This window comes from Passer domesticus, chromosome 1 (genome assembly GCF_036417665.1).
Source record: "Passer domesticus isolate bPasDom1 chromosome 1, bPasDom1.hap1, whole genome shotgun sequence".
Lineage (NCBI taxonomy): Eukaryota > Metazoa > Chordata > Aves > Passeriformes > Passeridae > Passer > Passer domesticus.
In genome coordinates this window covers 65,796,211-65,868,299 of record NC_087474.1, presented here as the reverse complement: position 1 = coordinate 65,868,299, position 72,089 = coordinate 65,796,211, and the positions used below count along the sequence as shown (strand labels likewise).

Genomic DNA, 72,089 nt, shown 5'->3' with positions numbered 1-72,089 from the left:
TGCAGCATGACAAGGCTTACAATTCCCGATTTTAAAATTAAATCTGACTCAAAAGTGAGTACTGAGTGTTTTCGTTTTCTAAATAACTTACTCTCTCAATTCTGGCAATACTCATTTAATGTCTGTGTTGTTGGTTTGTATTTTGCCCAGTAGCAAGAAATGAAATAATACTTATTACAGCAAAGTACACTATAAACCAAGCTGGCTGCTTGCATTTTTGATTTTAATTACCACTAACTTGACATAGTCCTTCTTGCAACAGTGCCATAAGAAAGATTTGAAAAATAAAAAACAGTAATTATTACAGTCCCTATTGTTCCATTCTAGACCGATATAAGCAAAGTAAAATAAACTACAGTTCATCAAAGATAAGTGTTTTAACTGGAAACGGCAGGGAGCTGTTCACTGCATTTAGGAAAGATACCATATGAATTCTTGTGATGTTGGAGAATCCCCGCTTTGCCAAGAACACTCTTTCTTGTACCATGAAAAGAAGAAGCAATTTTGAATTATATACTCATACACTATCTCACCAGTCAATTATCAGCATGTTACTGGTCAGAACTTCAAAATATTTCAGTTTACTAATACTTTGATTTTCCTGCACTGAAGCAAACCTCTACTACAATAATTTAAGAAGCTTGTAACACAGTCTGTGATAGATAAAACCAGCAGTTTGAAATACTTATGGCTCTTACTCACCCACCCTGCCCCTCTGAGAGGGATGCTGCCACTGAGGCATGGATATCTGATCCTTTTGTCAGTCATCTCCTGCACTTTTCAGCCAGGTGTATTATGGTTCATGATGGGATGAGACATACCTGGTTCAGGAATGGCAATGTCCAGAAGTGGCTAAGGCAAACAGCTGGGGAAAGTAATAGTTTCAGCATTCAAGATTGTCAGAGACCTAACAATACACACACATCCTGTGCCCTTATCATACTACCACAAAAGCAGTTCAAGCCAATAACACCATCTCTAAAGTAGCTATGCTAGGGTTTTATGCCATGTCCTCCCATGAGGCAGCAGCTTGTAAGGAAGGAGCATGGCTTGAGGTGGGGAGTGTGCTGAGTGGTGACAGGCACTACTTGACTGTCAGTACTTTGCCAATTCATTAAGTTCAGCAGTCATTTTCCTGAAAATGTCAATGGTTTTCTTACAATGTGCATGTAGCTGAAGATTTTTGGATTTTCCTTCCCCAGCTAAACATAGAAATAAGAAAAAAAAATAGGGAAGATTTCTATGATTTTCATAGTTGGAGCTCACATTAGAAGGTTAAAAAGTTCAAAGCCTGGATGTTTATCCGAAGAAAATGAATTTTTCCTTTTGGACTTTGAAAGAAGTCATGGGATTTATCCATTTAACTCATACGAGTGAATGAGAGTTAAACCAGTTTGCAGGACTCAAGGGATAAAGAGTCACATGAGGGATCATTATGACATTATCTTTGACTTCCCATCAAGCCAAAAATACCTCAGGAGCAGAGGTATCTTTTTAGGATATTTTGAGCGTTTTCCTTGAAGGCCCTCATTCCCAGCCACAAGCTGTAAGCAATCAATGGGAATTAGCACGTCCTGCAACATTAAAAACATTCCTTTCCATCTTCTCCCACAGCAAAGCTGACCACACTACTCCAGTTTAAATGCAATTTTAAAGCATTTCAGGATATTTTGTTCAAGATTGGTGAAAATATATGAGACAGCCTAAGTTTAATTTGAATTGCTTCTCAACTGTCAGCACAAAACTTTATTACATTTCACTTACAAACTTGAATGTTGAACCTCAGTTACTTAATACAAAAGGCAATTTAAAAGCATGGAAGATGAAAAGAATTATGATAAAACATTACTGAGATGTAGAAGAAGTAAAATAACTTTTGATTTGTACTTCATGCAATAAATAGCTCAGTTAATAATAAAAATATCTTACATTTTAGATGAAACAAGTAAATAAGTCTAATAAAATCTGTATTTTAAAACTATGCATTAAGCTACAGGCTACAAGACTTCAAGAACCCAAATCATAAAATGCACACTGAAGAAAACCAACCCTTTTCATCCTTGTATGAGTGGTAGTATTTCATACTGCAGTAAGGAAAAGGGTTGAGTTGGATAATCAGCAGTGATTTTTTTTTCAGCAGTGATTTTTTTCAGTCCTAAAATCACAAGCCAAATGAGAATAAAATGATAAAAAGCAGTTACCATTTATTGAAAGTCCTCCAGGTGTACTTATGGTGGAATGTACATGTGATATGATTTATATAAACCTACTTTTGTAGGTTTAGCAAATTAGCATAATTGACAAAAATTGTGTAGAAGTACAGTTAATGAAGTAATTCCCCTCTTGTTTCGGCCCCCTACTGAAGCCTTCCCCTTGCTTCTAACCTCACACTGAGTATGTCTAAATACATGGGAAAGTGACATGGCCTTGGTTCACTGAAGAAGCATAATTAGAATAAGATTCCAGGAATGTGTTTGTCTAACCTAACAGGGTAGTTAGCTAAGAAACTATATAACTGTGCAATAATAGTCTATAGAGTTACGAGTACATGAAAAATATATAAAAAGCAAGTATTTTGGCATCAGCAAAGCAATGGTTAGAGACAATGTTTAGGAATTCCTAAATTATTCAACTTCTATTCCTAGTATTAAATATAATTTGGATAAACGTCTTAGTTTCAGTGTGTCTTGGTTTGAAAAGACAGGAGTCTGTGAAGGAAGGCAAAAGCCTCCTGTGAAATGGAAAAGGTAAACCCCCTCCTTCCGAATTATCACAATTTCAGAATTAAAAGGGCTCTCAGGCAAAGATATGGGAATGGGAATAACAGTTTTTTACTAGGAAGAAAAAAAACTAAATAACAATGTAATTTAGCACAAGCAAAAAACCACTGGCAGAGTGAGAAAAACCTGACACCCTGAGAGGTCAGGGTGTTGACAGTAGTCCAGCCAGATGGTGGCTGCTCCTCCTGGAGCGGCGATCTGCAGAAGGGTGTAGATCCTTTCTGAAAATGCGGCGAAGGAGCAGCTGGGCCTTGGTTCCTGATTCCTCTGGGAAATCCAGCAAAGAAGGCTGTCTGTGGTCTCAGAAATGCTTGTTTTATGGTGGCAGGGATGCTTGGCTCCTCCCTCTGGGTGGAGCATCTCCCAATGGGATGATGTAACTAATCTTACCAGCCACAGTGAGTAATTCAATAGCCCATCAGCAGGAGATTATCTTCCTGGCAGTGTCATTGTTCTTGAAAGAGATAAGAAAAACTGCCTAACCCCCACAGATGGCAAAAATAGAATACATGCTTATTTTACAAGCCAGGACACAGTGGTTGTCCCATAGTATTGCAATAAACACACTCAGCTAACTAATGAGCTTTTCTGGCATCTGTTCCTCTCCTTTTTAAGCTATGTCTAAGTAACTAGAATCTGGAGAGTAAAGTATAAACTCCAGTCTGCAAAATATTGTTTGCTTAATTTAATCCACAAAGTTAACCACTAGTTCACCTGTGAAAGAAATGTCAAGCTCTTTCAAGCCTTATGCTTTGTTTAACCATCTCAGGGAACAGTGTGTTTCTGTTATAGATCCTTATTTTGTTCCTTTTAATGAGTCATTGTATTTTTCATTAAGGGAGTGTGTTGGTGCAGCATATGAAAATAGTTACTACATTTGGAGCAGATATGAACAGCATGTACTTAGTATCAGTTTTCCCTTTGTCCTCACTTGCTCTGAGCACGAGATATTGTAAATGGAGATCATCTGAAAAGAAATGCTTCCCCTCTCAGCAGGATGATAAACAAGAGAGCTTGCACAGGCAGTGTTTGTGGTTGTGATGCTCTCTTGTGACAGAGAACATGTGAAACTACATAGCCAATAAGCCAATGTATCTATTTGCTGCCATTTTTAAACTGCCATAGTCTTTATCCAAATTTCACTAGAGCACTAAGGTGCATACAATATTTCAAACTAAATCCACTGCATCATGTAATGTGACCAAATCCACTGCCCAGAAAAAGCATACAAATTTTTAGTCTAGGGCTGTCAGAGTACTTAAAGAGAGTACACGCATTAATTATTTCTCTTTGCTCACAACCAGATTTTCTTCCCCAAAATGTATGTTAGTTGGCTGAAAAGAAACACCATGAAGTTGCATCTGCCAACAGAAGTCCTGCTCACACAGTGTGTAAAGCCTGATGGAATTCAAACTTTAGCAAAGACAATTGGCACAGCTACACCTGTTTTGTCCTGTATATTAACCAAATTTTTCAGTTATGATAACTCAATTGAGCTTGCGTAATAGAAAAAAGAAAAAATAAGAAAAAGATAGAAAAAAAGAAAAAAAGGAAAAAAAAAAAGAAAAAGAACAAGAAAAAGAGAAAAAAACCCACTCAGCATATGCTTGTCAGGTTACATTAAGCTTTCATTGTCATCTTTTCTCTAACTTTACAGGGAGTGTTTTACTCAAGAGATTTGTAATTTCATCAATTTCATTTTTCTACATCAGACAAGAGAAAGTACTTATCACCTTCTTGCCCTTTATAGATGCAATTCACTCTCTCAGTTCAGTGAAATCATAGCTCTGAATTACTTATATTCATTGTTCCATTGAGGAATGAGTATACTGGAAGCTTTACTGTCTATGACAACGGATGGTAAAACTTCACACTCTAGTGAAGCTTGATTTTCCTTCATGAAGCACAATAAAAGTAGACCAAAAGTCATTGGAAATTCTACTTCATAGTTCTTGCATCCGCAAAAATAAAAAAAATACAGGCCTTCAATACTTAGCACTGAAAAAACTTGAAAGTCTAAAATCTGTTTGAAATTATTTTCTGAAAAAATGTTTCTTCAAGGATTTTCCTGAAAGTTTGTATGCACAGATATTAGTTGTGGTCTCTCTCTCATAGACTTCCTTCTGTAATCATGCAGAGGACGCATAACTCGCTATGCAGCAATTAAATTAATTTTGAACTAAATTGTTGTTTCATTGTGAACTAAATCACAAATGTGGTCCATATGACAGTGTCTTGGTAGACAAAAAAGTTTAGAGGAAGAAAGCAGAATAATGAGATAAACAAAACCTAGAAGGACTTAAAGAATATCATTAAAATGCATATAAGATTACTTGGAAAGAAATATTGGTAAACTCCTCTTCATCTGTCTTCTAATGCATTTAATTTGACAACTATTTCATGTATTATTTACAGCACAGACAATGTCCTAAGAAAAGGAAAGCCATGTCTAGCATTTTCCACAAATATAAAAATTGTTCTTTGCAATCTTCATGGAAATGCAGTATTGTTTAATATACACTTCTAAAATTATACACAGTGATTTTTTTATCCATGAATGTACAAAGAGATACAGAAAACTGCATAATACAAAATTATCTGAACAGATCTCTATAAAAACTATTATTTTAAAATCTTTTCAGCTTAGTAATCATCCTTGACTTAAGCTGAATGAAACATTTGAATAAAAAGAGGGCCTTTCAATTTCAACAGTTTCAGCTAACCAGAAATAATGATATGCCTAAAGAACACTTTAGATAAGTGAGAGAAATATAAGCATTAGTTGCAAGAGAAAGAACACTTTTTCAAATAACTGTTTTAAGTGTTCCAGCTCTGAGGACTAATAACCGATTGGTACTAATTTACATAGTCTCCAGTCTAGTTCCCATTGGACACATGTTCAAGCCAGAAAAAGAACATCTTGTCATAACTAGTATTATTGTTCAAAGTTTCAGGAAAGTGTCCAAGATTGAATAGGTCCAGGAAATTCTCAATTCAAACCTGACTCTCACAGAGTTTTGTACTGGGGCAATGTTGGGTGTATTACACTGTTGCTGATGGTGTGTACCTGTTGTGCCCCAAAAACTTTCTCTTTAGAAAAATCACTCTCAAATTTTAAATGGCTGGTACGTAATCCTGAAGAAGCAGTATTCCTCTGATTTTTTTCAGAGACAGTATAACAGCAACAGCAAAAAGACTTTCTGCTGACATTTTAGGTACAGCATCAGAATATCATACGTTTTTCTCCACCCTATCCCATGAAAAAGAAATAAGCTTCAGTTTGTCACACTCTGTGGATGGCAAGAGAAGAACTGCATATTGACATGAAGGACCTGTAACAGCTGGAAGGAGATAGAGAATTTAAGTAAAAAAATAGCATCCTAGTAAGAGTATGGTCATACATTTGTGAGACCTGTGCTTTTTGTCACTAGAAACTCTTGTCTGTGTACATCTCTGGAAGCAGAAGGTTTAATCTTTGTTGTCGCCTTCTAAAGTATGTGGTTACTTCTTGTTACAATATAGCTGTTCATATTAGCAAAATAAGAAGAGCATAATTAGTTTGTGTTTGGGGCTTTAATGCATTTTAGTTGCATACAGATCAATAAATAGATGCCTTAAACCTCTTGATTGAGAGGAGCTTTTAAAACTCTTTCTACTTACAGTAATTTCTGTGAGCCTCAGGTGACCTCTAAGCAGGCCTGACTTACAAACTGAGCTTAAATATCAATTTAGGTTAGGAAGGAAAGAAAAAAAAATAGCGAGGATACCATCAACTTTAAAGTATATTGGCAGCTGTATGTAAAATAAAACAAATCTTCCTGTACAGGATGTTTCCTTATGAATATATCAGGAACAGCTCCACTTCCCAGTCAACAATAAACCAGTCTGAAAAAAGCATACTTGAAAAGAAAGGAAGTATGCAGCACAGTACATGACGCAAGCCTTGGTCTAAATGAGAAACTATGAATCACTAGTACAATATGCCATTACTGCTGCTGTATGACAGACCAATGCATAATTGCAGTGAAATTCCCCTATTCGTTTTAAACTTGCAGTGCCTCATGTTTCATTATAAATTCAAAATGCAGAGGAAGGTTATGGCTAAACATCTCAGGTCTTCTATATGTATATTTCTGAAATAATATTTCAGAAAGACATGTTTATAAAACTCCCTATTTGCTAAGGCTGAAGACTTCCATCTATGTCTGAGTTTCCTATTCTGAACTTGGCCTGCTGTAACAGGACAAAAAATTTCAGTGATGCACAGTCTTCAGGTGGTCATTTCAATCCAGCAAACTTCTGACCCTTCTAGCACCTTTTACTACTCTCTTTAAAATTAAAATCAACACACATTTTAAAGGCAAAAATTACACATTCATTCACATTTTTAATGGGAAACACTTTCTGCTACATAGTACAAAATTGATATAGAGAGGCAACCCTATTATTCCTGATATGATTCTTTTCTGAAGATAAGTTCACAGTAGTGAAAATCAAGAGATTTATCACTGACTTGTATATTGCTTTTTTTTCTGCAATGATCAAATGCCCGGAAGGCAAGTAACTTGGGACACCAGAATGTTTGATAAATATAATTTTAATGCTAAAATTACACAAAATTAAAATTACACATACTTATTTATTTATTTTTTTATTAAGGGTGTGAATCCCAAAATATTTACAAACTAAAAACATTTCAATATTTTCCACAACAACCCCCTATATTAGAGTTTCTAGGTGCATATACAACCAGGTAACATGTTGAATACACTATATTTCACACAATGGATGATATTTTAAAATACATCCAGATACATCAGGGATTATCTTATTTTTGTCAAAAAAATAAGATATAAAAAAAATATAATTCTTAACAGTATTGTTAAGAATTTATTTATATTAAAATAAATTCCTCCTCTCTACTTTTGAATAATCTGAATCATCTATCTACTGAAAATTGGACACTGTGTTTCTCATACTAGTACTCTTATAGTCATTTATGTATTTTCCCTTAAGACAGAGAAATCATGTATAGCTTTACTATGCATTTTGAAGGTTTCTTATAGTCTGAGGTTCTCATTAAGAAAATGAAGGTTAGAAAACTTTACTTACCTTGGTCATCAATTCTTCTAGATAAATACTTGGTTAAAAAAAATGCTCACACACAGCTCCATAGATTTTAAATGCAATCCTAATATAATGTGACTAATCATATAGAATCAAGAAAATTATCTCAAAAATTCTGCTGAACTCCCAATCATAATAATTTTATATTCTGCTAATGCAGAATATAAATCCTTTATGCATTTTTTTTTTTGCTATGAGAATCATAGTTAACAACTTTTCTGTCTTCCCACTACATGTTCAGCAACAAATTACTGTGAAGTATAAGGTGCCTATATGGCAGTATCTATCTAATAAGCAAAACATCAAGCTGACCAAGTCTCCTGCCAGATCTTTGATTACAAGAGAATCATAATATTGTTGATACTTGACTGTGCCACATCATAGGCTTAAAAAGCTTGGAAACATCACATTTAATGCATAATGAATCATCATAAATCCAGATATGTCAGTAAAAAGCTGTGAAGGATTTTTAGTTTTGGTATTTTTGCTCACTACAAGGATTCCAGCTGTGTCATCAGAGGATTAAAAATGTGTAAATTCATGCTAATGGACAGAACTACCACTAGTTAATGTCTAGAAGCATATCACAGAGCCAAATAATTGAACAGGAAAGCATACTTGCAGAAGTTTTACTACTGAATAAAATGGCATAATAGATGATACAATATTTGGTTACAACCTAAACTCTAATTTTTCTAAAGCATAAAACTCACCAGATAAGTAATGAATACTTCCAGACATTTTTATTATAAAATTGAATAACCTTCAGATGCATTTTTACACACAAGCTTGGAAGATAGTTGTGGACCATTCATACCTACTGCCGTAGAAAGACTGAATGGAATTTTGAGTATCTATATATTTGATCATTTAAGAGCAGCAGGGTTACTATGTCTTCTGGTTTAAACTAAATCTAAATGTAGTTGAGGGAATTGTTGATCATTATGGATATATATACAACTTAATAAAGAAGTATGTAATTTTCATCCCTGCTTGCTTGTGTGTTGTGATTCTACTGTCTCATCTGAAAGGTTGCAACACTTGACTACAAGCAGAATGATTTCTAAATTAATGTCCAAGTTCCTATGCAACAAACTTAACATGAAAACCATGCTGAAAAGTTCAATCATAGCAATAAGAATACATACATGAGCAAGCAAAATTAGCCTGCTCCTGAATCAAAATGTTGTGTTATAAACCTCAACCAAAGTAAATAAAATAACAATAAACAGGATACAACTGATGTCAAACAAATATTTTTCACAAGCATCTGTGTGTTAATTACATCTACTGAAGTGATGCAAACAAACAAACAAAATGCAACCATTTTTGTTGGCCTGAAGAAATCAGTTAATTTATTAAACAATGTACTATAGTACTTTCATCTAAAGATTTCAGTGTAGCCTGGAAGAATTAAGCAAGTCTCATATGAGAAACTTGTGGTTGTTATTTCCTCACAGTATGAATTAAGCACTCAGTTTAAATAATAAGACTCAGTCAAGTCACTAATTGCTTTGCATCTTTGGAAATCTTTCTCAGAAAAATTAAATGACTAATTAATATGAGTTATTAATAAACCTGCATTATACAAGTTTCCATCAAAAACTGAAATCTGACAAATTCTGTCAGAAAGAATTCTTGTTTTCCTCTGGAAAGAAGTATACAGGTTAAAAAAAAAATACTTACAGACAGATTTTTATTAATCCAAGTCTCTTCTAGGAATACAAATGAAAGTCTTTACATGTGTTCAGTACTCTGCAGATCACAATAAAAAGTGAATCTATTGCAAATTCTTTGCTAATTGAGGGCTGAGAAAATTCAGCAAATTTAGGTGACTAAAGGGGAGAAGTTAGGTAGCAGATTCTTCAAAAACTTCATCTGAACTGTAAGTTTGAAAGCCTGTGCTATATGACTATTACACAAAGAGCAAGTTAGTACTGAGAAATATTGTAATATGTCCTCTATCCTCTAAATAAGTCAATTAATGCAGGCAATTGAATGCTAATGTGCAGTTTCAAATTTCTTTTTTTTTCGGTGTTGAGTTCATAGTCTCCCTCCCCAACTCCACCTGTTTTCACTTGACAAGTAAAGCAAGTAGCCGGGTTTTCCATGTCGTCAAGGACTGAAATGTTTTCTGCATCAATACAGACTTTCCCAGGTAAAGAGGCTATTGGCCAAATCTAGGAGTTACAGACATTGTCACCCAAAAACTCCTCCAAACTTTATTTGCCAGTTGTAGTGGGAAGAAAGGACAGCCAGTTCCTGCTGGCTTGCTAAGCTATGGCCTTTGCTAAGTGGCCCTTGCTAAGCTATTTTGTTCCACTTCTGGATGAATAACTTTTAGAAGAGGCAGCACAGAACCAGTTTCAATATTACGCATGATGTCTTTGAAGCCTATCTTCTGCTCTGTATCATATTAGTGAGCCAAACATTTATATGCCTTCTTGGCTTACACTTAATGATACTGAGTGCATGCATCTATGCATGTTTATGAATCTGTATTGGTCACTAGATTTGGACCTTGTCTTTGTTGTTGTATCGTAAAACTGTAGCTCATTACAACTACTTTTGCAGTAAACTCTATGTCAGTGTGAAGACTGGGGTGCTTCTTACTTTCCTATATCCACTAAATACTATTTCTTGGTATAAACATCAGATTTCCCTACCGTCTGGGTTATGCCAGAAAATTCTTTACAAACAGTAGTGATGTTTGTAAAGACTGGAGACTGCAATTCATATACAAATGAAACCTATAATGAAAAAGAATGAACAAATAAGAGAAGTAGGGAAGTCTAGCTTGTGTTTTAGCTCAGGCATCCTGCATTAATGTGGCAGTCTGCAAAGAAAATAAAAAGAAAGAAAGAACATGGACACAATCACATGGGGTCCATTTTACACATAACAGATATGCCAGATGTATATTGCATGCAACCATACAGATAAATAAAACAAGCATGATGATCTGTTTTCCTTTACCTGCTTAATATGATCATCTTACTAATTTCAGCTGCAAGTTACAGTTTGAGTAAGTGTCAAGGAGGAAACCCTAAAAGAACACAAACAGCATTCTATCAATGCTACTTATGGTACCACAGAATATGTTGCAAGGATTAAAACAGAAAAAAATATTCTCTTTCACATTCACTTTTTTTTTTTTTTGCAGATTCCTTTCCTTAGAATTGAAAAAGTTGTGTATCTATTTAGTTTTTAAAAAATCCAAACAAACAACAAAAAACAGGAAGGCCCAAAAAATAGTTCTGCTTATTTCCCCAGGTGCAATCACACAATTTAACAGAAGATATTAGCCCTTCTGAAAAATGTTGACTTTATCATATCCTAGACTATAGCAGCCAATTACATAAACATTATTCTAAAACATACGGTACAGAAGGGTAGAAACTGTGGAACTCATAACTCAACTGAAAAGACACAGTCCAGGCAGCTACTGGCTGGAAGGCAGTTTGTGACATGGAAAGAAATAAAAGTCTTCTCTTAACAAAGCAAGTCTTGATACCGCATTTCTCATTAACTCCAAATGCTGGTTGATATAAGTGAGAATGTTAATAGAACTTGAAATTTCTATTACATTACAGTTATCACTTCAGAAATTACTGCAGCTTTTTGATGAAACAAAAAGCATTTTATCAAGTAGTTAATAAAAATGTGATGTTAATCATGTGAATTTCACTGGGAGTCAAAATAGCAAATTCTGATCATACCAGCCTATGTCCACAACTTTTAGTGCCAATAGTTGGTTTACACTGGGGTAAAGTCAGCCATGACTCTGGCTTTTCCCAGCCGCAAGCAGGCACTCAGATGCCAAGGAATGGCTTTTGAGTCCTTCCATTCTCACCAGGAGACTACTTCTTTACCTCTCTAATTTACTCCCCAGCTCCTAATCACCCAGTACACAGTTCCCTAAAATAACAAAGTATTTTGGACAAGAAAAATGTTGTGACCTTGAACACAGAGAAATAAAATCAAGATGTAGAATGTGGCACTTAAGGACAAGTGGTAAACTTAGCAGTATTGGGTTAATGGATGGACTTGATGATCTTAAGAGGTCTTTCCCAGTCTGAATGATTCTATAATTCTATGATTCCAGGAAAAAAGAAAACAGCATGCATTTTTTTTGTCTCGTCACCAAAAATTCAGTAAAAAAAAAAAAAAAACAACAAACTCCTTAACATCAAGAAGAAGCCATTAAGAAACAGGCATTCTTTTTTCAGCTGGATGCACAGGGGGATAGCTCCTCCTAAAATATGTTGAGTACAGGGAAGTTTCTGTTCATGTATTGTATTCTACATGCAAATTCATTTATTGCCCCAGACCAAATACACGTATGATAATAATTTCCCCAAAATCACTAACCATCATTCCCCTCCCCTTTCTGCATGTATTCTTATGTTCTGGGGGTCTCTCTGGCAGTCCATGGTGGTTCGGGACCCCAGCGTTCCAACCAACCTTGCTGAGATGGCAGGGCACTGGGGCTGGTGAACTTCCAGTTCTCTTTTTTACACCATGGGCATTTTGCAGCTCCATAGGCCAGTGGTTTTGAAAGAACAAGCATTGTGTTAATTCACCAGGTGTGGACAAATCTGGTAACACCATCATATAAATTTCATTCACATAGAGCTTTATGAGTAGAAATTGCCTATATCAGCACCTCTTTAACAGCAGTGCCAGCATTAAAAAAAAAAGTTCTGAATTTTTTACATATACTTTAAAGATATTTTGCACAGGCACAATAGTTTATGGGGGGGTGGGTGTCTTAGAATAAATTGCAATCACCATAACTATTTTTAAACACATTCAGTTAATTTTTAAAGAAAACAGATGTACTCACGCAGCAATGGGAAAATTAAGTCTCAAATGGAACTGCATTGTTCTGAATGTTTTATGGAAAATCTCTGTTCAGGTAAAGGTTCTAATTTCTCTGTGATGATTTACCGAGTTGTAAAATTACTTGAGTGATTAACAAACACATTTAAATTTGGGTTGTACAATCACTAGCAAAATCTAGACTTTAAAAAGTTTAAGTAGGTTAGTGCATCTTATGTACAACCCAAAAATATATGCTTCTGTGGTCTTTTTAATTCAATCTTTTACTTTTACTGAAAGATAGTAATCAAACATTTATATAAAGTGAATTTTATAGGCCAAGATTCAATCTGGTAACTTTCATCATCCTTTTCTAAACCTTTAAACCTGGCTATTAACAATTCTCTATATTGACCCATGAGCCTGAAAATAATGATGCAGCCTGAGATGGTGGAGTATTTGTGCAAACTCTTCATATTTCAGTTATCTGAAATCTAGCCATGAGCTGTAAAATAAAATCCAACAGACTTCTGCATTGGGATTGTCTCAATGTGAAAAGATAGGGTCTCAATGCCTTCTCAGACAATGAAATTGGCAGCAGCTACCCAGTAGCTCAGACCAGTTTAAGACTGTTGCTTTTCATAACATGTGAGAGGTTTTGGGATGACCCTTAGATTTCACATTGTAAAAAGTTAAAAAAAAATTTCTCACACAACTGCTCATGCAACACATTTTTTTTCATCACAAATAAAATATATTTTTGTTACAGTTGGTTCCTGCATGCCGTTATGTGAAGCTAGATGATGAAACATCTCTTTACATGCCTCCCTGGCACCTGAATCACTTCCAAATTGTTAACTGATTAGAGCCCACAAAATGTTCCTCACAACTTTACCACACATTCATCCCTCATATACATTTGAATGAAACAACAAATTCATCATAATAGATTTGCTTTCTGAGGAGTTTCTACTTTATTTTGTAAAAATTATTGGCTCCTGTCACATTCCACTGTGGGGAACTGCAAGGAGTTCTTTTAAAAATTGATGGTCTGGAACAAAATTAAGTCAACCAAGACAATCTTGTATGTGAGAACCACTTGTTGATAACGAAAACGAAACAAAAGGAGTTGCCCTACTAAAAACAGCTAGAAAAAGACAGAAAAGGAAGAAGGAAATGGAAAAGGAATGGAGTGTGAGAGAGAGAGAGAGAGAGACAGGAGACAGAGACAAAAAGCAGGCATTACCACAAGTGGATCGGGGAGTGTTGTTGATGTTCACGTGATGCAGGGTGTGTGCACTCTGCCTGCTGGAAGGTTGCGCAGCTCTCAGAGGAGCATGGCTCCACAGGCGCAGCTACTGCAGGGATGGGTGACCAGAGATGCGGTGAGTGAGGGGACGCTTGGGCAGGAGGTCCAGAGCAGGGTCGTGGCAAGGATCGTGGTGGTGGGTGGATTGGAGGCAGGCAGGGTTGGACACAGGTGGCGCAGGCAGGGACACAGGGATGAAGCAGTAGGGCGGCTGTCGGGGGACAGGGAGGCAGGACAGACAGGAGGATGAGCAAGAGCCAGTGAGGGCAGAAGAGCCAAAAAGCAGGGTGAACCTCAGGCAAAAAGTGCAAAACCACAAGACCCAAAAGGCCCCCAGACTCATAAAGCCCAAAGTCAAAAAGCAAGTCTCAAAAAATAAAACAAATTCCAGAGTCACCAAGCCACAAAAAAAAAAAAAAATACCCAAAAGGTCCCACAGCTTGTGAAACAGTTAATGTTTATATCCTGTGGCTGCTCCCAAAGTCCGCCTGCTGACAGGAGACCATTGGCCCAGTTAAATATTCCACTGGAGTCCATTGGTGGAGACGTTTCACCGTCTGATTGGAGAAGCCTCTCTGGAGGGTACAGTGTCTTTGGTCTTCCCATACTGACTGCCTGTTCGATGTGAGATATGAAATGGTTGCCAGGCAAAGTTTCCCCAGAGACAATGCTTTCTCCCATCTTCTCCTTGATGACTCCTAGAAGTGGCACATGTGTAACCCTCCCCCACATGCCTCTGACAATCAGTGTTGAGACAAATCAAAACTAAACTGTCTCTTCACACCTCCTCTAAAATTATGCAGTACATAGTCTGTGAGAATGTCATTGCTATGGCCTCTGATAGTTGAGAGAGGTCTCTTTTCTAGTGACTCATTAGGGTTGTGCAGGGTAACATTAAATGACAGCTACAGGATGATTCTAGTGTGTCAACCCTGTCACTATAGGACACAAGATAACACGATGCAGACACGCTGCTGCTCTCAAGGCAGGAAAAAAGGGAAGTTTATTTTTTGACTCTAACATTTATAGATTTCTAAAGGTGACTGGATTAGAGGGTGAAAGTGCTACTTTTCTAATGGCACTGGACAAACCAACAGTCTACTAAATTTCTCTTCTTCCATAAAAGAATGAAAAGCAATAAGTTGTTCACTGAAAGTGTGTGAGAAAGTTTGCTACAGGAATGTAAGCATCAAAAAACTTAGAAAATCTTAAAAAAATCAAAACAACACCCCCCCTTCTTTACAAAGGTCTTTTATATGTTTAAACTCCAGTTCTTAGCTGATAAATTGATCCATCTTTTTCTTGTAAGTTATTTAATGGAACCACAACCCTGGTACTTTTATCTCTGCCTTATTTTAAGGATGATGACCTACAAGAAATGTAACAACCACAAAACATTGTATGGTTTTTACTGATGGATTGTAGAAACACATACATATACTTTTACTTTGCTATATCAATATAACTATATAAATGCCTTAGCTTTTTTTCTTTTTCCCTATATTTCTTTAGAGGATCACATACTACAGGGTTTTGAACTAGATGAAGTGAGTTTTGGCCTCAATTCTTATTCCACTCTGCAAGTGCAACAGCTTGGATGAGGAACTAGGCTGCCCCTTCTTCCAAGTGTGGTGAGGTTACTGCTCTATAGTGCGTGCCTCTAACAAGTACAATCCGATTCATCCCCAGCTGTTCCACAGGAGCTTTGGGCATTATCATTCTTTCCATACCCCTTTCCACACCCCTCTGCTTTACTGAGGGAATATTTTCCACACTATGGGACAGTATGTTTATGTTAATGCAGTCTCAGTTGGAAGTCAGAATTGGTTAATTGATTAAAGGGTAAGAGCTGACAACTAAAAGTACATTCATAATGCATAGGGGAGAGCCCTTCAAAGAAATAAGAACACACACAAATAGAAACAGCAAGCACCATATTTGATAAAATTTGTGTATTGCTCATTCATGAACAAAATTAAAAGTCATGAAAAATATAAATGCAGCAAGATAAAAAAGAAGAAACTGAGGTAAAGCCAGAGTAAATTAAATATAAACTACATGTTTAGAACTTAAAAGAAAATCCAAGAGCTAATATTTGCTAAAATGCGTAGGCTATAAAATGAAAACATAGGCTAAATAATCTATAACTACCCATCCGTATTACTAAAGTACATGCTTAACTACACTGGTAAATCGTCTGCATTTTAGAGGCTTGAGTCCTTAACATGTAATAATAAACACAAATACGCAACTATTTCAGTGTCCCGTCAGTCATCCATTCTGACAATTATGTCACCATCTTGATCTCCCATTTCTCCCTCAGCTTCTCTGTGTCTCTGTGGGTATACAGGTGCATTAGCTTACTTGAACTTCTGGCTTACAAAATCTCTCATTTTTTCATTCAAATATCTCCTAGTACTCCCTTCTTAAACTAATGTGCAAGATGACTCAAGGATAAACATCCCAACAATCTAAAATTAAGTCATGTCTCTAAATATCAATAGCAAGTCATTGCCTCAGCTTATTGTTGCAAGCCTTGTTATTTTCATGTTCAACCTCTCTGACCAGTTTATTATCCTCATTCATTGAGTCATATCTGAAATTAAATGGTAAGCTCTTTGAGATATGGGTAATATCATAGAATCATAATATTGCTGGGGTTGGAGGGACCTTAAGGATCATTAAGTTCCAACCCCATGAGCTAGGACACCTTTCACTAGGACAGGTTGCTCAGAGATCCTGTTCCATAAAGACACAACAAGTTTTAGGAAATGTTGATAATTTCATTATTACAAAAATGCCTTAAAACAGTGAAGGCTAAACAGCTCTAGAATTATCTTTCTAATTTTGAATTAAATTTGAAATTCAATAATTTTCTGACTGTTCAACATAAATTCTGCGAGCTTTTCAACATAAATTCTGTGAGCCTTTCAAATAAAAAAAAAAAAAATCGTACTTTCCATGTGTTAACTAAAGTTTTAAGCTTAGTCTGTTCATGTTATTGTCACCATCCCATCTGAAATAGCCTCTTCCAGTTGTTTGTCTTATATACATAGAAGATCCTTCTTCATTTGTTGTTTAAAAAAAAATTCTATCAGTATAGGAAGCTGTTAGGACTGAAAGATATTGAATATATGTGATTTTAACTGCAGGTATTACAGCCCAAGAATCTTCACTGTACCAAACAAAACACAGTACTGTCAGGCTTTTAGTCCAATGACATTTTGAAAAGTACAATCAAAGCAAACAAATACTAACTTTAAGATTTGTTTTTGAGCCTTAGTAAGATTTCAAATAGTCCAGCTTTCCTAATCACTGCTTTAAAATTAATACATATATTAATACATATATTAATACACACAGGAAAAAATCAAGGTATAGTTTATGGAGGTAACTTTAACATGGAATAATCTAAAATCAAGGCAATCACTTCACTGTGAAACATCCTGCTCTGTTAGGAACACATTTTCAAACTGCATTACCTATAGCATATTAATTACTCTAATCCAGTTAAGAGTACAATTTAATTCTATTAGTACATCAGAGATAATGCAATACAGTTGGGTGAACTGGAACTAATCAGCATAACTCATATTATAGGATATCACTAGAACAGGTTTATTTTGAATACTTTAATATTTTTGCAAATATTTCCTCTTGCAACATTGGTTTTGTGCTTAAGCCCAAAAATATCACATCAATCAGTTAAGGAATCTTTTTTGTTTCTGACAGATTTGAGTTCTGCTTGTTAAAAGAATATTTCTTTTCATTGCTACAATTGGAATTTACCTATCATCTAATTAAAATAATTGCCCTTAAGAGATGGCCTCCCAGTTTCTGAATAAGTGGATAAGAAGCTCAGTTTATATGATAACAGTGACTCAACCTTTAAATATAGAGGCGTGAACTGATACGTCTGTAATTACCAGTCAACCTCAATCTTTCCTAATTGAATTTTTCCTCCGCTGGCATGTATTTAAGGCTAACTCTTACCATTTATTCTACAATATATAATTACAACTAAACCAATATAAGTTAAATTATAGAGTTGTGTCTGAATACATCTGACAAGTTCACAGAACTTGGTAAATAACTAAACTGGCCTCTCCCTAAAACTTATGTAGTAACTTCACATTTCCTCATTTTCAGAACAATAACATGACATAAAAATACATTCAACTTTCATCAAATGATGAATTCATTGAAATAACAAGGAAAAAATGTAGCTCACTTAAACAAGAGTTTCCTGAGTCTTAGGTCAATTCCAAAGTATTTCTTCTTTCTGTATAAGATATTTCAGAAGTCTATTACCTAAAAGAAGTGCCTCAAAATCAGTTAATAACATAAACAACATGAAACAAACATCCCTACACCTCACATTTAAGGATGAATTCATTACTTCTGAGAATTTATTAAATAAAATTCTTCAGACAAGTATTGTCTAATATTTACCAGTAATTAAAGGTAGCAACATCTATTCTGATTGCTCCCAAATTTCTGTAATTAATCACAATTGAGTTATCTGTAACTATGCCAAATATTTATCATCTGAATTGAAATTTCCCTGCCTCAGGACAAACATTTCAACTAGATTGACTCAGTAATTTGAAATAACAAAGATTTACATAGTTTTACCTGTTCTTGGTTGTGCAAAAGCAGAAAGACTATTTGTATGAAATCTTGTAAATCTTGTACTTGTAAATCACATATGATTTGCCACTAAGAACACTTCACAGGGTACGAGGATTACCAGTACTTCTAAGGAGACATCATGTTTTAAGCCCATCTGGAAGTTAAACCCCACCCAGCTGCTCTCATCCCCATTCCCCCTCAGATGAAAGAGAGAGACAAAATGCAGAGATTACAGGTTGAGGTAACAATTTACTGGAAACAGCAATGAGACAAGAAAATGAACAGCAGCAGCAACAATACTAATAATAACAGTGTATAAAAGAGGGTGATTACATGCAAAATGCTCACCAAGTCTGACTAGACGTGACTGCAGCTGGCAGCACCCCACTGTTCCCTCCACCATGCTTTTTTCCCCAAGCCTGGCATGATCAGTACCACTCCACCATCCTGCCTGTTGTCTGCTGTCATGGAAAAGGACAAAATTGTTGCAGAACTTCTCCAAGGCACCTTTTTTCTTTCACCCAAAGCCCCTCTCCATTCTTCTCAGAAGTGAGAAGCTCTTAATTCTTTCCCCCAGCAATAACATGAGTGGTATAGAATAAAAATCTAGACAGGCTCCACCCCCTCTCAACTACTGCAAAAAGTTAACCCTGACCATGGCTGAAACTAGGACATTATCCACCCCTTATTCTGTACCATTATACCATGCCCAGCTCCTACAATTTCCAAGTATATACATATATCGATCCTAGATGTTTTCCAGGGCAGAAGGGCTGGTGTGCTGTTGGATGATTGCAAGCTGCATCAGGAACTCACACCTGGTGTATCTGGAGTTGTCCATCCTCACTGTCCGTGGCAGCTATGGATGGCATAACAGTGGCAGTGTCATTCAGCAATCAATACCATAGAATATGCAATTCAACATTACAGATTGTTCTCATCCAAATATCAAATCCCCTTGAGGTACACATTGTGCTTCCCCATCCTCTGCTTTAACCACCAAGTGCACACAGGTCCTCGAGCAAAAAAAATCCCACAGATGGGTTTGCCTTTGCTTGAGGCAGGACTAACCCAGACTGTCCTCCCTAGCACATTCCTCATATGCACCACAGGGACTTTATGTGCTTCTGTGGTGTGTGGAGATCTTGACTGGACAGGGCCAGCTTGATTGATAGAATCTCTAGCATTAGAACCTCTAACCTGGTGGCCTTTGCAAAATGTTGACCCCTCTGTTTGAAGGTCTCACCACCCATTGCTTTCAATCTGTTTTTTTGAAGTCCATTGTACTGTTCAATTGTCCCAGAGGCTGGTGCATGAGAGGGAGTATAAGGCACCTACTCAATACTGTGCTCTCAGGCCCAGCTGTCTATAGGGCTGTTTCTGAAATGAGTCCCATTGTTCGACCCACTTCTTTCTGGGGTGGCATGTCTCCACAGGACTTGCTTTTCAAAGCCCAAGATGGTGCTGCTGGCAGTGGTGTGAGGCACAGGTTACATCTCCAGCCATCCAGTGGTTGCTTCCACCATTGTAAGAAGGTAGCACTTGCCTTGGTGGGTTTGCACAATCAATCTGCCAGACCTTCCCATATTTATATTTCTACCATTGTCCTCCATACTGCAAAGGCTTTATCCACCTGGCCTGCTTGATTGAAGCACATTTCACTGTTATGGATAACCTGAGAGATAGAGCCCATGGTTAAATCCACCCCTCAACCACAAGCCCATCTGTATGTTGCATCTTCTTCCTCATAATCTGAGGTGTGATGGGCCCACCAAGTCAGAAATAATTCACCCTTATGTTCCCAGTCCAGATCCACCTGAGACACTTTAATCTTGGCAGCTTGATACACCTGTTATGCAACATTCTTCGGTAGCCTGACTCTTCAGCATCTACATGAGGTACTTTTGCAGCCAACTTCTCTATCCAGGTAGCAATGTCTTTATATAATTCAACAGCCCAGATAGGTTTACCTCTGTGCTACCAATTAATCTTTTTCCACCGGTACAGACACCCCCAGAGAATATTTGCCACCATCTACGAGTCAGTGTACAGGTAGAGTGCTGGCCATTTCTCTCATTCAGTGATACCTAAAGCCATCTGGATGCCCTTCACCTTTGTGACCTGATTTGATACAAATTGTCCCTCAATAGCTTCTGCAACTTGTCATACAGCTGATTTCCATTTTCAATGTATCCTTACGATATGGCAGGAACCATCAAAGAAGAGAGAATAAAGACTGTCATTTTCAGGTAGCTGATTATATGGTGGGGCCTCTTCAGCATGTGCCACCTGCTCCTCTTTCTCTTCTGGGCATAATCTGAAATTGTCACCTTTGGGCCAGGTCACGATGACTTCTAAGATCCCTGAGCAATTTCAGTTTCCTATTCAAGATCACTATGTGATAATTATGACCCACATATTCCGTGTAACATCAATGGTATGATGTGTGGAAGGGACTTTCCCTTTGAACATCCAAGCGCTGGCAGTTTGAGTACCAGAAGAAATTGTGCTTCAGTGCCAATCATACTGAAGCAGCTCTAACCCCTTTATAAACTGCCAGTACCTCTTTCAGTAGGGGTATAATAGGCTTCAGATCCTTTGTATCCCTGCCTCCAGAACCCCAGGGATTGTCTTTGAATGTTCCTGGGTACTTTTTGCCAGAGACTCCAGGAGGAACAATTCTTCCTGGCTGCAGTATAGAGCACATTTTTACATCTTGACCCATCCTGACTGGCTCATGGGCTACTGCATGAACCATCTCCTGTTTCATTTGTTCAAAAGCTTGTTGTTGTTCAGGAGCACACTTGAAATCGTTCTTCTTCAATGTCACATGATAGAGACAGTTTACAGTGTGACTGTAATCTGGGATATGCATACTCCAAAAATTCACAGCACCCAGGAAAGCCTGTGTTTCCTTCTTGCTTGTTGGTGGGGGTATAGCTGCTATTTTGTTGACCACATCTATTGGAATCTGATCACATCCATCTTGACATTTTTCTCCTTAAATCTGAATTTCCTGGGCTCTTGACCTCATTTTGTTTTATGGCAAAACTGACCTTCAGGATTATCTGGATTATCTTTTTCCCTTTCTCAAAAACATCCTCTGCTGAGTTGTCTCATATTATAATGTCACCAATGTACTGCAAGTGTTCTGGAGCCTCACCCTTGTCCAGATCAGTCTGGATCAGTCCATGGTGAACAGTGGGGCTGTGTTTCCATGCCTGGGGCAGTCAGTGCCAGGTGTACTTTTTCTCCAGATGAAAGCACGCTGTGGCCTTGGTTTGTTAATAAAGGAATGGAGAAAAATGCATTAGTCATGTTGAAGGTGACACCATTTTGCTGCCTTGGACTCCAGTTCATACTGAAGTCCAGCATGTCCAGCACAGAAGCACTCAGAGCTGGTGTGACTTTATTTAGGCCACAATCAGTCTCCAGTGGACTTATGCACTGGCCATACAGGACTAATAAAGGGTGAGCAAGTCTTGCTGATCACTCCCTGGCTCTCTGGAGGATGAATCATTTTACGCATGGGGAATCATAGTGTCATGGTTTGTTGCACTACTGTCAAGGGTACATTGTTGTGGTAGTGATTGGTATCTATTGTTTCTCAACCCACAGAAGTCTCACAGCAGAAGGGTCCTCTGAGAGACCAGGCAAGGTGTTCAGCTGTCTGATTTCCTCTGTCTCCACAGCAGCTATGCCAAAAACCCAGTGATGCCTTTTTGGGTCCTTGAAATACACTGTCCTGAAGAAATCTATGCCAAGGATGCACAGGGGCTCTGGACAAGTCATATTTGGGTGTTTCTGCCACTCATTCCCAGTCAGGCTCACTACACCTTCCATTACAGTCAGCTGTTGGGATCTCCCTGTCACCCCTGGATTCTATCCCTACATATCTTCATGGCATCAGGGTACATTGCCCACCAGTGTTAACTAAGGCGTCATACTTTTGAGGGTCTGATGTTCAAGAACATTGGTTCCAAACAGTCCAATAGATGCAATTACCTCTTCTCATACCTCCCTGGAGGCACAGCCCTTCTACTTCTGGTCAAGGTAGTAATTTCTCACTTCTTGTAAATATGAACTGGAGCTCCCTTCAAGAGCATTGGAAGTAACATCAGCCCTCCTATTCTCTCTGAGGACTTACCCAGTGAAAACTGGTGTGCCATTTATCCTTGAAGAATTTCCTGCAGTAGTTGTGCTTCCTCTCAACTCACACACCGGTGCTGCAAGGACAGAGGTGGGTTTTCTATCCCACCTCCATATGTCCTCTCTATGGTAATACAGGTAAAACCACAGATTTACCTCATGGTGTGTACTTTATCTCTCATGCAGGGAGGCTCTTGATCCCATTAACATAGACTGGTCCATATTGGTGGACTATGGGACATTTCCCCTCTAGTTTGCTCCAGTCCTTTAAAACAGTCTGCAGTCTTGGACAGCCTCTCCTAGTTGAGGTGCAGGTCAGTAGAGAGGAAAAAAGATGGTCTTCATATTGCTGGAGTTGAGTAGTCTAAAGCTACCTTCCTGTTCTCCTTTCACTGACATCAGTGCTAGTTAATTGGTGTACAACAATGGCATATAAACTTCATATAAATTTCCACCATATGGATTGTGTATGGTACAGTGGACCTCATTTGGATCTACAGGGGACTGCTCGTCATTTGAATCCCTATAGACTATTTGCAGCTCAGCTAATTCTCTCAGGTACCAGATAGCTTTCTCCATAGCATTCTGCCTGCTTGGGTACACTACTAGACCATGCTTGAGAAAATACCTTTCCTTCACACTTGATAGAAGTTGTCCTCAGAGGCTGAGAGTCCTCTTCCCAATCCCCTTGTTGATGTTCACATACTGAGACAGGGATCCCAGTTGCTTGGCTTCACCACCTTCTATTTTCATATCATGGGCTACAATATCCCAGCATCAGAGCAGCCAGGTCACTAGTCACTAGACTTCAGCTGCTCATTCAACTGGCAGCTGAAATCTTTTCACATACCTCACAGCTCACCCAGGAATAGGGATTGAGTAATTATCTCTGTCCCTGCCTCTTCCTATTCTAAGTGCCCTGCTTCTTCTTAATTCCTCACTAAGCACAGTGATTTATCTTGGGTTTTTTCTTCCATAAAGGGGCAGCTCCTACTAGCACAGTTTGTTCCTCTGGTTCAGCCTGCAGTTTGACTGGCCACAGTGCCTGTTGGTCTGTTTTCCTCCTATTTCCCCTGAGGGTGCTGTCCAATATTGAACTGTGTCCAGTAAGAGTAGCCAGGGCCCAGCACACTGCACTAAGTTGCTCCTCTCCGGAAATGCTGCAGCATTCTCCATTCACATACTCTCTTGCTTTATCAGGGTCTGTCAGTTGTTCAGGCATGAACTCTCAAACCATTGGTGCAGGGACTTCCCCTTCATACTGGTTCATTTTCTCCCACATTTCAGACCATTCATGACTATACAACCTTGGAACAGATCTCTGAATCACCTTCCTAGAAATCTTTTCTTGATTCTAAACATGGTCTAGATTGAGGAAACCTGGCAGACATAGAAATAAGAACATGCTTTTCTAAACATACAAAAGAACTGAAAATTCTCAAAAGCTGTTGTAACATGCCTGAAGAAGGAAAAGGGGGTGAAAAGCTGGGGAAAATCATCCTCCCCTGTTCCCCTGCACTGGCCAGGTATGATTATTAATGAATTTCCAGAGGCAGGACAGGAGAATGACACTGAATATACATCCAAATTATCTTCATTGCCCCTGATGTTATCATGCCATAAACAGGTATCAGACAGTATGTCAACAAAGCAACCCTTATCCCTCTCCCTGCTCTGAAAAAGAACACTAGGAGGAGCACATGTGAGAATATATACAGGGTTAGGTACCGCACCCACATAATAGACCAAGAAACATTGTGACAAGGAGGGGGGTGGTGAAGGGGGGGTACACACTCAATACACAAGTGCTTAGATCAAAATTGTTTCCAACTCCCCCTGAGCAGATCTGTTGTTACCTCAACCCTTGTGGCCCCATATTGGCTGTCAATTAAATATTATCGCAGTTTAAACCAAGTTAATCCCCACAGCAGTTCCCCTTACCCACCCTCTCCAAAGAGAAAGAGAGAGAGAGAGAGAGAGAAAAAGAAAGAGAGAGAGAGAGACAAAAGGCAGACATTACAGATTAAGATAACAAACAACAAAATTGTGATGGAACCTCCATGAACTGACTTCTTCTTCCAACCAAAGCCACATCCCCTTCTTTTTGTAGGGGAAAATTCCTCAATTCCCATCCTCACCCCTCCCCTTCCCCAGCAATGATGTGCACCAAGCCTGTCAGAATTCAGGGAGCATTTGGATAATGGTTTTACTCAAATGGTTTTGTTTTAAGTAGTCCTGCAAGAAGCAGGTGTCAGACTCAAAGACCATTCTAACCTGAAATATTCTATAAATGTATGATTCCATGATTTGCAATAGAACCTATTGTAGGCAAACTTTTATGGTGGAATGTCTGATTTGCACATTATTTCTTTCTTCTTTTTGTTTTCTTTTCTGGCACACAGTTGTTTGCATTGCTTTGCTTGATGGAATGACACAGATCTCTTCATGTCAGTTACACGCCCACCTTTCCCCATCCCCTTGATCCAGAAAATTGACGTCATTTAAAAAACAAGTATTCATATGTAAAATTGCATGCACTAGAAAACTCTTTTCGGTCAAAAAAGATCTCAGGCACATGGTATGATTCTTGGGGTGTCCTGCACAGGGCCAGGAGTCAAACTAGATGATCATTATGGGTTCCTTCCAACTGAAGATATTTTATGATTCTATGATTCTATGATCATGACTAAAACAAAATAGAAAGGCATGTTGCTGAGAGGAATTCCTTCTGAGATGAAAGTTGATGGCAGTTGCTTTTAGAAAATAAAAAGAGGTAATACAGTTCTAAAAATTTATATATCTAAACTTTGCTTCAACAAGTTACTTGAGCCTCAAGATGGGACTAAGAAAAAAACTGAAAAGAACAAAAGTGGGAAATCTAAATTTTTGATTTTGTAAAACTTCCGCTTATGAAAGTTAATATTCTTTTTCTACTTGATAAAATATGTCCAGTTATATACCATATTACAGCAATAGTGTCACCTGGTGGTTAAATTTGCTAGTAGTGGTCAATCAAATCCATGCAGAAAAAGGATATTAAACACTGTGAAATCTCTGATCTAAACAGCTGAGTTTATTGTTTAAATTCATGAGCAATTTGATGCTAATAACCAAACTATGATGTCATTAATTATAGTAAGTAGTGCTAGTATCATGGCAGTGGGTCAGGAAAACAGTAACTAAGTACTTTGTTAAGGAAAGTAAATAGTTGGCCTTGCATGATTATTCCAGTGGTTGATTCTACTGCTTTTGCTTTGAACTAATCTTTCTATTGAACTAAATAAGGTATTTCAGGGCAAGAAAATACAGATGTAGGAAAACACAGATAGATAGAGCATAGATACATAGAGCATTTTTTAGTGTAAATATGGCAGATTTTGGCTTCCAATAGCTAAACAAAACGAGGATAAAGAAGAAGCAGAAATTAAATATTATCAGGGTTTTAGTTGGTACTAAACTATACTATACATACATGTTGCTATTTTCGTTATAGAAAACAAACTCAAAGAAAGATATCTTCATTTTGGGACATATTTAGATGCAATAACCCTTAATCTTTAAACCTTTCATAACATAATGTTGATCCTTAAATTTCAGCATTCTCCACAGGTAAGTTTTATCAATGCAGCAGACATATAATGTGTTTACTATACTACTACTACTGCCCATTTCACCTGCTTCATTTTTATAAAATCCATTTCTTAGATGTCTAAAGTGGAATCATGAATTAGATTTTATAACCTCTGGGAGAAGTGATAGATTCACAGCCTTTTCCATGACAAAGAAAGGATTGGTTTCACTCCTTTAGCCATTAGTAGACTTTCTCTCTTGCTTCTTATCCTTCCTTAGAGGATAATATGAAGTACTTGATGATTATACTGTTTATTACTCCACTTTCTTCACTTTTATGAGGAAAAGTGCATCCAAAATGTTCTCAAGTAATGGAAAATCCTGAAGTACTGATGGCATAAAATATCTGCTACTTAGAAATAAGAACTAAGAAGACTGTGAATATTTAATTGAAATAATTTATTCCTTGTTACAGCATTTCTCCTAATGTTAGAAAACTACCACTTGATTCTGCCACATAGAAACTTCAGTCTTCTGAAGTCAGTCAGAAACATAAAATGGGCTGCAGTTTGAGCTGATGAACTATGAACATGGGCCTCTCGTAATGAAAACCACATTAGATCTTTAAAATCCATTTGTTTACTACACAACTGCAGTTTTCTCTTGATGGAAGCCATTTTCAGGCAGTCTGTCTGTGAACTCAGAGTGCACTCTGATGTGCAGTTCCAAGTTGCTGCAGATAGGTGAGAAAATGCATCAGTAGGAAAACTGATGTTTTGGGGTTCCTTGCTAAAAAAGTAGATCAGATGCTGTGGACACACAGATTCCTCTCACCTCTTGAATTTCTCAACCCGAGATAGATTCAGTAATTTTTATGTTTCAATTCTCTAAAATAAGGAAAATTTACACATGCTGCACAATGGCTATTTTGAGGTCTTTGTGTTCAAAGTTCTTTGAGGCTGTATTTTACCATTGCAGTGCTGTTCCTCTGTTCTGCAACACAGCTTCAGGAAAGACTAGGAGACATTTGTTATCTTCCTCCTTGGATCATCAGCTACATAAGAACTTAAGTACCTGGAGAGAAATATGAACTGTGAAGAAGAGAAACACTTACATGTTACTTAGACATAAGCTATAGCCAACAAGGAAATTTCAATTTTGTGTTATTCATTTGCTTGTGCTCTCTACAATGTATATAATCAAATGAGTACAAGTTCTCTTCATGGAAAGTACTCCTCTATGGGCTGTGACTTTTTAGAGGCAGAACAAAGAGCTGACCAAACAGCTTTATTCTCTTAGAGCTCCTTAGATTATCACAGTAGAGGTGGTAAAGCTTTGTTTAAAAAAAAAAATTCCTACAACCTATAATTTTGATTATTTTTCATCATCTGTGAGACTAGAGTGTGGGTTCTCCTCTGACTTCCCATTACTGTCCCCAGTCTTTTTCATACCTTCTTTTTGATTTGATATTACTCATGCTGGAATGCAGCAGAAGAGGATAAAAAGCCATTCAGCTTCTTAATTGTTTTCAGACACTGAAATCAGACCAGTCTTGGAGACACACCAGTCGGTAAACCAAAGTGTTGCTTTTTCAGAACAGAAATTTAAACACCATTTTGAAGTTAGATGATGAAATATATTTATACCACTTTTTTTTTAACTTTTCAAGAAGACAAGCCTAAAGAGAGAAAGGAAATAGAATTAAAAGATACTTTGAAAAGAAAAGGAAGCATAACACCTCTTTTACTTTATTTAGTTATTTAGTTACCCTGACTGGGAACATTTTGAGCTCAGAGGAAGTCATCTGTGCAACAGGAGAACAGACCAGAAAAAAAAACTCTGCTTCTTTTGGCTTAGCAGAAGTCAGGACTTCAATAGACACAATTTGTCTCATTGAGTTATTTTTTTCCTATTGTGTAGAAGCATCAGGGCTTCATCTAGTGTTCATAGAGAAAATTACAGTTAAGAAGAATAAAACCTGAGCCAAACCAGGATGCACAGCACTATTTTTAGTTCTGACAATTTCCTTTTAACTGTTGTCGGGAACAATGTCCCATACATTATACAAAGTTCAGGCTGCTGGTCACATAGATGACTCACAATATTACCCATCTCAAAATATATATTGAGAGAGTGCCTTACTGTATAGATCATATGCACCTAGTCCAAACTATGGAGACTTGATAGAGTTTTCTTGATGTTTTAATTGTTTTTAATCAGTCTATATTTAAACATAAGCATCAGTTAATGTGTAAACATGTTCAAGTACATAGGAAAATTTCATTTCATTTGGTTTTAACTCAACACAGCTATGGCTCACAGTTCAAGTGGATTGAGCTGTCAGCTAGTCAATGATTTCAGTAGGAAAGTTGTTCACCCTCTGATTGTTTCTAAAGAGCTGAGCCAGTTTAAGAATAGCATGCTAATCTGCTCCTGATTATGCTGACATCTAGCTCACAGCCAATGAAGAAACCAAGGAGAACCTTTTCATCAGCTGTGTTGGAACTACTCCTAAGATGGTACAAAATGTACTCAGTACTGTTTATAAAGGCAAAATCTGAACTGTGGCAAATGGTATAATTCTTATACCCTCCTATGAGTTGCTGACCATTGGAGGCCCTGAAGATTCTTAGTTCATTTTCAAAGCAGACCCAGAAGGTTATTTTCTAAATGGAGCAGGTCAAGATATAAAGGAAGAAAGATGATTTACTGATGCTATGACATGAATCAGAGGCCTCAGAATATCCAAAGTAAGTATAGTATGAAAATAAGAAGTAATGATTAATAGATTTTAAGAAGTTACTTTCTCAGGTATCCCCAGTTCTAGAAAAATTGCTTCCTTGAAAATATGAACTCATGCTAGAGTTCTCTGTATACCCAAAAACAACTTTTCAAGATGGTATTATTTACAATTGTATGCCTTTTTTTTTTTTCCTGCCCTTGTTTAATTTTCAGAACTAGCAAGTAGTCTATCCCTTCAGCAGCATCCACCAAAAGGAATATATTTTTAAATAAGTTGAGTGTAGTTTTCATTAGCCTGCCAGTTTTTTTCAGGAGCAAGCCTATTGCTGATATAGATGATTAGTTTATATTGTGACACTGTCTCTGGAAAATATGGAAGGGACATAATGCGGAGATGTCTTAGTCCCCAAAATGAGAATAAACTGTAACAAAGTCTGTATCTGCCACATTGTTTTCACTCAAAGTAACTGTGCTGCAGTAGGGGAACCACTTACCTGAACTCTTTACGTCCCTACTATCCAACTGCAAATATGATCATGGACACTGATTTTACACATTGGACATAGTCATACTCCATTGAGCAAGTGCACTGCAAGTTGGTATGTTCCAGTTTTTCAGTATGTTTCACTGAGGGCTGATATGCATCTGCACAAACAAAAACTAGAATTATCTTTAAATTCAAAGAGTGATGAATTTTGAAAACTGCTGTTTTCAAAAGGGATCTTTCATACAGTTCTAACCTCATTGTCATCTTTCGCTTGCTTTCCCTTTTCATAGCCTTCTGAAACCAAAACCCAGACAGTGACAAGACAGCTAGGAACTAAGTGCTCCTTTCCTTGATTCTAAGACAGCTTACATAAGACATCATGAACAACATTTTACTAGCATATTTCTTTAATCTACTAGCTGATACATAGCCCACCAACTCAGTGTGAAAAGGTAAGGCTTCATTATTCTCCCTCTGTCATGCTCAGTGTCTGCACAGAAAAGAAGCACTGAGATGGGTTAACATACAAAAGAGATTAGGCATGATGGACACGGAAAAAGATATTTTCTGGCTGCTACACGCCAATCTCTCCTAGAAATATTAATTCATAGTATATGAAATTCCAACATCAAAGTTAAATTAACATAAATTATTCCAGTAAAATTCCCTGAACACCAAGATTTCAGACATAAACCTGACCAGGAATCCAGGCTGATTGTCAGAATTATAGTTCAGTGAAGTTTAATTCAATAGATTGCTCATTAGCAAAGCAACAATAACCACTGACACTGCTTGTAAAGCCCTGAACTGCGTAACATTTTTTCTCTTCAGTGAGCAGTCAGTTCTATGAGTTATCCAACCAGCTATTTTGGAGCATCTATTCATTAGCAGCAGAAATTAGAACACCACTTGAATTACTAGAAGCTATGCCTGTAATTTTCAAAAAGCAGAACCTAGAGTTTGTTCTAAAGATCTTCTTTAGACTGTCTGGGTTTATTGGGAAAAAACCCCCAAGCACAGTCAAACTGCAAAACCACTTAGAATCCAGTATGAATTATTTGAACACTTTTGCTTGTTATTTACTCTGCCATGTTTCTGAAGCAGCAACACTGTTAATGAAAACATAAAAAACACATGAAAATGAAAAGGAATAGGTGAAATGTAATGAAACCTCTCATTGTAATTAAATTTACTCAGTATTTATATAGCATTTCACAGTTTGAGATCACAAAAATTATAATTTAATCAATTTGAGGTTAATGGTATTTCCCTTACACTTCAGAACAAAGGGGGAAAAACAAACAAAGTCCTCTGTAATATCACAAAAAGGCAATGAAGATTGTGGTTCCAGTTTAGACATTTGTCACCCTGATCAGTATTCACGCATATCAGTATCTCATGGCCTAAATTACAAACAAGAGTGGTATCTTTTGCTGTAAATCAGAAGTATAATTCAGCCTATATAGGCAGAGCCAGACAAGCCTTCCAGTAACACTAGAATCTGTCCAAGAGCCAAATTTTGCTTTGTAGCCAAGTAGAAACGCAGTGTCCTAACGTGTTAGTTCAGATAACTATTTTCAAACTTGTTCACATCTACCTGTTCACTTGACAGTCATTTACTTGCACTGCAGCATATATGCTCTATAAACACCCAAATCTGAAATCCTAATTTCTATACACTTCAGCATTATTTTGTGTTAACCTTCTAAGGAAGGAGTATCATGTTTGTTTATGTTATATTCTTCTCTGTGTTATCCTCAGACTTCTCCCCTCAAGTATGAACATGTTGCATCTACTGTCTACTTGCTTTCTACTACTCAACACATTATTTTTCTCAGCTCCAGAAATTCATCAGGATATCATAGGAAATTTCTCCTGAATTTTTAGCATTATTTTCCTTTCTTTCCATTAACACAGAAACTCCTCACTCACCCAGCCTTGAAAGTTCTCTCTCTTGATCCAACTGCACATGTGGGTCTAGTTTAGTGTGTTATCTAATCTCTCTGGGAATTATTTTTTTAAAACTTTATTTTTTGCATTTGAAGTGCTGAAGATTATATTTTGTCTTTCTAACTGTCTACTTGTTTGCATTTGATTTACATGACTTACTAATTTTTTTCCTTATGTTATGGAGGAATGTTTTTCATTACCATGATGAAAATAAAAGCCAAAAAAACCCAAATCCTGAATCATCAAATAAATTATTTGGATCAGGATTTTTAAAGCTGATTAGTAGCATGTATTTTCTTAACATCCTTCTGCTCAAATTAGAACATTTGTAACATAACTTTCATTAATAGAAGGTAAATTAACTCTTTCTGGACACATCACCCTACATAAGAAAGCTGAAGTTACATATCCAAAGTGGAAATATTCACAGTTCTTTCTTTAACTCTGCCATCTGGTGATAAAATAAAACAGGCAGATTCTTTTTTTAGAAATGTCATTGTAAGCCATTAACGGTATAAATTCTGCAAACAGTGGTGCTAATTTTATATGTTATAATGGGAAGTCCCCACTAACTGGAGGTAACCTAGTGTGATGCCCATCTACAAGGGTCAGAAGGATGATCCAGGGAACTGCATGTCTGCCAGCCTGACCTTGGTGCCAGGGAAGGATATAGATCAGCTCATCTAGAATGCCATGTACATGTACAGAATAACCAAGATATCAGTCCTGGACAGCAGGAGTTTGTGAAAGGCAAGTCCTACTTGGCCAACCTGATTTTCTTCTATGACAAAGTAACCCACTTATGGATGAGGGAAAATCTGTGGATGTTGCCTATGTAGACTTCAGTAAAGCCTTTCACCATGCTTTCCCACAGCATTCTCCTGGAGAAACTGGCTGTTCATGAGTTTCATAGGTAGACTGCTCACTGGGAAGAAACTGGATGGATGATAGGGTCCAGACGATGAATGTAGTTATATCCATCTGGCAGTCACAAGTGGTTTTCCCCAGGGCTCAGTATTGGAGTCAGGCCTGTTTAGTAGTCTTATTGATGATCTGGATGAGGGAATCAAGTACAACCCCACTTACTCTGCAAACAACACCAAGTTGGGCAAAATTGTTGGTATGTTTGAGGGTAGGAAGGCTCTACAGAGGGATCCAGACAGGCTGGATCCACGCACCAAGGCCAGTTTTATGAGGGTCAAGAAGACAGATGCCAGGCCTTGCATTTGGGTCACAACAACACTATGCATTGTATTATAGATGGGTAATATGATGGTTGGCTCTTGCATTTAGGGGCTGAATATTGTGCGTATGTTAAGAGAAGTTTTATTGATGCATGGTTATGTTACTATGATCTGTTGTTTTTATGTCCTCTGTCCCCATAGTACCTTTTCCCCCGTCTATATTGTTGCTACTGGTCAGCCTAGATCACCCAGAACGTGTGGGGGAAGGGTGTGTACATGTACCCCTTGCATGGAGCATTTGTGAATAGGGGAGGCTTGTTGCTAGGGAGGCACGGCATGACAACGCCTGACCTCTAATCAATTTGTAAGAAAGTAGTCTCCACCAATGGATGGCAAAGAAGAGTTGGTTGACAAACTTTAGGAGGTTAAGGTTGACTGATGCAACATCAGGGGTATAGAAGGCAGAGCACCCATTTTGTGGGTGAGCTCATGGCAGCCAGTCACAAACTCCCAGTGCCCTGTCCTTTTTCCTTATTCAGTCCTTTGTTGTATTTTGTTAAGGTTTAATAAACCTTAAATTTTTTAAAAGTGACAAGTCATTTCTCACACAGTACAACAGGTCAGGGGCAGAGTGGCTTGAAAGCTGCCCAGCAGAAAAGGATCTGAGTGTGTTGGTTGGCAGCTGGCTGAACATGAGCCAGCCATGCCCACATATCCAAGAAGACCAATGGCATCCTAGCCTGTATCAGAAATAGTGTGGCCAGCAGGACCAGGCAAGTGTTTGACCCCCTGTTCTCAGCACTGCTTGCACCAGACTGCACCACAAATCCTGTGCTCAGTTTTTGGCCCTTCCCTTCAAAAAACACACTGTGAGATGATGGAGTGTGTCAACAAAGCTGGTGAAGTGTCTGGAGCACAGGTGTTATGAGGAGCAGCTGAGGGAGCTGGGAGTGTTTATCCTGGAGAAAAGGAGCCTCAGGGGGACCTTATCAATCTATACAACTACTTGAAAGGAGGTTGTAGTGGGAAGGATGTCAGTCTCTTCTCCTAATAACATGCACAGAACAAGAGAAAATAGCCTCCAGTTGTATCAGGGAAAGCTTTAGACTGGATATTAGTAAAATGTCTTCATAAAACTGTTATCAAGCATAAGAAAAGGCTGCCCAGGGAAGTAGTTGAGTCACCATCCCTGGCAGTATTTAAAAGACATGTGGATATGGTGCTTAGGGGCATGGCTTAATGGTGGGATTGACAGTGTTAGATCAATGGGTAGGGCTGATGATACAAAAGGCCCCTAACAACTCACTCAATGAGACTTTTAAAAGAGCTTACAGTTGTTCACGTACCCTGAGTTAGACACATGGGAGAAATACTGACAAGAAATTCTTAAGAGATCAGAACAAACGGAATTTTACTGGTCACTTCAGAAAATCAGAAAACTTTGGGAAAGGTTTGGTGCAATATTCAATCAACGTAAAACACTTTTCTTAGGATTAACCTGGCCCGTTCAATTAAGGAAACTCAAGATTTGATTTTTGTTACTCAAAAATTCCAAGAAGTAATTAGAAGAAGGAGAAAGAGAGAGAAAAGATGTAGGAAAGCACACATATAGCTGCCAACTCCAGGATTCCAGCAGCGTTCAGATATAAATTTCAATGGAAATTTCCCTTGAAGGGTCAAGGGTCAAGACACATGCTTGTCTCATGTTCAGCTTTAAACACCCCTTGGCCTTCCTGTGGTGTTCCCCCAGGTGGGACATCCAGTCATATGGCCTCGTAGGAGCTAGGCTGGGGCTCCAGAGGTGGTGTGGGGCATTGCCTCTGGTGTGCCAAGGATTGACAGCCACTGCCACTCTGGAGTACAGGCTGTAGTGGTGGGGGTGTACAGGGCAGTGCACTACCTCATCAGAACAAGGCCAAACCTGCCCCCTCCTTCCCCACATATGTATCCCAAAATGTCATAAAGACACCAATCTATCCAGTTTTTCATATTATCTTAGAGGTCTTTTTCAATATATAGGATTCTATAATTCTACAATACTCTGATTGTTATGTAGTTCAGTAGTTTAACAGTTAGAATTTGTCCCAACTGACTTTCTATAAAAACTACAAAAAAGTAATTAAAAAAATTAACTCTTGGATAGCACACAAGTAAAATGGTAATATTTTTGCTTTCTTCACACACTTTCTGTGCAATGGCACTGAAAAAATTACAAATGTGAAAGTTTTTGGTGTCCAGAAAAGAACTTTGTTTAATGGTCATGGAAATTTTGGCCCGGGGCCTTCTCTTACTTGAAACAAGACCTACCTCTTTGGTCACATTAAAAACACTTTATTCATGTCATAACAGCAATTGGATCTCTCTGTCATCTAGATACACATTTCAAAGGGAACTAAATACTACTTTTTCTTCTAAAGCCAATAGGATACTTCTAAAATAAATATTTATTTGTTTTGATAATATCATTGATACAAAAAGTACAGCCATAGCTTGAGGGTAAATTTGTAAAATCATCTATTTATTCTCCAAGTACTGTCAAAAGAGAGTTTATTTAATGTAAACTGTCTTTAGCTATGCAAATATTAAACTATCGGCTTTTCTTTGAAGTCTTAACATCATCACAGTCAATAAAGTCAAAGGCTGCAGAGCCTTTGACTGAAGAGTGTTTACAGATGGATGTAACAGTATTAATATCCTTATTTGAACTCTCTCAGCAACTTGTTATCCATCAGCTCAATGGCTGCTGCCTCCCACGTGAACAAGTAAACTAAGTAAAAAGGCATTAGAGTTACTGTAGGAAGAAAACAACTTTTCACATTGACTTCTTGATAACCTTACATAGCCAACAAGATTAGAAATTGTTTTTAACATATTGAAAGTACTTTTAAGGCATAACTTGCAACATATTGTGGGTAGTTTGTCTTTGATGGCAAACAATCTTCCATAAATTAAACATTTCCAACTTTTTAATAACACTTTCAAGTATTCTGCTTTTTAACCAAAGAGATCTGAGCAGTTTAGCATGTCTGCTAGCTCAGACTTTCTCCAGTCCCTTCACAATATGTACTTGCATGGTTTGCCAATGTTCAGACTCACTACACATTTTTTTGCTTTTTTTTTTTTAAAGGCTAGAGAGGATGTCTAACATTTTCTTGTGTGAAGAGTCTGAAAGGTACTTACAGTACTTGTATAAGGTACAATATAGACTTGATTACAATTAGGCACATAATGGATATAAGTAGAAAAATATCATTTCTTTGTGAAAATTCTTCAGTTTATGTATATAAGCTTTCACATGGAAAAAACATACTGTTGTAGGATTATGTTTTTCAAAACTGAAAAAATAACAAAACTTGAAATGCAGGTTAGCATTAAAGAATGTCTATAATCAGATTTAAAAATTAATTCAGTAATTAAAATAAGTTATCTGTTAATTAGAAAAACAAAGCATTATCCCTATAAATAGGAATCTTGTACCAAAAGAAATTATGAGATAATAAGAAATTTACTTCTCCATTTTGTTGTCAAAATTAACTGTATTTGAGGATCTTAAGAAATGGTTTTTTAGTAAAGTTTGGCAGGTTTTAAAAAGTAACAAAATAAGGAAAGTATTTAATGCAGTGCAAACAGTACTTAAGACCATGGTGAACATAGTACAAATTCTATATTCTGTAAATTGAGTGGCTTAATTTGGCTATTAAGGCATTATTTGTAGTTTTCAGATCGTAGGAATACATGTTCTTACAGGGTGTAAATATGCAGCATTTCACTGCTGATTTCCATTAATTAAGGATCTGACTCCCATGGTGAATAGACTGATATATTTCCTTGGAGATGCTCACTGCTACTTTTAACTTAAAAATCTGTTAAACCACTCCCATTTATTCCTTTTCAAAGGTAATGGAAAAGAAATAATCTTTAAATATATACCTACTTTAAACACTGCAGCTCAAACCCCTAAAAAAATCACAGTAATAGTATTATATTGCAAATTTCAGAATAAAGCATGCTTATTTTTGGTCAACAAAATGGTCACCAAACACATTTTTGTGGGCTTGCCCAGGAACTGCTCAAGACAGCTAATAATCTAACATAAAAGCTTGAATAAATATCCACAAACCAGGGTAATTTGTATGGATATAGTATGTTTTTCCTTTCCCTATTAACAATTGCTTGGAGTTGATGAGCCCACCCACAGTGAGGTTATTCTGGAAAGTCAGGAGGGAAAAGCAGACAAATGTAAACTAGAAGCATATCTGGAAATATCTGGTTTTAAGGATAGGGTAAGTGGAAGACCCACCCATTATTACAGATGGCAGCTTTTCTTAATAGACCAAAATACACTTAATATTGGAGGAAGTGAGACTGCTTTAGCACGGGGGCTAGTCTGGATGATCTCTAGAGACCTCTTCTAACACCAACTATTTTGTGATTCTGTGAGTAATTCACTGTCTGGTAAATTTTCACACACTTTTCTTTCTCCATTTTAGTATGTATTTTAAAATTAAAGAAGCAAGCTTATGCCTCAAATAACAGAAGTATCAGATCATGAATGTTTTAACCTTAGTATTTGCAATGCCTCATGTCGTGACTTGCAAGTCTAAGCAATCTTTTCCTTCTTTTTATAACTTATTTCAACATAGATGCATCCATAAATCTGTAGACTAAAACTGTATTATGAATCATTACTATTTTTCTTCATAATTCATCCATTCCTTTTCTTACAGTAAATACTATTTATGATCAAATTACTACTTCAAAAGTCAAAATATGAGTCATATCAGTGTGGGCATTCTTACTGGGGAAAAAAAAAAAGATCTAACTGATGAGCAATAAAATTTTACATCTCCCTATGTGGCCCAATCTTGCAAGGGACACTGCACAAAAGCTTCAAATATATTTATTTATTTATTTATGTCCTGTTACAAAACAGGGGCAATAATCTGTCATACCTTGACTCTACTCCTCTTAACTTCAAATGGAGCAGAACTACTTTGCTGTAACCCAAATCCTGACAAAGAAGTTAACTTCTTCATAGTTTCATGTCTTCAACAGACACCACATTGATCACTATTAAATTTGATAATCAGCATGTGCAGCTCTCTTACCCTAATTTATAGGTTAGTAAATTCTGACTCCATTAATTTATTTTGTTGCATTTGCAAACGTGCAAGTTTAGTTTGGATCAGGAGTGCTTTTCTGATGCTAATCTCCTTATCAGTCCCCTCTTGCTGCAGTTTTCCATCACAAAACAATTTCACAGCATGTAAACAGAGTTCCTTTGGATGAAACTAAATCAGAAGGAATAATCCAATAACCTAACTACATAATCCAGTTACCTGGGGAAGTGCAGTCCCTGCGACCAAACCAGAGCTGGTCTGAATCAGGAAAAATTCTCAAAACTTGTATAAAAATTTTATTTGAGTCTCTATACCACCTGTTTTATGCTGTGTACCAGCTCCTCCTTCCTCTTGCTATTTGATGACAAAGACATAAGTTCAATTGTTTTGATCAGCAGACAATTACGGCTGCATCTCATTTGAGTCTGCATGTTTTAAATGTGTCTTTGTAAGAGATTCACCTACATTTCTTTCAGAGAGGGAGGAGGTGAGACAGTACGGGGAGAGGTTGCAGAGAGCAAGTAAGCTGGGAGAGATTGAAAGGAAGAGAGGAGGAGAAGAATAGGAAGAGAAAGCGGGAGACTACGAGAAGGAAAAGAGGCAAAGGGAAAGAGGACAAAGAGATGAAGGAAAGATGGGAGATGAAGTAGAAGATGAGAAAGATGAGGAAGAGGAAAGGAGAGAGTATTAGAGTGAGAGACAAAGAGGTGGGGGGGGTGACAGAAAGAGACAGAGAGCGAGAGAGGAAGATACCTCCTGAAAGAATTAATTAAAACCTGCAGATAAAATGCTGTCTAGAGCTAACTTTTTCACTATATCCTGAAAAAAAAATCTAGACAACAAACTTGGCCAAGACAAATCACCAAGTTAACAGCCTTGTTGGGATTTAGAATAGAACAGTTTAGTTGGAAATAACCTAAAACAATCACCTAGTTCATCAACAATCTACTAAATAAGATATATACCCATTTACATTGGGATGGCAGAACCTAATCATCTATAAACTTTATAATTATTTGTCTTAAGTTGCAAGTGCAAGATGTGGCTGGGGTTGTGTATTCTATTGCCATTTGTCAGAGGTAGGTCAGTTATCTTCTCTTAACTGAGCCACCTGTTAAAACCAGGTGGGGCAGTTTTCTTTACCTTCTCCACAACCAATCCTCCTTCTGGGAAACATCTTCTGTTAATGGGCCATTGAGTCTCACTACATGTCTGATACAATTGCATCATCCAATTGTGAGATGCTCTGCCCAGGAGAAGAAGACAAGCATTTCTACCTGAATGTAATCTGAGATTTGGAACACCACAGCCAGCCTTTTCCCACTGGATTCCCAGAAAAGCAGCTTTCTTTTCCGCTGGATTCCCAGAGGAAGACCAAGCCCATTTATACCACCACTGGACCCTTCAGAGGAAAACTACAGCCTTCTACAGGATCACTGCTTCAGCAGAACCACATCTATCACTTCGGAAGGACTGCAGCCACCATTAAATCAGACTACTACCAACATCCTGACCAATAGGGTGTCAGGTCGTATTCTCTGTCAGTGTTGTTTTGTATTACTGCTTCTTTTTTTTATTTTTTTCTAAAAAGTAAGTGTTATTCCTACTCCCATATCTTTGCCTGAGAGCCCCTTAATTTCAAAACTATAATAATTCAGAGGGAGGGGGTTTATATTTTTCATTTTACAAAAGACTCCTTCCTTCCTTTGCAGACACCTGTCTTTTCAAACCAAGACTTTATTATAACTGTGAAAAATGTGTATTTTATGATTGGATTTTCGCAAGTATTAAAATGAATATTGTATGTGCTATGTTAGAAAGTTATGCTGTATTAATTTTCTTAAGTAGTGTATTAAATATAGTTTTAGGTTATAACATAATGTTAAAATAGAAACTATGCTATGTAAGATGTTTGTTTAAGAAAGGACTCGCACCAGATAGAAGCCACAGGATACCTAAATCTTGCAGAGAAAGGGAATTTATTGCTCCCTTATCAGCAGAAAACTAACTTCTTCCCACCTCACTCAGACAGGAAGACGGCATGAGGATTAAGAGGAAGAAGTTGACAGTGACCAGACAGAATTCTGTGTTTGAACAGAATTTTTGCATGATGTATGAGATGTATGAATATGCAACAGGTGATTGTTTTTAAGGGTTAATCCTCTGTTAACAGGTGTCCTTTTTCGGGCTTGTGTTGTCCTGAAAAAGGTACCCAGATGTCCATATCTCTTTGTTTTTATTGTCTCATATTGTCCTAATCTCAATTCTTCAAATTTTATTACTCTAATTATATTACTATTTTATAACCATTTTATTTCTATTAAACTTTTAAAATTTTAAAAACAAGTGATTGGCATTTTTCACAAACTGCAACAACTGTGACACCTAGTTTTGTTTCCTCTTAAAGCTTTAATTTGCATTAACAAGACATTGGTTCCATTTTTTTGTTTAAAATTATGTTATTTCAAATTTATAGTTTCATCTACACTAATACTAAACAAAGCTGCTAAAAGAAACCATAAATTTTATTTGAAAAATAGCTCAGGTCTTATAAATGTAATGAATAAAATACATGAGCATTAATTTCCCAGACCACTTTTTCCTTCTGTCTCCCCCCCACCCTCCGCATCAGGTCAGCAGGCAAGCAATTGATTCATTTCAGCAAGAAGATAGGTTTCTTTTCTTCTTCAAAACTCTGATAGCACAGGAATTAACAATGGAAGATAATATTTCTATCATACCATCACATCTGGACTTTTAATTTTAAAATCCCCAAAACAACAAAACCAAATCAAAAGAAGACCCCAGCAATTTAAACCCATACATTTTTCTGTGGGCATTGCAATTTTTTTCACTGTAAAACACTAGTGTGTATGCCAGCTGTGCCCCCTTCATCTCTATACATGCTGTTATGATAGGGTGGAACATACACATGAGGTATGAAAAATACCCTTTTTGCAGTTGGGAAAGATAATTGTGGGTTGCTTTTCTAAATGTTTTGCTCACAGACAGGGGTAATATGATTTGAAGTGTCTCAGACGAGGCACTGAATTGAGGAGTACAATTCCTAAACCATGAGAATAGAGAAAACATGCTTTCCTAATGGAAAACCACCTGGAATATCTTTTTCCATCAGTCCTCCTGTCAACTAAATATATACTCAAAGTTACATGTTAGCATTTAAATACTACATGTTTTATACCATTATATATTAAAACATTTTCAAGCAGATTTGCCCCATATTCAGAACAAACTGATAAAATGTCAAAAACAAAAGAACAACTGGAAAAATTGCATATGGTATGAAATTGCATTAAATCAATGTCATTAGGTTGTTTTATTTGCAATAAGCATGCGTGACAAAGTACACAATCTCACAGTACTCCAGAGCAGATAGCAGTAATAGACTTCTAGAAGCCTAAGGGCACAAGCTTAATTTCAAAAATAATTGCTCCTCCCTGCCAAAGTCTGTCTCACATTGACTACACAGTCCTACAATGAGATCAAGCATAACTATCATAAGCCAACACTCTCAGTAGTGTGACTCATGGATCAGATTACAGACAAGGCCAACTGTACCCACATTACTGAAAACTGTATATCAAATCTGGTCCACAGGTTATATCTAGGCCAGCTCTCCTGAATATTACTGGAATATTACTGTATGTAGACAATGCTTTAAGGTATGAAGAAGAAATTAGAATATGAGTGAATTTTTAAAAACAACCCAAACAATAACTAGTATGAGTCCCACTTGTGAAAACAGATTAAATGAAAACTCAGCAACCATAGCACTCCAAGCAACAACCAGGAGACACAGCTAGACAGAACTGTGTTGTAGATATAGGGCTATCTGAAACAACTTAAGAAAGCAGCTTAGCTGACTTTGAACGATGTGGGATGTTGACATGTTTCTCAAACAAAAAACATTAACAAACAGCCCACCTAAGCTAGTCTTTTCTAGTGTATTTAAATCTAGTGTAAGCATGTACACTCTGCAGTGTTAATCTATGCTTTGTAAGAGTGCACTCTTAAGTACTAGTGCACCTATGGTGTAATGCAGACTGATAATGCTTTGTGGTATAGATCTTCATAACAAGATTAAGTTTAGAGCCCATGCTGGCAAATGGTTCATGTCAACAAGACAAGAAACAGACAGGCAGAAAAATTAACAAAACATCTGATTGCATTCCTTTCCTCTCTTAAAATGAAAATCTCAAAAATTTAGCAATATCCACCAGCTGATTAATTCCATTATGTTTTAATTTTTTACACCTTTGTGGTGTCCCAGTGTCTCCACATTGTGAAGACATACTGATGCAGTTAGATTAACAATATGTTCATCTAACTGTATAGGAGATGACAGTTTTTCGCTATGTTAGGTTGGTAATACTGGAATGATGGATTGATGGATTAGAATCAAACGTGGTTAAAACCGTAAGAAGAAATATTTTCATTGCTTTTGCTAGCATTCCTTCTTGCAATTAATTTCAAAGATGCTTAGAAATCTGGATGGACACTTCTTGAATATAAATTTTAAAATTTTACCATTGTTTATTATATATTTAGAACCACCTAATACCAGCTACCATTTATCCACACTCAAGAAAGTTTAAAGAGCAAAGGTTAAAGAATGATGGAGGATCATTCAAGTATTCTTCAGAAGAACCTGAATGAGCAAAGTATTTTATGATGTTCAGGACAAACTAGTAGAATTTTCTATTCCCTGTGCTACTCAGTTAATGACAGGAGCTCCAAAACCATGGAGAAAACATTTGTGGATCTTTAATCCTTATACGAGTTCACCACTTGATCTAGCAGGTGGTGTCTGAGAAAAACATTTACTACATTGCAGTGACTTTCAGTCACTAAGCAGCCTACAGACAAAACAAAAATAATATCAGCTGTAGTCTTTGAAAACTGATAATCAAATATTGCACTACAGCAGGCAGATATGAAATGGATCATTATCATAACTAGGGGAAAAGAGCAAAGTGACCGGCTAAATATGCATTTTGATCAATGAATAAACACTTCGGGGTCTACAATTTCCTACAAAAACTTGTTTTACCTCTATTTTAAAACTAGTATAATACATACATTTTGAATGGAATGCTAGAGGATTAATAAAACTGCTGTCAGGCTAAATGGTGTCTTTTTCCAAAGCCTTCTAAGAAAAAAAAAATCCTTGTCTCCAACTGCAGTAAAGTCCACGTGTAGATAGAATGTGAGTACATGCATTCCCAACAGAGCTCAGCATACTCTGCCATACATTTTACCATAGTAGTGTTCAAACCATTTTAAATTAAAACTTGTGTTAAATTTATATGCTATCATTATTACTTACTCAGAATGAACACATATATAAGTCCACTATTTTTATCCTGTTTACTGCTTCTGTAATACATCTGCATGTCCCTGTGTGTGTAGTAAGGCCAAGCTATGAGACTGAAAATTTTCACTTCCCAGACAAAGTTGATACAACAAAAAAATTGTATCATCAGTATCTATGATTTTCTGCATCCCCTTAACTTTGCTGTAAGCACACAAACCTTGGTGGTCATTATCTAAGTGCTAAGGGGACATTCTTCTTACAATAAGTCTACCATCTTTTTCCTTACATTTTTTATTTATAAAGTCCCAGATATTCTAATACCTAAAAGAGGTTTGCAATCAATTTAATAAAAAAATATTTCTTAGAGACATAAAAAACACATGTACCAATAAAATGACAGTGTTGTATTTCTGCTAAATTAAGCATTAAGCGTTATTTTTAAATAAGTCCACAGCTCAGGTTAGAGTAGACTTATGTTAATTTCTGGTCTAGTTCAGCATGAAAGCTCTTCAGCATTAGAAACAGCTAAGTAAGTCTATGAACAATATTCAGGGTGATTACAGTATGCAAATATGAGGAAAGTCCTGTACAAATACTAATGATTTACACTTGATTAATGATTTAAGTTGCACAATAGTTTGAACACATTATTTTTAGTCATCTTAGATTAAATCAAAAAGATATAAATTATGTAGAATATCAGGACACCTAGCTTGTAACTGATCTGTCACACTGGAAAATATAACCCCAAGTGAAGTTTCCAGTTAGGTGTACAAAATGGCTAAGATCAGCTGGGAGTCAGAGAATGGGATTCACAAAGCTCAGTACAGCCACCTGAACTAACTAGCAACCTCTGTCAACAGCTCTACTTTCATACCTGCAGAATACACAATCTTTAACATGTATGAAAATTATATCTACCATAGCTCAAGAAAACAAACAACCTGAAAAGGTGTTCTTCCTTCAGTCCAACTTTACACCCAGTGTCAGTGCTTCGCATACCCAAATGAAATGTGATACGTATGATCTAAAATCCTTATTCTGTCTTCTTTAATGTTCCTTGGTCACAAATATGTGTGAACTATGGTGTTTTATAGACTCTCTTGTTACTGAAGAAATACAACTCTATAAAATAATTACATACTTGTTAATTTATAAAATGAATTTAAATGGATGTTCGACCTAGCTGCTAGGCTATTACCCTGGGAGTCTCCAGCTCCAGACAAAGAACAAGTATAGTCCAGGCATGACAAACCACAAATTTTGTGTCTTTTTAAGGGGAGCAATTTGGCACCATCACCAACCAATTTGGTGGTTTTACATTTACTCAAAGCTGAAATCAGGGTGCTTCAATGATTCAACTTGTTGCAAGTTAGGTATTTTCATTGTTAAAGGTGCTAAGCTGAACAGGTAACAAATTGTACTTAAAAATTATATTTAGGAATCTATGTCATTTGAAAACAAAGGTCCTTGGCTTTCTCTAATGTAAAAAACATATTCCTTATTACATAAGTTTCTGAAGTCTAGTAATTCAAACCTCATTTAAACTTACTAAATCTCTACCAAGAAAATCATCCAATCATTAGACCGGCTGCTAATTATGAATTAATGTTTTCTTGGTTGTATTTATTGTGAGAACAACACCTTGTATGATTTCATGGCAACTAACATTCTCCCTAACAAATCCAAGTAATCATTTGGCAGATAGGAAGTATTCCTGGGGGATAGTTTGCATATAGCTAGCCTATTTGGGAAGCTAAGCATTCTTACAATATAGGCATGTAAAAAAAACATCCATATCAGAAAACCATCCAGTCATCTTTAATTTGCTAGTGTAAAAGTAATCAATGAATGCAAATGAGTTGCATGGATTAACTGTAGATCAAGTTACAGGATTAACTTCATGGCATTGTGGCCCTGCTTTTAGTATTTGTAGATCACAATACTGCAAGGGACCTTTGTTGTATAACGGTTGTTTTAAGTTCTGGCATTCTTCCCAGATCCTTGGTCCACATTCCTTTCTCATCTTCACACCATGCCTTGTGATCTTATTTCTTCTTGTAGTATGTTGCAAAGATTTATCCTACAAGGAGTATCTAGACCTGATTAGGTTTTTAATCTTAGCATTATTATAGCTCAGTTTTGCAGGTATACAGTGGAATTAGTAAACAGTCGACATGAGTAAACTGATAAACTAAACTACTGTGAGAAATCCAAAGCCATGGCAATATGCAAAAATATAAACTTCCCAAAATGAAGCAGCTGGGAGCTGATGTACAGTCCCACTTCTGAAAGTTAGTCTCTCATATATCACCAAATTGTGATTCCTTTGACATCAATTTTTTTATGGCTAGTTGAAAAAATCTGATGAATTTCCAAGTTTGGCTCATGCTATCAGAATTTCCTTGTAGGCTAATGTGGTACATAAAAACAAATTCTTATAACACAAAACTATCCTGTCTTGGAAGAGCCTCTAGTGCAAGGTTGTTTCTGGTTGGTTTTTTTTCTTGCCAGTTCCAGTATTTGGTTTATGATATTACACTGAAATGCACTGATATGCTTTACATCATAATGTGTAACGTTTAGACATTTGTTTTCCATATGCATTGCAGTAGCTCTCAAAGGAGAGAAATGGTCACTGTCTATGCCTATATTTATGAACAGAATTCTAGACAAAAGTGCTATTTCTAAGCACTGCTATTAGTGCCCACAAATATAAAGTTCAAGATGAGAAAATTATTTTCCCTAAAATTTCATTATTGTTTTTGAAACACGTGTATTTTTAAGATTTTCTCTGCAGTTCTGTGGATTGACAAAATATATTTTTTCTTTGATAAAATAATTTTTTACATCAGATTTTTAATGTTATAATAGTCTATAAATATATCAAGACTTTAAAACAGATTTTCTTCACAGGAGATAACAGGGTGCTATGGAAAATGAGCACTGAAATGATGTGATTTATCAGTATCATAAAGTAATTTTGTGTTTCAATCAGTAGTTGTAAATTATATTTCCACTTCTAATTTATCTAGAATTTAATTAGGCGACTAATATTAGTATCTAACTGAACACAGTGGGAAAAGAAATGTCTTTTACCTGAATAAAACACACAGGAGCAAATTGGCATTTTCATATTCTACCACCATAAGCTAACTAAGATTAACCTACAATATATTTAGTTAGAAATACAAGCAATCCATATATCAAAACTGTGGCTCTGAGGAATTCTTCTGGATAACACATGGGTGTTGGCCTATGGTCAAGGCCAATATGCTGAGTTTGCACACAGCATACAGAAGTTCACTCACATTGGTGGCTTTCTGAGAGTTAGAGGACTTTGTCTAACACAGATCATGAGGCTTAGAGACAATGGGTGGTATCTATTAAAATTATTAAGCCAGTTTTCCTCTATTAAAAACATCACAGGAGGTAAAAAAGATTGACCTCTAAGATGTATCGATTGATTACTATTCGGTCAGGACATCTTAGACCTTCTGTGAACATGGAATTGCATATCCTGATTTATCCAGAAACTGCCACTGAAATTTTAGAGGGCAATGAAACTCTGAATTTCTCTTCTATTTTTTTTTTTTTTTTTTTTTTTTACTCTATAGTCATAACCAAAAGTCAAAAGACTGCATAAATCAGAAACAATTATTTCAGGAGTGTAAAAAAACTAATATTACTACCAGACAAGATTTCAAATACATACTAAACAAAAATAAAATACTAAATAAAATTCTACCGAAAGTATTCAGTAACATTTTCTGTGAAAAATATGTCAGATGGGCATTTTCTGATGGAAGATAATGTAGTGAAATGCTTTGTCTGCCCCACCAAAAATTAAATACACAATTTGACTTAGCAATTTTTCCTTACCTCTTATCTTTACTCCGGATACATTACCACTGACTGACTATAATGAAATTTCAGTTAATGTTCTTGGGAGCTTCATAAATAGAGAAGCTCCCAATGCAAAGGTATTAAACACTTGCCAGTTGTATTTTTTAACCGACTTCATCAATTATTATAAGTTCATCTACTGGGTTTTGTTGTACCAGGCGCTCGCAGGGATCTCGCCAAGCCCCTGCAGGCTCTCTTAGGAGAGGATCGGTTCGCCCCGAGCTGGGTACAGCCGGTTCCGGCCGGCTCCAGCAGCCTCAGCGCAGTGCACAGCCCCTGCGGCCCTACAGTCCCTCAGCCCCGCAAACCCGGCTGGGGGAAGCAGAGACGGGAAAGGACAGAGCACCTGCTAGGCAGGGATGGGTGAGGTGATATGGGGTGAAACGGCGCTGCCAGCCCCGAGGGGAGAGGGGTACGAGGTGCAAGAGAGGTTCCAGGTGTGATTGCGGACTGAGTGCAGCTTCCGTCCTGCTCAGGGCAGAGGCAGAGGGGAAGAACAGAACTCGGTAATTAAAGGGAAGTTGACTCTGAAAAAAAGATGAATTATTAGGAGGAAGGTGGTTTAGGTTTTGTCTATGATTCTCACCATCTAGATCTATTTTAATAGGAAGTAAATTAAATTACTGTTCCCCAAACTGAAATTGGTTTGCTCATGATAGTAATTGGTAAATGATGTCCCTGTTTCTTCTTTGACCTACAAGATGACTCTTGTGTTCTTCTTCAAGCCCACTGAGGATTGAAATGGTGGCTGGGCCCTGGTCAACCATCACACCTGGAAATAAATCTTTGACAGAAATTTTTAGGGAAGAAAAATGACATTTCAGAAACAAATGAGCAATTATTTCTTGACTTCCTCCCCCATTCAAATCTCTTTCCCTTAAAACTTTCTGTCATTGTTGTGGTTCACCACGATTCTTCATGTCATGTCTCTTTTGTGTTTTAATTTGCAATATGGACAAGTGGTACTGTTTGTTCTTTTACTACATCTGTTTTGTTGAAGTTTACACGAAACACAAATGTTCAATAAGATCATTGTGGATGCTTGTTTGGATGGAACCACAGATCAGTTGGTGGTAATCATTGGCTCAGTGTGTAGCATGGACTCCTGACTGCATGCCAGCTCTGACACTTCCTTTACATCTAAAGGAACAAACTCCAAAGTGTTGCAAACTAAAAGTAGGCTTCTCTGCTTTCAGATTCACATTATTGAATGTCTCCATATTTAAATTACAGCACATTCTTCAGTATGTGATGGCAAGATCAGTGTCATTTAAAGATCCTATTGCTCTTACTAACCAAAGAATCTACAACAGAACCAGTCAAAATATGCCTTGTGTTGACCCATTTATAGGACAAACAGTTTAAACTGGCTGCATCATATTGCTGTTACACAGTATAAGGAAGGTAAAGAGAAGATTGTGACCTTGAAGTAATTAATTGAGATCACGTAGAAATTCTCTGAGTAGAAAAAAAATTATTGGTAAATTAATACAGCAGAGATGATGAGAAAAAGTATTTTCAATGTCTGCATGAGTTTTGTATTACTTTGTATTACTGAGATACACGCTCTACCTACCTCTGGTTATATTTCCCCCTTCCCCCTACCATGTATTTCTAGAATTATATTTTCTTGCTAACATGTCAGATAAAAAAATATATATATAAAACTCATGTCTAAGTAGCTGTTTAGGTATGTATAGAAAAGCTACAGCAAAATAAACAAGATGGTGGTTAAGGATTAAGTATTTTAATTAAATATTGCAGCAACAAAAATAAGATAATTTCAGAACAGAAAATTAATTAATTATTTTTAAAAATTATTAAATCTGTGATGAACAGTTTGTAAGGAATATGTTCATCAAACTGCAATTTTGTGCATTCTTATATGTATGTAGTGTAGTGAGAACACAGGCAGAGATGAATTGTTATGGAACCTGAAAAGCTTGAAAGGCAAGCAAACCTAGTCGTGCTTGTATTACTTGGATAGTCATGTAATATGACAAACATGACACCTGCCCCAAGTATTTTTTCAAGACTCCTGTAGGTCATACATTTTAGGTGACTTGAAGGAGCAGAAAAATATGATAATGACATAAGAATAGATTCTCCAAGACTTTTGAATCACAGTAATATGGAGAAGATTCCTGCATGCTTGTCAGTTCATGTCTTCCAGAACATGAATTTGGACATTCCTAGATCATGGTAGGACATTTTCAGCTAGTTTAAACAATTCAGTACACACCTTGAAGAAGGCTTAACAGTGATGAGTAGGCATATTTATGCTTTCTTTGATTAACTCATAGTTAAAGTACACATAGGTGAGTTTACAGTTCAGGCAAGTCATAAAGGAAGATATCTTTACAATGTCATTTAGTTGATGTTGGGGTGTGTTGTTTTACGTTGGTTTATTCCTATCACCCCTGCTTATGTTAATGGTTCTGCCCAGACTCCCTCTCTCTCTCTCTCTCTCTCCCTTGCTTGCCCCGTCAGTTATCCCTTTCCCCTCCCCGCTTAGTTATTGTGTCTCTCCAAACCCCTCCCTGGTTGCCTGTCCGTCACTCGGTGCCCACACCTTTCCATCCAGAACCTTCCACCCTGGGCATCGAGTGATTGGATCAGGGGCCAGGACTCCACCCCCAGTTACGCACCATTGGATACCCGAGTTGTCTGTTACTTGTTCATCCCACCCTTCAAAAATTTTGATTGGTTGTTGTATCCAAGTTATAAGCCCTTGCCGGGCACCCGTTCCTGGTCCACGATCAGCGACCCTTTCTTAATAAGGGCTCCTGTTCCCCGTGCTGTCGTGGTCCTGCCTTTTTCATCCTTCTGCGGGTTGCAGCCTCATCCCTCCATCTAGCTCCGCGGGTCCTCGTGTTCCAAAGGCGAAAGCCTTAGGCGCTCTCTCGAGGAAGCCCTCCAGCGAGAGAGTGCCCCCCAGTGCTGCCGGCGGTGCTGGCCGCAGCTTGCCTGGACGCGCTCGATAGTATTCGAGGCCAGCCGCCGCCGCTGCAAGTTTAGTCAGGACTGAGCCAGCAAAAGAAAAATCAGTTTAAGAAAAATCACACTTTGGAAGAAAACCACTGTATTCATTTTAGGCATTTAATCTCAAGACCATATAAATCACAAATCACGGTGATTGACACATGCTAGAGAATTCTATAGTGTATATATGGCCAATCTGAATCTGTAACTTGGTGTTTAGGAACCTCATCTGAAATTCAAAGTTTGGTCTGATCAAAAAAATGATGTGGGCTTTATTATGTGTTCCAAACACTGCTAGTTATTTGCTGTTCTAACATTGTTTCTTCCATATTGAAAGGAGTTAAGATATATGAACCTTGCTTGAAAAACGTTTCTACTGACAAACTAGAAATTTCAAATGGGAAAGTTTTTGTCAAAAAATGTCCACTTTAAATGTCCACTTTAAATTCAGACATGAACAAATAACTTGTTAAATATGAAAAACATACAATTATCTCCAAGTTGCAAGAAATTCTTAATAAGGTCAAATAATTTTTTTTCAAAATACTAGAAATTCTTCACAATAAAAGTATGTGAAATGCAAAGATATATTACAGTCTTAAAAGCTTTGTCAGAAAGCAATGTATTTCCTCATCATATTCCTACCTCTTTAAGAAATAAAATAGGCAAGAACATATGTTCTGCTTTCCATCTCCACTATATTATGAGAACTCCAGGTACTTTTCTTTAGCTGGGAAATACAACAGGAATAACTGTCTGTACTTATTCTGCTATAAGAATATTATCATTGGAAGTTTGAGCAGAAGCTAAACAACTAAAATACTGCATACTGAACTTGTGTGACTTAACATGAAAGCAGAAACAGATAAATATAAGTCATGAAAGGCTATATTCACTTTGGCAATTGGTGGTTTTTGAACACATAATTAGGTGTTAAGTTTTCAGCCTGGGTGTTCTGCTCTGCATTTTTGTCCTTATGTGCACTTTCCCATCAATCCCTTTTGTCATTTCTTGTTCAGACAGGATCTGTGTATTGATTTTATGATTTTCACAGGAAGAAGGAAACAATGTGTACATCTAGATGCTAAGCTTTTTTTTTTTTTTTTTTTTTTTTAAATTAAGAAACAATTTTACATGTAGGTTTAACATTACCCCAAATGTAAACTCAGAAAGGTTTTTTCCATACCATGTGGAAAAACATAACACACGAGAAGGATAGATAGGAAGCTATTTCAATTTATTGTTTAAACAGGGAGTAATTTCATCATATGCTGCTGTAATCAGTGGCCCAAAGTAGCGGATATAATACATTTTTCTTAGCGTTAATAATTTCCTACTGATATAAAATCATTATATTGAATACCAGGAGTCAGTGTAATCTTTAGCAAAGAGGTGCAAGTCCAACAAAATGAAATGTTAGACTCCAACATTATAATTTCATTAATACTAGCATTACAATAGCAATTTTGAAAGAAAAAAAATTCTCAAACCCCTGTTTGTGTTTTATGTACAAAATATGTACATCATCCTCCTTTATATCTAGCAAGGAGATGAAAAGATGAAAAAGGGTAAATGTATTTTCTTATAAGCAAGTTCATGTTTGTGGCCATCAGATTGGAAGAAATCTTCAGTAACTCCCTGCTTATCTTTAGACTTGAAGTTATCTGGGGCAGCTTTCAGTGAGATTTGAAAAGTATAAAGGATTTGTTTGTTCTTCAGTTCATGTAAGTTTGCACTGAAAGCAGATCATTGAATACACCATTTTAGTTTTGTCACCTTTTGTACACAGTATCTCTCCTGAGTATCTCTCCTCTGAGCACTTTTTGCATGTCTAACATGAACATATTTCAGCATCCTACCTGAAGAAAGTATATAAAACACTCGGTGTAACAAACAACTAATTACCTGAGTATATGCTTAAGATTTGTTTCTATGATCAATACTGTGAGATTTCTCTGTTCTCTACATGCTCTAAGCGTTGGCTAATATCAGGAATGGAATCCTAAGTTTAATATAACTTTGTGGAACAGTGTGGGGAACAGCTGTTATGATACATAGGTATTTATAAACTCACACATACAAGAAAGTTAATTTAATACAAGATATACAAGACTGTTAATTTAATAACAGTCTATGGGTTATCTTAGGCAAACATATTATTTTTGTCTGTTAAATATTACCCAAAGTGTGACTGTAAGCTTGAAATCCACAAAAGGGTGTAGGCAGCTTCTTGAGGAATAAGTGTAAAGATTTCGATTTTTCACAGGCCAAATTTAAAATTCAAAAATGAACCTTTAAAAATCCAAGCCAGAAAGACAAAAACACAACAGCCAAATTGCCTCAGAATTTCAGCCATTTTTCACACATGTTATGGACTAGCAGATCCCATTGGAATTCTAATAATGTTCCCCTCCTATTCATCAAAATAATTCCTGGGAGTCAAAACCTCTAGTAAACCCAGGCAAAGCTCTTCATATTTTCTTGACAACATATTGAGTAAGTTGAACTAGGACTCCTTGAGTTTAAGAACCAGTGCTGCCAAGCTATCCTGAAATACACATTCCTTTCATTAAAATGTTTTAAACTCCTCAAATGCATTTTTTCAGCTGGATTTGGTCCAATACTTCTCCATGTCCTTTGTGTCTTGGGATGTTCTGGTCTCTGTAGTGAGAAAAACTGGTACTAACTTCCAAATTGAGCAATGTCTATATAGATCCTCTGAGGGTTTCAATTCACTCTGACCCTTCTCATTCAGGGCCTTCCTGCCTGTCAGTCCTTTGCCCTTCAAAGGAGTTTCCCATCTACCCTCCATTGTTGCTGTTTTTCTCTTTCTCTGCACGCACATCCCTCTCCTGCTATTTTCCCAGTACAGTGAGATACACATCTTTCACTAAGTAGGGATCATTTAACAGTTGTAGCTAGGAGATCGTTCTCCTATGTTTCTGTATATACATAACAATTATACAGATCTCAATAGAATATTAAGGCTTTAACTGGAGTTCATTAATTATCCCAACCACAGATTTAAATTATGCAGGACAGTAAACTTCATACCTTACTGGTCATTTGGATTTTAAAATGCTTTACAAAAAAAAAATAGTTTTTTTTCATATCTTACAGTTAGAGAGGCTAAGGAGGAAAAGTGACTTGACTGCGATGTTCATTAGGGCAGAATTATACTAATAATATAATAATAAGTGATGCAAAAAATATGTATAATAGTAACCAAAAGTAAAATAAAATGAAGTGTTCTTTATCAAAAGAATACAGAGAAAATAACAGTAGCTGATTAGGGAATTTTATAAAGTGTGTCAGTTACTTTTAAGCATAAAATAATTTTAAAAAAGACTAGATGCATCTTCTTTATATTTTTTCAAAACCCATTCTAAAGAAAACCCCAAAGTCCTCAAGCTACATGTAAAAAATTATCTCAATAAAAGCATAGATGTACTAGGGAATGTGATAGACCTGAAGATGTAGAAATTTCTGAGTGTGTGTTTATTTATATGATAAGATAGCTGAAGTGTTTGGTAATATAATGCAATCATCGAACTCTAGTATGGCTCTATAAGGTATTGTAAACAAGTCCATCACTTTTAATACTAAGGGACCACTTAAATACTTTCACTCTTAGAATAATTATTTCCTTCTAGATCACAGGAATATGATTTGGTGACCAACTTACACACTTTTCAGCTCAATGCAACTCTGAGGACTTCTGTCTTCAGCCTTTATTCTAAAGTTCTAACAATGAAAAATAAGCATGGTACAGATTTCTCTCACTTCTTCCTCCCCATTCACTGCTGACAAATTGATCCAATGAACTTGCTTAGCTGCTTAGTCCTTTCACACCTTGTAAAACAGGCTGGTAGATAAGTGACTTCTTTAATAGAAATGGAATCAGATCCAAATGTACCTAATCCTCAGCTCTTTTTCCATTTGAAACACTGGGACAAATGACCAAATAAGAACTGTTTCTAATAAAGTCTAAGAAAAGTTTGGGTTGTTTAGAGTAAGGAAAGCTGTTGCAAACATTTATTTTACTAAAAAAACAGACCCTTGGTGATTCAAGATTTGGATGCAAATCTGCTATTTTTGTGAGTGGCTGAACTCACAAAAATTCCTGAAGTTTCAGGACCAGGAAATAATACAGAAAGAGCCAAAGGGGGAGAGAAAAGTCCCTTTAAGTTTAGCTGCCTTGACAGAGGATATAAGAAATTGCAGCATAATAGCCAGTTGTTAATTAAATAATTGACTCTTCCTTGAGGGAAGGGGGTAGGATAGAAAACAGGTATTGTGTATTTCACCATACTAGACCAGACATGTTAGAAACAATTCAGTCCTGATTAGGTAACACTGCATTGTTCAACTGCTGTGGAAAGCTCTTAGTTTAGTCATGAGCATAGTATAGCTCCATCAGGGCAGTAATTACAAAAGGGTTACTAAGCTTTCCTTCTTAATTCACTGTCATTCTGGTATTGTATTACTACACCATACTTGACTGATGCAGCTTCCATTATTTTATCCATTTCTGAAGTGTGTGAAATGTGGTCTGTCACCTGAACTCTTACTCATTCAAAGAAAATATGCTGCTTGCATTTACTCATCTTTCTCAATCTGTGTGTCATGTCAATGAAATGTGTATATTGCTTAATATATATGACTATACTTTCCAATAAATTAGACCTGTCAGGGAATTAATTAGGCAGGTTGAATGCATTTAGTTTTTTAATTTCTTTTTCATCAAACATATATCACACCATGTAGCCTGCTTTAAGCACCCTGATGAGAACTTCTTGCAACTTTGTGTACCTATACAAAAACATTCACTGGATTTCTAAAGGTATCAGTTCCACATGACCAATGAAAACCCAAAAAACATATTTCTTTTTTTTATTTGAGTGAATGATGGACAGTTATTAGTAGATAAGTGAAATTATAAGATACTTTCAGCTGTCCACAGGATATTTTAAAAATAGATCTGCAGAAGTGTTTAAAAAATAATCAATAATATATAAGTCTAGAAAATAACAGAGTGTCACAGAATCACAGAATTTTTCAAGTTGGAAGGGACCCACAATGGTCATCAGATACTTTTATCCCCCGTAACTCTAATTTGGATACACATTAAAGTAAACAATACTTTTTTATATAACCAAATACTATTTGCAACTTTAAAAAAAATTATCTGCTAACTCATTTCTTAATTTCTTTTTTACAAACCACTAAAATAATGACAACAAAATTGTCAGTAAAAACAATATAAACAAAAGCAATTTGACTTTCAGAGCAAGTAATACCAGTCTTAGGGAGGGAGTTTGATTGATAATTTAATATTTATTTTTAGTACAACAAATAGTGAACATTTTCAATGTAGAAATGGCAGTTTATTGCTTTGAATCTTAAATGCATGCCGCTATTAAATATACCAATTGCAATCAAAATAGCCCAGCCAAATACTCAAAGTCTAAAAATTCTTCAGCCAGAGTACACTATCCCTGAAATTATCTGCCAGCTATACACTAATAGCTGTTAACTCAGCTCTGAAGTATAATCCCATGCGCTTTTCTGATAGACTGATAAATTAAAATAAGCATACCTGAAATGTGTCTTTTGTTAGCAGAAGTTCCTAGACATGGATTTTTGTGAAAAGTCAGTCAGTGAATTTAAATAATATTTATTTTTAAAAAATCATAAATTAGACCATATAACTACCTAACAATCCTGTTCTACCTTGAGAACCACTAAAATACATGCTGGAGGTAGAGATTCCCTGTGCAGAAAAGGAGCTGATGGTGTAAATAGCATGATGAAAAAATTAATAAAAAGTGGGATTCACTTTACCTATGTCAATGGACCTAATCAAAGGTAGACATTTGTGCTAACCACATCACAAAGTAATATGATAATGAAATTTTATAATTTCAATAAAAGCAATATAATAATGAAGATCCTTTTTTTTGTTCAGGGGTTCTTATTTTAAAAGACTGCATCATTCTATAGCAACAGGGTTAGTCTATCCTTTTGTCACCTGATACATAAATGCTTTGACAGATAGTATAAAATTCTACAGTCTATTGTCCCAGGATTGTGCCTAAAGTAATACATTGTACAAAGACAAGCAGTGAACACCCTTTTTGCTGGCTTTAATCACAGACAGATATTAACACAGACATAGCCTAGCAAGAGGAAAGAAAAATTATAGAGAAAGTAATCAAAAAATCTTTGAAGAAAGTTAAAAAATTTAGAATACTGAAATGAATGAAGTTCCTTCTCTTCCCTAATTTTGTTCCAGCACAGTGTAATAAATTTCCTGTCAGAATTTAAGGCATTATATACGTGTTTCAATTTGTTCTCAGCACTCAGAGGGATGCAAGTTGAATGGAACTCCTAAGTGTGTACTACTTCATTCACTAGGTGTATGAACTTAAAATCTTGATGTCATAATTCTCTTTGAAAACTTAGAAAAAATAAATAACTAAAAGGTTTCTTTTCTTCATAAGCAAAACAAGTACAAGTACACAGAGAAAGACTTTGAGTAAGAATAATTTTGAAGAAAAATAAAGTGTCCTTTGTTTATTGGTTGTTAATGTGAAATACAAATTCTTTACAAAAACCAAGTGCTGAAAGAAACTGTGACTGGGAACAGCCTGAAAGTGTTCATGTCAGTCCTCTCTCCTAGCCAGACTCTTAGGGTTCTGTGTGTTAGGCGAAACTTTTTTGCACAAGAGGAACTAGTACCCAGTATTTGAGTATTGTGAACCTCACCAAATTGAACAGAAACATCAAATTTAATGCAAAAATGATAAACTATCAAATCAATCCCTTTAGAAGATGAAAAAAATTAATCCAGGTTATATTTCTTGTGAAAGAAGTGCAACACCATAGGGAAATAGATTTTGACTGTTCTGTCTAGTATGTTGTCCAAAATAACCAAGCAATTGTAGTCAGGCCTCATAAACACTTATTGAAGATTCTGAAAGTCTTAGGTGGTATAGATTGAGAAAGCTAAGCAACAGTTGAGCAACTGTTGCAATTAAGCAATAGCTGATATATCAAGATTTTCTAAAACTTTCCTTGAAAGTATTATCTATAAAATAAGATTATAACTTATTTCTAGAAATCCAGGAAGCTGACTGTTTTGTACAATATGGCAAAACAATGCTTCCAGTAATAGTGCTTCTTGTGATGAAACAGTTAATAAAATTAGATCATCATAATCTAGTCATTTAAACATATTATCTAGGAATTCATAGATAAATATGCTAGAATCTGGCCTAGAATACACTTCTTAGTGCAGACAGATCTTAGCACTAAGCACCTACTTAGGAACATTGATTATACAAACTACTTCAGAAATGCTGCAACATAAGTGAAAGAGAAATAAAAAAAATATAGGAAGATTTTACTTCATTAAGATTTTGCTGTATACATACACAGTATTTAAAACACAAATAATTCTATAGCAAGGAAGACTTAGCAGGATTCTACATTTGAAGAACTGTTTGGTAAAGAAAAGTCATTGGTGACTGACTTGATTTTTGAAGTGTTGAGCCAAGTCCAACTTCTACAAAAACCATTTCACAGTTATCCAGATACATACTGGCATGTATCAACATTCCTTGTGATAAAATATAATCAAAGATCTCAAAGATCAAATGAAATAAAATTGGTTGTTCATATGCTGTATATTCTGTAATAGCTTTTCGAAATCAAACAGTGCACATATATATTATAGAACCACATCTGTATCAAGGATCTTCAGTCTTCCAAGAAATATGTATTAAATTTCATGGATTTCCTTTAGTTTACTTCAGTAGTTCTCTGCTGTCTCTGAATGTTTAGAAATCTCAGCTTGATCAATGAGATCAAATAAGGTTTATCTGTATAAAATTCACTGTTTAATTAGCTTGTAGTCTGATTAAAGAAAAGCATTCACAAATATTCTACCAATAACCCTTACTTAGGCTTATTGAATAACTGCAGCAAACAAGCAACAGACTGCACTGTGAAACAGGCCACACTCTAAATCAAGAAAAAGTCTCAGTGAAAATCATATTACTTTACTTTCTTCACATTCCTCAAAAGATTGAGATCAGAAAAAAAATTTATTGCCACAGAATCATAGACTCTACAGGGTTGGAAGAGACCTTTAAGATCATCAAGTCCAGATGTCAATCTAGCGCTGTAACCTATAAACCACTAACTCATAAAAGGCAAGTTTTAAAAACTTTAAAAATATGCTATTAAAAATAAGTGCTGAAAAATTAATTCCAAAAGCATTAATTTTCTCAGGAACCAGTGTCTCAACAAAACCCAGTCAATTTTTACTGCCATGAGATGAGAAAAACACAACAGTGAAAGTAGTTTGCTAAATTTTTCTGGCTTATAGAGAGTGAGTAAAATTTACAGTTTCATTAAAAGCTCCACAGCAGTAGCAAAACAAGAAAAAATATATCCTGGATTTCCAGATAGTTCTAAATCTCAGTTCCTATTTACAGAAACAAGATGGTCTGCAATATGTAAAAGACTACCTGTTTCTCCAAAATTAAGATCAAGTGTCCTCAGAAATTATGATTCCCTAGACAAATTTTGAGTCAGATTAATGAGGGAAATTTTCTAACTCTGCTTCCTACCAGAACTTACATTTACTGTGTTGGAGAACTGCAAGAATCTATAGAACCAAAAGAACAGACCCACCTGTCCTGTGTTTCTTTCAAGTGGTGTTTGAGTTACACACATATTCAAAAACTGAATACGTAAAACATTAGTAACAATTTCAAAACCAATATTTTAAGAATCAATTTTCTGAGCACAACTGCATTTAAAGTAGAAGGAGTTAATAAGTTTTGTTCTTGGGCTGTTTCATGTATGCTCATTTGTACCACAGGCAGCAGTTATTGCTGCTGGGCCATACTGTCCCTAGTTATTCATGCTGGTGAAGTTTATACATGCTCCCCAAAATTATACATGCACAATGTAAAGCTTTAGTTCGTGGTTTAGCAGGGTGAGAGAGAACCTTTGTGAGCCCAGTGCAAGGTGATGAATTTCGTCCTGGATGGTAAATATATTTACAGAAAGTATCTGTATTTTATGTCACTGAACTAGTGACACAGTTTTTGCTAACTGCTTGGAAATAGAACTGGCATTGTCAGGCAAAATTTGGAAGCCATAATGAAAACTGGGTATATTGGCAAAAAGATAGGATTAATTACAAAAATTACTAATATTGATACATGCATTATCAATTGTTTAGCCTGAGGTGCCTAAGTAACCCCTCTTTATCAGATATTCTTAGAAAAATCTGTTCCAAACCAGACTTCTATGAAAGTCTGTTAAAATCAGTGCTATATTTTATGCATATAAAGTCTTTTGTTCATTATACCAATATTCTATTTGCCAGAGAAAACCAAGGAGTATAAAATTTAAATTCAGCATAGCATTAATTTCAGCTGGAAGCAAGACCTTGACATACAGTAAGGATCAATCACAAATTTCAGATCCTGTTGCTGCCCTTTCAGTATTTGTGTGTTTGACTCTTTTGCATTAGAATTCAATTGGAATTATCTGATAATCATAATGCTGTTAAAGCAGCTATCACTGCTGTTACTGGCAAAATTACATCTTTTTTATAATTATTACAACATCCAAAGTTATTGTAGTTTGGGTATTTTAACACCTATATTTCATACCGTTAGGTCTTTTCTATGTTAGACTGTAAAATTCTTTAAGCCACACACATGCTTTTTGTGTTTCTGGAAGTTGTTCAGGTACATTTGTAAACAAAAGAGCAATATTTTGTGTTTTGCTTCAAGTACTGCTTTGTAATAGTATGATGAATACTCCAATGATTTTTGTGCATTCTCTTATTTAAAAATAACTTCTTCCATACTGTCCTGCAGTGACTTTATGATGCTGGTATCCTCAGAGAGAGAGAGAAAGAAAGTAGAGCAGCGGTGGAATATTTTTGCGCTGTATTCAAAACATAGAGATAAGAGTTCAGCTTTGAGCTCACGGCAGTGCTCTCCAAGTTCTCCACTGCAGAAAGAGAGAGGGAAACGGGGAGTTTCCTCTGCTTTTCTTGCTGGTTTTCCTCATTAGCTACAGCAAGAAAGGTTTTTTCCAGGACTATTTTTTTTCTGGAGCTGTTCGGCTTCTCTCTGGTCCAGAACACATGGACAGTTGCCCGGGCACTCCCACCCCGAGCTGCTGTGTGGCCTGGACGCTGGGTCCGAGCGCCAGAGGGTCTGCAAGAGACCGAGCGACCTGCGCCACACCCTGTGAAAGCACTCTGCCATGACTGCTGAAGGACTTTGTGAATTTGCCATCTCTTCAGCACAAGGAGAGATTTTATCATTCAATATTATTCATTTTCTCATGTTTGTAAGTACTTTGGTTGTACTTCATTTGTGAGTACCTGTTCGGGAGATAATTTTCTTCAAGAAAAGTGGACAGTTTTGTCCACTTTCCTTGAAGGAGATTATCTCCCAAACCGGTTGAAGGAGGGGCTGCTGAATTCTGCCCTTTAGAGGAAACAAATTTGTCCCAAACTAGGACACATACTTACAATGAAATTAACTCCACATATTTCACATATATTCACTCAAAATACAAGAACAAACATATTAGTCTGAAACTGAAACACAGAATAAAGAAAAGAACAACCTTTCAGGTCAAGTAAACCACTCAGAAATGGCTTTTTCTTCTCGTTTCATCACATTTTTGTACTAAATTTCATGAGGCTTGGCTCTTTTGCTGAAATTTTATTATTAGTTTCTCTGTTGGTGGGGGCTTTTTTTCTTTACTTTGACACAATGTTATTTATTAAATGTTCAGTAGCTGGAAACACAACTAATGAGGAAGTTTCAATGCAAGTCCTGACTTGAGATGCACCAAGTCAGTATAAATATGAAATAATAATTCCATGTTCTTTTAAAATAATAAAAATATGTTTGACATGATATCTCTGTGAAAATGGATACAAACTTTGTATGTAACTAAGAATAACAACCTCTGAAGAACTAGAATATTTATAATCTTGGGAGCAGAAGTGGGAGAAAATTATATGGCTAAGAAGCTTCCACTGGGCAGTTTTCTTTTTGTTGTTGTTGTTGTTGTTGGAAAACACCATATTTTTTATTATTGTTTAATTGCAGTTTCTGTTTCAAATTAGTTGAATCACAATAAACTTCAAGAATTAGGCGTTAGGATCACAGCAGAGAAATGATCAAATTTTTACTTAAGAAGCTTCTTTATTACAAAGTCAAACCTATCAGCACAAAATTGTGTGATGAGAGACAAGAAAAAGCTGCAGTGGTACGTTCCACCTGAAATTTTTCTCTTTTAATAGCTTTTTTTAAAGAAAATTTTCAGACTGCTGTGTCTCAATCAATCTTTCATCTAATGTCCTGAGGCAGTATATTCCTCCTGCAGTTTACACACTGGTGTATGTGCTTCTATACTTTTCCCATTTCTTTTATTATGCTTTTTATTTTTGCTGTTTCAAAGAATTCATTCCTGTGTTAATGTTTAGACTGTAAGCTGCCACACCAAGACCATCAAGACATAAACAAGCAAACTGTATTGTCCACATTATTCATAGGCTGAAGACCATTGGTGGGAATGTTGAGGTAATACTTAGAGCCACAGTAAGGTGTTTACATAGATTTTCATCCCTTACTCAGTGGAGTTAGAACATATTTAGATTCTAAGTCAACTGTCTAGGGTCTTCCAGTGGATGAAAGAAAGATGCTCAATGGCAGGGGAAAATATAATCTAAATTCAGACTGTCTGAATACCTTTACTATATGGAAAACATGGAGTTCAATGTGTAGTAGGTGCAAATTACTCATCTTTACAATAAAATGTTAGACTAAGGGGTTAATAAATTTTTATTAATTTCACCCTTCACTAACCTCAACATTTTTCCGTTATAATTCCTAGCTGTTCACTGAGCAATGCAAAATTTTAACAGTGAATGAAGAGCAGGAATTTTGACAAACAAAACTATTCAAATATTTTCTTTGTTTTTTATGTTTGCATGTTTTACTTGAATTATTTGCAGGAGTGGACACACTAACCCAAAATGCTTATGTGTGTACCCATTCACAATTTTTTCTGTTCACTCAACACATTTTCAAGTAACATTGTGATTTTGTCTATGAAAAAATCTGTTTGCAAAGGGAACAGGAGATCCTAGGTATACAGGAATGTCAAAGAAGAAGTGTCAGATATGGTCTGAAGTTGTGTCAGGGGAGGTTTACGTTGGGTATGAGAAAAAGGTTCTTACCCAGATGAGAGTTGAGCACTAGAAGAGAATCCCCAGGGAAATGAGAGAACCAAGCTTGACAGAACTGAAGAAGTATTTGTTCTTGGGCACATAGTGTGACTCCTGGGAACTGTATTGTTCTGGGCCAGAAGTTGGACCTGATGATCCTTCCAACTCAGTATGTTCTTTGATTCTGTGAAATTTTAAATTTTTTAATAATAGATGTGATGTTTCTCATTTTCCAGCCACAGGAGACTGACCCAACTGCCATGACTTTTCAAATAGCATGGAGAAAATCTTGACAACTATTTCAGCAAACTCCTTCAGGACCATGTGATACATGTTGTCAGATCCCAGGAACTTCAGTATGCTCAGGTCCCTCAGGTGGTCTCAATCCTAATCTAGTCCTGGGATGGTGGAAAGGATTTAATTCCTTAAATTTCTATCTTGAGGTTTGAGAATTTGAAAAATGTGGGAAGAAAGATTATTATTGAATGCTGTGGTAAAAAAAATACTTCAGCCTTCAGTGACCAATGTGATTTTACCAGTTCTTGGGACTTACTTACCCAAGTGGGTACCTTTTTCTTTAATCATACTTTGCTGGCCAACATGCCTGTAGAAGTTTTTCTTGATAGTCTTCATATCCCCAAATTCAGCTCCAACTGAATTCTAGCTGTGCCTTTTCTTTCCTGATCTTATCTTTGCACATCTAGGCAGCATTCCTGTGTTCTCCTTACAACACACGTCTCTGATTCAATTTCCTTTGCATTTTCTTTTTTATACTTCCATTTGACCAAGGTGCCCTTACTTAGCCATGCTCGTCTCCTGCCTTCCTTACACATAGTAATCAAGCATTCTTGAGTTCTAAAACAGCTCTGTTCACCTTCTTTCTCCCCAAGGACAGTTTTCCTTAATTTCTGAAATAACTGAAAGTTTGTTTTCCTCCAAGTTTGCTCTTCTATTGAATATTATTTTTTATTAGTAAACATGTCAATATTTCTCACTGCTACATTTGAAGTTCTCTTGGAACAGTTTGAGAAAAAAAAATGTTCTTTAAACAGCTTAGGCCTGTTTTGCTTTCTTGAAAGTATATTTATCAATAGCATCTAGTAATGTTCCCCTGCCACAATGGAATAATACTTTAACTTCTGTTTTTAATATGCATTGCAGTTAATAAGCATTTCTCAATAAAGATTGCATTGTCAGTATCAGTCCAGAACTATTAACTATTAATCTTACATAAATGAATAGGATATTTATTAATCTGAAATGAATTATGTGATAGAAACAGCTAATTTTCACAGCTGAATTTACAAAATAAACTTTCCATAAAAAGTTTCCTTTCTCTCAAACCCATAGAAAAAAAACTATGCTCCCTATAGTTGACCATTAATTTTGATGGATGTCCTGCATTTACTTTTTCCTTCATCATTTAAGCATAGGTTGAATAAAATGCAAAGACCTTTTGCTCACACTTTTGTCATGGGAGTGGTTTTCTCTGTGGCCTAGCTGTTCCCTTTTTCTCTGTTTACCCAGTTTCAAAGCTGCTTAGTAACATTGTAGGCTGGTTTTAGGAGTTTATCCGCTACCAAAAGTTTGATTTGTATTTCTCTGACATTCCATTTCTTGCTTCTTGGAACCATTTTTAAACACTATCTAAATTGCAAGCTTTTTCCTCTGTTTTCAGAAGGCTTTCCTTAACCTCTCTCTAATTCAGCACAAGTTCACTACTAATCATTCCCAAAATTTCCATATAGGTGGTTGTTTTATTGTATAATAGTTCTTCTGCACAGTTGCCTAATCACTGGAGAATATATTTAAGGGACAGTAAAGTGAAGCCCTGCAATGTGACTCTCAGACCTGCCTATAACCAGAAAACTAAAGATATTCCTTGTCTCTGATTACAAAATGAAGTTTTAAAAGTGAGCAAAGTATTAGAGTGGCTTTTCTCTTCCCTTGCTAGTTACTAATGAGATATGAGCAAAAGTTTATGTAAGTCATATTGAAAATGCTTGCAAAGCTCTAGTCACCAGAAATACAAAACATTCTGAAACTGGATGTAGCAGTTAACAGTTCTTTTTTCAAAGGAAACCACCTACCTGTATTTTTCCAAAGTAAAGTCATCTATAATTAAGAGATATCAAGAAAGGTTGAGAAAATACTGCAAGTAACATTGCAGAGCCATGATATTTCTGTAGTATGTGATTACTGTATTATTGCCTACTTACAGTGCCTTTTAAATAATGTGAAGTCAGAGAAAAATAGCTCATATTTTGTTTCTAATTCAAAGAAATTAACAAACATAAAGTAACAAATATTACCAATAAGGTCATTGATTTCAAGTATTTATTCTTGTTGTAATAAAAACAGACTTAAGAAGTCTTGCTAAGAAGTAAAGTCAGCTATTTGTCCTGTGTAACTCATGAGCACAATTCATAAGAAGTTCTACAAATGGAGCAGGATGCAAAACAGAAAAGAGAATTAGGAAACTCTTAAAAATTACCCAAATAATATACAGGTAAATAAAATACAGCAAGACTTTTTCTGTAACACTTTTCTGCCTTCAAGCATAAGGAAAGGCAGTTCATTGCCACTGGTAGTAGATAAACAGCTTCAATTGTATTGAAAAAAGAAGCTATCAGATACACCTACATAACTTGTCTGCTAATTACAGTTAGAAATGTTCTTGCATGTTCTGATTTATTTTTGACTTTCATTTACTGGCTTGGAGACATTAAATCAGTGACCCTTTTTCATTTCTGCATAAAATGGTGGGTTGCCTTACAGGTCAAGTTAGTTTTTTAAAACACAATAATTTTTCCACATCAAATTAAAAGGCAGACTATAAGTCATGTGTATGAGGAAGTACAATGTTTTTGCAGAGATTTTTTCCAGAGAGTGAATTTTCATGATTCCTGACTCCTGAAAAGCAAGCATTCATTCTATGTTGCATCATGACACAGAAAAAAAACAAACACATTTCCAAAGACAAAAAGTAGAAAACATACTATTACTGACAATAATTTGACAAATGAATTATTATGTGAAAATACTGCTATCAGTAAACATCATCTGATCCTGTTTTGCTTGGCTTCACATATTGCTATTAACACATGAAATAGATGTTTTAGCATTGCAGTGCAATTCTTTTTTAAGGATATGCAACAGACAGATTAAAACTTTTTGTTTGTTTTTGTCATGTTCATATTGAAAGGCCTGAAGCCTCAAATCAAAGCAGGTCTTTCTAAAAAGAAGGAAGTCTTTCTCTGCCTGCTAATTATCAACATCAATGTTCAAAGTTTAGTGGGTACAACACAAAATAAATAAATTGCAATAAAGAAAGATAGAAAAACTTGTTTCCCTAACCCATCTCTCTTTCCTATTAGGGGGACAATCTGGATGACTTAATAAGTTGCTATCATTTCAAAAGTGGTAAAAATCCAGAGCCTAATGAAATGTGATACCCATTCTTTAAACCCCTTCAGAACAAGAGACATTAAAAAGAACATTGTAACATATTTAAAGCACACATTTTATCTAATTGTTTTTTGTATAATCAAGTGCTGAGGTTAGGATAGAGATCCATAAAAATATCTAAATGGTCTCCATTCACCAAGTGAGTATCCTTAAGGCAAACAGCCCTTACAGTGAGATACTGAAACATAGATCCTTTCTCCCCTTGTGAAGTAGAAGAGTTAAGAAAAAAGAATGCTCAAGCAGGTCAGAACTTTGGTATATGTAATAAGGTGTAGGGACCATACTTTATAATAAAGCTAGAGACTGAATTTGTAATTACTAGCAGATTTTAAGGAGAAGAACAAAAGACCCCCTTTTTTTTACCTTGTGTTGGAATGAGCTGGATAGAGAAAAGGAGCCCTGAGCATTTTTACCCGTGGTTCTAATTTATAGCTCAGATATCTGAAGCTCCTGCAAAGGCAAAAGTTGAGCCTAGTGAGTATGTTATCCATACATGGAATGAAGCTGATGTACTGTAAAACTGCTCGTTCTTGCTCCTGTGTTTTGCAAGCTCATGTGAAAGATAGCCCTATTGGAGCAGCATAATTTTTATGTTCTGTGCTTAGGCCTTTTTCCAGTATCTGCAACAAAAAGTCTCTTTTATTGCTGCTCTGGAGGGCAGAAAAATCTCTTCGGAGAAAACAAGCTTTACATCCTGTGGGATATGGGGTTATATTTGCTAAAGTTATTAAGGTTTATGTTCACCAGAAGGGCCTGGTGGAAAGGCACAGCTGCAGACTAGATGGTTGGAAGTCAGTTGTGGAGTGAGAGGCAGTTATGAGGAGGAACGCGTGGGACAATGCATGTGCAGGAAGATGATTGGGTGATAGAACGCGTGGACAGCAGCACTGCAGCCGAGCAGCCAATGGGTGCCCTTATATCTGGTGGAAGCTAAAGGTATAAAAGTGCTTTCTACAAGAAGGAGATCTCCTTCAGATGCATAGGGGAACAACTCCTTTGTTCCCCATTGGTACAACATCCATTTGTTCCTCTCTACTGTTCTTATACTTCTCAAATCACTCTAAACCCACTTTGAACTAAAGCCTTAAACTTCTTCTAACTTCTGAAATTATATACCTGGGAAAGCAGGATAGCCAAATAATGTACAAACACGCACAATCTGCTAAAGGTTTCCTTTGAAACCAAGAGATTTAGAATAGTCAGCATTAAGCAATGCTGATACAGCACTTCGAAATTTATAGTGGCCCTAATGCAGGAATCATCTTCAAAGAAAAACGTAGACTGGAGGCAAAAGACACATTTATACAGCAACATAAAACTTCCCCCTAAAATTTCAGAAAAGTTATTTTCTTTCCAAAGAAATTTTTCTATTGCCTAGTGTCACAACTTTTATTTTGATATTGTAGTCATTAAAAATTGAAGTTGAAGGACAGAAACATTTATATGAAACAGGATATCTTGAAATTATAAGGAATAAGCAGTATTTGAATGAGAGACACATTTCTCATAACCCAAAGATGTAATAAGAGATGTCCTTTGATGAAATGTTTTTCCTTTATTCTCAGAATGGCTTTCATAATGATGCTGAATTTCAATATTGGGTGGGTTTTGATAAAAGGATGATTTTCCCTTCAGTAGCACATTAGCATGTCATCTGCCACTTAATGCTGATCATTTACAGATTATTACCTTTTTACCTTCATGGGAGAACAGCATAACCATCATACTTTCCTCTGTCTTTCACCTTCTCTGAGAAACTTGGTGCCCTGTTAAGGCATTTAATAGTGTAATTTTTAGGTACCTATAAGTTTTACATACTTTATAAGTTTTACAGTAAAGAAATGTCTTTAAACTGATATCAGAAAAAATTTGGTATCTATCCTTGCCAGCCTTCTGCTGACTTCAGTTTCCTGAATTGTGGGGAGAGATAGGATTGAATTGAGTTACAGGCTGTGGGATGTGTCTGCTGAATGCCATGAGAGCACAAAGAAGCCTGACCTTGTGGGGAGGAGGTGCCACATAGCAGAACCTTGTGGAGAGAAGCCTGCTGGAAGCTGACAGATACCCGAACAGCACATGATCACCCCTGTATAAGGACATTAAGAAAGTGTTTTACTGACATGGCAATGTGTAACAGGTCGCTTAGTGAAAAATAACATATAAGGAAATACTGTGTCTTGAAGAACTGTACAAAACCAGTGTGCTCCTTTGAATAAATTTCTCAGATTCCCTGCCAGTCTGAGTCCATGCCTCCATCATTTACACTGAATCAACTGAGATTCCATTGGCCTAACTTACACTTTTCTCAGAGAGATGAACTACTATGAGGTTGGCACTTGATGAAAAAGTTCTTAATACAGGATGAGTACATACTGTTTGAAATGCTCTATTTGTCTGTTAATAGAGTTCACTAGCATTAGCACGCAATGTTTCAGTACTAGCTTCCTCTTGTACCTGAATTTAAAAAAAAAACCCAACAAAATATGTTGCATTTGGCTGCTTCAAGTAATAGAAGATCTATGGCCCTGTGGTGGGCTGCAAACCCTCTAAACATGCCTTCTTGGTATTTTTCAAGGCCAGATATTCCTGCATCCAATCACTAGTCACTTATTGAGGGTATAGCAGAGAAACTCAGCCAGCAGCTCCAGACAGCAATTGAGCAGATAAAAATAGAATGTTCCAACAGCAGATGAAAAGTTCTTGCCTGGCTGACAGGCATACAAAAGACTTTATAGAACATAAAATATCTGCAAATCCATAGCAAGTTTCATTGGCTAATCTCCAGACTTAGTAGGGTAGAAATCCAAGTTTCTATTCTACACATTGAAAACATAGAGGAAGATTTTTACTGTAATCTGCCTGAACACTGAACATTTTCTGTTTATCTACTAAGAAAATTTTTGGTATCTGAAAGTTTCAGAAATGTGACTTGTAACAAAAAAAAACCAAAAACAAAACCAATTTTTTTTAAAAGGAAGCAAAAGCACAAGAGTTTTGTAGACAAATTTGTCTTGTTAACATGGAAAATCTGAATAAAATTCTTGGAAACTATTGTTCTTTAATGTCTCAAATACTAGACATCTTCATTTACTTTCATGGAAGGTATGAAAATCAGTAGTTTTTCATTGATTTTTTTTGCCAGAGGGTTTTGGTTTTAGGCTCAAAACTCAAACACTTCATCTCAGTGCTAATTCTGTGTACTTTGCTTTGGCAAAAGCAATATCTGGCATCCTTAAGACTATTTGTTATGTGAATCATAGCTAGTGTGCACAAACAAATAGTATTTTTTAAAAATACAGCATTAATTGAAATTTCCAGTCTCACAGACAGAATATAGGATTTAGAAAGCTTATCAGTTAAAAATTACTGGATGAGAGACAGTCCACACTGCACAAGGCACCTAGACAATGCAGTAATTCTGGTTCAGAAAAGTTCAATATGCCCAAGAGTCTTATTGACCAGTTCCACATTTCTTGAGTTCAGTTCTTGAAGTCATAACACTTAAAAGGAAAATTATATTGTCATTTCAGTAAGAGGTTTATATCTTTAAACTAACATGGTGTCAACATTAATAAACTTATTCTGGGGTAAAAAGCTGTATTTACCATTAAATAGATATTAGCCACTTGTTTCAAATCAGGTACGTGATTAATAGTAGAAACAGGTTGGAAGTTCAGTGTGGAGACTGAATTCTTTCCTCTTCTAGTTCCACATTATTTTATTTTACTCTTCTACATTCTGATTAACTGTTGTTTTAAAATCCGAATACTAGTGATAGTTGAAATGAACCCTTGATTTTATGCCAAGGGAGTGTTTTCATAACACTCAATTTGTAATTAGTTTTCCAGCCTTTGATAAACAGCCTAGGACACTGGTGGAATATTTAATTTTTACATATAAATGCATGCAAGGCCCTCTTTCATTCTTTTAGTAGCAACTTACCCTCTAGTAGTCATGGAGAAACTCAGGAGGACTAGAAATTCTAGTCCTATCAAAACCTCCAATGAGACTATCAAAACCTCCAAAGTGGTCTTAAATAATGTAAGATAAATTTTCCCACACATTTTCAAGTCTTAATAGTTGTCTCTCTATCATTTTATGTGATCTTAGCTTGCTCGGATAACAGGTGTTGGAGTAAGAGACCAGTGCCAGCAGCAGCAGCAGCACCAGCAGCATCTCTCAGGACAGCGTGTACCTGAGACAGAACTGGATGAATGAGCTTCTACTTCTGGTACCATGTAAGAACTGAACTCTTCATGCTCCTTTACCATGGCTTTGCAGAGAACAGTAGAAGATATCAAGAGGACAGATTTATTGTATAACTGTGATTAAGTCTATAAACTCTAAATGAAGAAAGCTTTAGTAGAGTAAGGATTTATTTACTGATGTAGAGTGAAGTAGAGATTTATATACTGATGCTTCCAAATAAAACCTTGGATTCACTCTTGTCTTTGCTGGTGTATCTCATCCTTTCATGTATCACATTAGCTCAATATCAGTCAGTGCAGAGTGATGTAGGACAAACCTTATTACATCAGCTATGTTCTGACTAATGTCATTAAATTGAATAAGTATCAGACCTTTACATTTAAATAAAAATTTACAATATTCAAAAAATAAATCAGAGAAGAGATGGTTTAGTCCAGGGTGGTTCTGTAAGAAATTTAGACTTTCTTTAAGTCACAGTCTCTGACCTGGAAAATCATCAAACCCACAGTCCATTAAAAGCTGAGAGAATACACACCTCTCATCACTTTGCTCCTGTTCTTTAATTCAAAGTCTGTTCTTAGCCATTGATGAAGAGAGAACACTGAGCTAGAGGACCCGAATCCTACCATGACTTTCTTTAATCTGATATTTTGCTTGAGAAGAAATGTTGCAATATATGATTTGAAGTTACAAGTTTTAGATGAATTTTAGTTTGGGCGAATAGAGAACAGAGGTGTCTGTGGTTTTTTGTTGATTGTTTTAGTCAGCCTGCCTTTATTATCATCTCACAGTACAGTTTAAGGGTGGAAGTTTCTACAATACTAAGAAGTGTTTTAGACAAAGAGCTTACTGAATTTGTAAGGTAAGCCTGAGTCATAGTCATGTAAACCCACAGTACTGGCAAAAGTAGGTACAAATGTTGTGACAGTATCAGATTTTGGTTTATTGACTGATGACATGCATGATGATAATGCTGATTTTGGTAAAGAAATGTTTGCCTTGAGTCATTGCACAGAAAATCTGTATTGTATTGAAAAACACTGGCTTACCAAGTGAGGAGAGATGTGCAGAGGTTAATGACCTTCTTGAAATATTCTGATCTTCTGATCTTATTAAAAACATTAGAAGCTTCAGCAGAGACAGCAAGGGATGAGGCTGTGCATTCTTTCAGAATTTTTTGTAAAAAAAATTTGATAGTGTTTTGAATCTTGGGCAAAGATGGGTATCTGTTAGGGGTTTTGTGGGGTGAGGTTTTTTTAGTTCCTTGTAATAGCTAGGATCAGACAGTTACCTCTTAGCCATATACATTAGTTCCCACTCTACAAGATTACTTACAGTAGTTGATTAGATATCAGACAGCAGACAATTTTTTTTACAAGAGAAAACAGTTAAGTGATTCTTCTCATAGTCTAATCCTAAAACTTATTAGATGTGCTGTAAGTTGTCTATTCTGAAATTTTTTTACTGTTTGTTGATGTTGCCATGGGGGACAAGATCATTAGGAACAATTTGTTGGATAGAACGAATCAAAAAATTCTTCAAACTTTACGTAGTTATACATGAAAATACAGTGCTTAGTTCCTTTGGGCAGAAGCTTGACATTTGGGGAAGAAAAATAGTATGCACTGGGCCAGCTGTAGTTTAGATACTCATTCTAGTGAAACGCTGAACTTCGAATAAACCACATGCAAAAAGCATGCTTGCATTATTCACTCAATTATGCAACTGTGTATATGAAGTCATGTCACCACCACCAGAATTATCTCAATTTATTATGAGGAAGAACTCATTTTTCAACACAGTATTTTCATCTCTGTTTCAGTTCTAATGCTTGAAGGGAAAAAGAATTCCATATATGCTAACAATTATGGTCACAATAAAAACATGCTAAACCTGATAAAACCTGATTTAAATAAAGATATTGCACCCAACCTACAAAACTTACTCTGCCTCAAATTTACATCTCTATTTTGGATGCAGTGACAGCATTATTGCTGCTGTAAGTGGTGAAGCCATAGATTTGATTTGTGTATACACAGTG

At 36.3% G+C, this 72,089-nt stretch overlaps 1 long non-coding RNA gene across 1 annotated transcript; it reads right to left on the bottom strand.

The window, feature by feature from the left end:
• Positions 1 to 26,876: 26,876 nt before the first annotated feature.
• Positions 26,877 to 47,332, bottom strand: LOC135288116 (uncharacterized). Its single transcript, XR_010351414.1, has 4 exons — positions 47,089 to 47,332; positions 29,625 to 29,775; positions 27,840 to 28,066; positions 26,877 to 27,462 (listed from the first exon to the last, which is right to left on the bottom strand). It is a non-coding gene; the product is annotated as an uncharacterized LOC135288116 (long non-coding RNA).
• Positions 47,333 to 72,089: the final 24,757 nt, after the last annotated feature.